This window comes from Alnus glutinosa, chromosome 7 (genome assembly GCF_958979055.1).
Source record: "Alnus glutinosa chromosome 7, dhAlnGlut1.1, whole genome shotgun sequence".
In the NCBI taxonomy this organism is placed as follows: domain Eukaryota; kingdom Viridiplantae; phylum Streptophyta; class Magnoliopsida; order Fagales; family Betulaceae; genus Alnus; species Alnus glutinosa.
In genome coordinates, this window is record NC_084892.1 from 3914209 (window position 1) to 3986297 (window position 72089).

Consider the following 72089-nt stretch of genomic DNA (forward strand, 5'->3'; position numbering starts at 1 on the left):
ACTCACAACATGAACCACCTCTGTTTAGCACACACGGCGCAGTAGAAGCATCGTCGCTCTCCAAAGAGCAACTCTTCTCAAAATCTCAAAGGGTGTTAAGTTGGAATCCCATTCTAACTAAGGGTTTTTGTGGTTCCGGAGGATCTAACTACAGTAGAATCAGGAATGGATAGCTTCCCCCCCATTTTTTTTTTTCGCCCGACTCTTTGGTCTTAAGAATGTTGGTTTTAAGAATGAGTGATTGCCTTTCTCCGCAAGCAAAGCGAATGTACAGAAATCCAACAAGGCAAAAAGTCCCGACCCAACATTCATTAGTAGAAAGTTGTAATCCGAGAAGACAAGACCCCTAAGAGTGTCTTGTAAACCAAACCAATGCCTGAAGCCACCCAACCATACCCCCTTATTTCATTTTCATGAGTGGCCGAACATCATATGCTAAGAGAATGTGGAATTACTTGTAACGGTACTTTAGTAGTTGGAGAGAGTTAATTGTTACTTTTAAAGTACTGGTGGTTTAAATGTGAAAGGGGTGGTTTTTTGTAAGTGTATTTAAAATAATAATAATAATAAAAAAATCCCTTGATTCGTACTCATCAACATTATATATAATGGAATACAAGAGATAAAGTTGCGCATCATGGTATTTCAATGTTTGAATGGTTAATTCCTTATAACGAATCCCCTAATTATTCAAATCTCATGAACTACTAATAAAGTTTTTAAAAATGTATTATATTATAAAAACTATAGTTAATTTAATATAACTATGAATTTCATGATGTCTTTTAACTCCCTATTGAGACATAGTAGGAAAATTGGGAAAGCAACAATAAAATTTTTTCTTGCCTGATCGAATAACAATATCACACTAGTTTTCATTGGCTAAAAGATATCATCATGGGTCAGGAGCGTCAAACATTTATATTGGCTGCTTGGTAATTAAGCCTCAACTCAATTTCTTCAAATTTGGAGACGTGTTCAACTCCTGAAATCACAAACCTGAAGATTATTCTCTTGTTTGTCATTTGCTCTTTGGCTTCTTTCATTAAACAACCAGATTGACCAAACACAACACAGCTAAAAGTGAACATTCTTTGGTCAGTCATATAACTTATCCCTGCATGTATGCAATGGCGGCTCCTTGGCATGTCTGTTTCATCTCCCTCTTCTCTTTGTTGGTCTTAATACGTTCTTGTGGAATAAACAAACCCAGCACCACCACCATCCCTCTCTCTCCCTTTACCAACCACGAGACATCCTCGGATGATAAATGGAAAAGTACGCTTAGTTACCTTTCTACGGCATCACTCATCAGAGATCGCCACCTTGATTTCTCATGTGGAGGATTTTCACTCATATGCCCCAAATTTCGGCCTCTAAGACGTCGCCCCTTATTCCCAAGACGCCCCAACACATTCCCTCAACACCTCCCCAAAAACCCTAGACCCAACGACAAACCACGAGATCCACCACCCTCTGATCCCTTCTTGCCTGCCAATCGATTATGGGCGTATTGGTCGAAGATCCGACAAAGTTGGGTTGAGTGGTTGAAGGAAGCAGAAAAGAAGGAGACGAATGGGAGAAACGTGCGAGAGAACTTGAAACGTGAGAAGCTGAAAAGATGGGGGAAGATGGGAGGCGTTCATTAATAGGATGGGAGGCGTGCGATGGCATGATGGACACGGGGCAGTACAGCTAATGCTTACGTGGGTTAGTGGGAGATAGCTACATATGTTAAGAGCATTCTAGAAGGTCTTATTATGGGTTAGCGGGTGAACATGGGCTATAGTCGTGGGCCATGTTAGTAATGGATCAGTTTATCAATATTTTCTTATTGGGTCAGTAGAGGCTACTAGTGTCATTTGTATTTAAACCCAACAGTTGGTTGGGATCAGCTATCCAGAATATTATCTAATTGTTTTACTCTTAACCGCGAGTTAGTGAAAGGAATGGATTGACCCATTTGAGTGTCAAAGCTATCTTTATTTACATCTAAAATGCTTAAGTTCGTAACAAGTGGTGTCAGAGTGGTGTTTCTGCGACATGGTGGACGGTACATGAGCCCAGTAAGATGAAACTGTGGCAACTCTCAAGGAGACAGTAGCTCAGCATGCTACCATGCTGGCAGACATGCTAAACCAGTTGGGCAGCCTGGCTTCTAGCTATGTAGCTCTCAGCAAAAATAACAACTCACCAGATCCAAATGTTAACAAGGAGCAAAGGGAATCTAGTGGAGATAATGTTGGTTCAAGCAATCCATTTTCGGGAGGAGGTATTCAAGCTGGGGCCTTAAAGTTGGATTTTCCCAAATTTGATGGGACTGATCCAATTGATTGGATCCAAAAGGCGCAACAAGTCTTTACTTACGGCAATGTGCAAGATAACCAAAAAGTGTCCATTGCAGCCTTTCATATGGAGGGTAAGGCACTCACTAGGTACATTTGGCTAATGGATTCAGGCCACATCAGAGGATGGGAAGAGTTCATCCTTGCCCTAAAGGTAAGATTTGCTACATCCGCATATGATGACCCGATTGGAGCTTTTACTAAGCTTCTAAAAACGTCAATAGTGGAGGCATACCAGTCAGAATTTGAGGTGTTATCCAACATGATTCCGGGACTGAGTGAAGATATTCGGGTGCATACATTCCTAAGTGGCCTAACAGAGGAGGTAAGAATAACTGTGACCATGCTTAAACCAAATTACCTTTTGGCAGCCTTTGGCCTAGCTAGATTGCAGGAAGAAAAGGTGTCCAGGAGGAATAACAATCCAAAGGTAAATGCTTGGACCTCTAATTCCAATTACCAACTCAATAAATCATCCTATTATAGGCTTCCAACCCCTTGGTTCTCTTCCAAACCTGCAAACACGGCCTTTCCCTCAGACACCCTTAACCATCCTACTAACACCAACTCACATACAAATAGGAATCCAAGCACCTCCAGCCGCAAGCCTAATGTGCCTATTAGAAGAGAATGTTGAGGAGGCCATTTCGGTGGAAGATTTTGATGTTGAAGTAATGGAGGGTGAGTTATTAGGGATTTCTTTACATGCTTTGGCAGGGGATCCAACACATTGAAGAATGAGGTTAATAGGCAAACTTGGATCTCAAGTAGTGGTAGTCTTGATTGATACCAAGAGCACTCATAGTTTAGTGATCCAAATGTTGCAAAGAAGGCCAACCTATCAGTCCACAAAGGGGATCAATTGACAGTCATGGTAGCTAATGGAGCTACTCTTCCTTGCCAAGGTTGTTGTACAGCAGTCTTTTTCCATCTCCAAGGTCACTCTTTTAACTCAACTCTTCATCTATTAACCTTAGGGGGTTGTGACGTGGTGCTAAGAATTGATTGGTTAAGAACCCTGGGTCATATCTTATAGGATTTTATGGCTCTTACCATGAAGTTCACCCTCCACAAGAAGACAATACAATTGCAAGGGCTGATTCCAGCTAAAACCTTACTGGATGATGGAGTAACAATACCAAAACTAATTGGGGCAGATTGCAAGGGAGTATGGCTACAAATGCTAGGGGAAAAATAGCAAAGCCTAAAGCAGTATTGCATCCAGCCATAAAGGAGCTAATGGAGGAATTCAGTGACGTCTTCATGGAACCTAAGGGACTACCACCTTCCCGTAGCCATGATCATCAAATTTTCCTCCAAGAAGGGGCCAAGCCAACTTGTGTCAGGCCTTATCGTTACCCCTACTATCAAAAAGAAGCAATTTGAAAGGCTAGTGGGAGAGATGATGACTTGAGGGGTTATTAGACCTAGCCAAAGTTCTTACTCTTCCTTAGTGCTGTTGGTAAGGAAGGCGGATGTGTGTTGATTACCAAGCTCTCAATCGCGACACCATAAAAGATAAGTATCATATCCCTAACATTGATGAGTTGTTGGATGAACTACATGGGGTGGTTATCTTCTCTAAGCTGGACAAGAGATCCAAGTATCATCAAATAAGGATGAAACCCAATGATGTACCAAAGATTGCTTTCCAAACTCATGAAGGACACTACGAATTCCTAGTGATGCCTTTCGGCCTCACAAATGCTCCTTCTGCATTCCAAGGGTTAATGAAGGGGTTATGTAGGCCCTATCTTCGAAAATTTGTGTTAGTTTTCTTCAATGATATATTTGTCTACAATAGCAATATAAAGGATCATCTTAAACATTTGAAAGTTGTCCTTGAAATGTTACAACAACAACGGCTATACGCCAAGCTCACTAAATGTGACTTTGGATGCCAAATCGACTGATTGTTATAGGCGTATTTGTCGGAGATCCGACCAAGTTGGGTTGAGTGGTTGAAGGAAGCGGAAAATAAGGAAACGAATGGGGGAAACGTGCGAGAGAAGTTGAAATGTGAGAAGCTGAAAAGATGGGGGAAGATGGGAGGCGTGCATTGATAGTATGGGTGGCGTGTGATGGCATAATGGACGCGGGGTAGTACAACTAATACTTACATTGGGTAGCGAGAGATAGCTGCATATGTTAAGAGCATTCTAGAAGATCTTATTATGGGTTAGTGGGTAAACTTGGGCTATAGTCGTGGGCCATGTTAGTAGTGGGTCAGTTTATTAGTATTTCCTTATTGGGTCAGTAGCCAAGTCATGGACTACTAGTGTCATTTGTATTTAAACCCAACAGTTGGTTGGGATTGGCTATCCAGAATATTATCTAATTGTTTTCCTCTTAACTGTGAGTTAGAGTGAAAGGGAGGGTTTGACCCCTTTGAGAGTCAAAGCTATCTTTATTTACATCTAAAATACCTAAGTTCATAACACAATCACTATTAGCAATGTCCTCCCATTTCTGACACCTACGAAATATATTTCATATCTCTCAGCTTTGGAAGCCCCCCCACAGACCCTACCCTTCATCATCGACACTAGCAGTAGCAATGTTTGGTTCCCATGCACGCCTCAACATTTCATAGACCAAACAAATACCCGAACTTTTATTGGGAACTCGATGTTACAGACCCTGGAGTTTCCAAAGAAAACTGTGACTGATTTTCTTGTCCAATGCTTCAACTCCTTCACCCATCAACTTGTTGGAGTTGCCGGGTTCGGTCTTGGGCCGAAATCGCTGCCTTCGCAATTGGGTCTCAAGAAATTTTGCTTTTGTTTATTGTCTCACTGGTCCACTGACATGTCCATGAGCATTCACCTTATTTCGGACAAAAAGTTGAAGACTAAAGATCTTAGCTACACACCATTATACAAAACCCAAATCTCTCTAATTCTGATTATCATGGGCACCACTACATAAATCTTAAAGAAATCATCCTTGGAACACAACCACGTTAAGGTTCCGGGGAAATTTTTGGTGCTAGATTCTAAGGGAAATGGTGGAACCATAGTGGACTCTGGCGCAACTTTTACATTCATAGAAAGGTCCATTTTTGAAGAAGTGGCACAGGTGGAGAAGCAAATGGCTAACTATTCTAGAGTTGGTAGTGTAGGTATTCTAGGGACTTGTTTCAATGTTTCAGCTGAGAAATTTGCAGTCTCTTACCCGGAATTAAGTTTCCAGTTTGAAGGCGGTGCCAAAATGGTGTTGCCATGGAAGAATTACTTTTTGTTGGATAATAATTTGGGCGTGGCATGCTTGTCAATTGTGAAGGGTAATGTGGCTACTGTTGGTTTGAATGGTGGCTCAACAATTCGATTGGGTAATAATTAGCTCCGAACTTATTGCATGGAGAATGAGAGATTAGGATTTGAGAAGAAAAAAAGTTGCAAATAAGATGGACAGAAGTTTCCACTAGCTAGGTTGAAGGAAATTGTCATTCAAACCCAGTTTATAAAATTGTTAAGTTGTTTTTTTATCATGTGCTATAAAAAAATTATGTGTTTTTCAAATGTTAATTAAAAAAGAGTAATGCTAGGAAATTAATTTTTATCCCAAAATACCGACGTGGCATTCTCAAACAACCCTGGATCAGTCGTTGTAAAAGAAAAAATCAAATGTTGATTAAGGTTGTCACATCAACATTTGAAATAGTTAAATGATAAAAAGGTGGTGTATAACATTAGTCATTAAAAAATTATGTGATTTTTACATGTTAAGGAACAAATAACAATTTTGTAAATTAGGTTGAAGGAAAATCTTCCACCCAATTTGAAAGAAATTTATGTCCAATAAAATGGGTCATTGGATATGCAACTATAGAAAATGTGTAACATCTTTGTTACTAGACAGTCTAGACATTCATGTTGATGGTCCTTATGGTGTTGGTTAGAGTGGGGTGGAGGCAATGAAATAATATTGATTTCATTGCTCTTAAAATTACTTCCAAAAAACCTATATGTCGTGTTGCAATCTAAATAAAGCCTGCAATCTAAATAAAGATCTTCAATAATATTCTTTTTAATCTAAAAATACGGAACAAATATTGATGTACCAAATATCTCCCAACATGCCAAACCAATCGGCCCACTCCGAGAGTGCAAGCCGGAGCCCAAGTCGCGAACCAAAGGGAGGATGAAAAGGCCCAAGGAACGAAGTAGAAGGAGCCGTAGAGAATCTCCTCTCGTAGCCACGCATTAACTATTCCATTCTTCTTAGCGTAAAAGTAGGCAATGCCCTCGTACTCTTTGCATGACAAGAAATAACAGTCACACCTAATCGCCCAATGACATCTAGCTAGCTTCATACAACATACATTCTTATCTTCGCTATACAATGATAATCGTGCTACCTATGCAGGTAACATATGCCCTACTCCTTCATTCTCATTCTCATTGGTTAACTATCCTCTCATCTCGTTTATCTTTCTGGTGTTCGTTGTCCTAAAGGAGTTATGTTGTCCTTTTTTTTTTTTTTTTTTGGGTACTTGTATTATGAGAAACTATAAAAGAATTGAATTTCATTGATGATAGTCAGTGTGAACATGTTTAATTATATTAAAATAAATAATTTTATAAAATTACTTATTTTTGGGTATTTTGAGAGTATTATGTTCATTTAATTGAAAGATTTACATCTTCCATGTCAATCCAAAATTTTGGGGAGAAAAGTTTGTTCCACTTGGCCAGATACAAAGAAGTCAACTAGTTTATAAGGTGTTGTCCCACCTTGGCCCAGCCCATGCTAAAGCTACAAGCCTTCTTGCCCATGTTTGTACAGGCCGGGGTTTGGACCCAAGGCCCACCTGATGTGAGCCAGTGAGGAAGAACATTCAAAGGTCTCAGGCATCGTATTGCTTGAGGCGAACACATCGGACTGGAGGTCCGTCACATGCAACCCTGGATATCTCGAAATCACGCTCGGTCGTCCTGCATATTTCGGAACCGCACCTCGCCCCTAACAATCCAGGATTTGCATTAATCTTGGATTTATCTCCGTGAATCTCGCCTTGAAATTATTAAGGAAAGAATCCTGATATGGAAGGTGGGCGGTTAAGGGCTAAGGCTTGACCTTGGCGGCGCTCCTAGGATAGGGGAGGAGAAAAAGACAAAACCCTAAGGGTAAAAAGGTAACTGACACTCGACTTAGAAATATGTAGAACCTCAGGTATGAAACCAAGACTGTAATATTATACACTTTCACTTAAGACACACTCAAATACTAACTTAAGCATTGAAGGGAGGAACGCCGACCGGCGTATTCTCTTCACTTTGTTTGTTTTGCAACCATCAGACGACGAGACCATCAAAAAAGGAGTGAGCTATCACGAGCATACTGGAAACTGTATCAACATAAGGTATCCTCCTCACTTTAAAAATAAATTAAGTGATTGAGAGAGGAGAGCTACCCACCTCGTAGCATTGCCGCCGCTCACGTCACGTCCATGATCAATGGGCTTTTGGCGCAAGCATACTTTGAACATATTAGGTGCGACATCATCGAGACTCAAATCCTGGGATTAATATGCTATTTAAAGTATTCATTAAGTTCGATTTAGTAATTAGTAGTTAGTAGTTACAATTCGTGACCATTTAATCAAATGATTTTTAATCATTAGATGTGTCCAGAATTACTATAAATATTCATAGACCCAACGCTAGCATTTCTCTATAAGAGTGTTTTCTTGTTTCTTGCAACTTTAGAAAATGTAATTTTAAAGCCACACTTGGGCTTCATTGCATTTTGGAAACGGTTTTGTCAAATTCTGTTTTTGCACTTTAGAAATAATACAAAATACGTTATAAAATAAAGTCATTACGATGAGGCTTGAAGTCCTATTTTTGCCTTCATATGAAACAGCAAAATGGCCTAATATCGGACACTTGTAAAAGTACTAAATCTAAAAGAATAGTAGTACTACGTGGTCTACAATTAGCAATTTCAACCGATTGAGTTACAAGAATTATATTGCCTGTGCTCGAATCGAAACGTTTATACTGAGGGTACGCCGAGCCCGAATGAGTTTAACCCACAGTTCGGCAGCTTAATAGGACAAGCCCGAAGCCCAGACCCAAAAATTGATTTTAAATTAAAATTAATAGACATAATGATTGAACATAAATTAATTATACAAGTAAAGGATGTGCGTATGTGATATGTAAAATGAGAAATGATCCATACACTCATTTCTCACAACAGTTCCACAACAAGCTGACGTGGCGGGTAATATTTTATTATTATTTTTGTTTTGTTTTTGTAAAAAAATAATAAAATATTACCAACCACGTCAGCTTGTTGTGGGGCTGTTGTGAGAAATGAGTGTAAGGATCATTTCTCATGTAAAAAACGCTGGTTCAATAGGCTTGCTGGCAACTATATGACGGCCTATCTTTAGGCCCAAAAAGCCCACAAATCGTGAAAATCCTCCCTATTTGTAGTATTGAATAATATTTGTGGGAGAGGAATTCCAAAGCAACAAAGAAACAGCCAGATTTTTTTATTTTTTTTTAAAAAAAGAAACAAATAAAAAGAAAGAAACAAAGTTTTCCACCCAAAATTATTATAATTCAGTTGATATGTATTCAAAATGGGAAACAATTCATTTCTTCCTATGATCATTCTCTAATCCTTTTACTTTTCAAAATTACTATTTGATCTGTGATATGTCATTAATATATGATCTAAAGATTTAATAGTGATTTTAAAAAGGGAGAGAATGAGAGAAAGACCATAAGAAAATGTATAGCACATCTCATTCAAAATATATGTAATGTCGTGTATTGTAAACATATGTTAGAGCATCTCAAGCAAACTTTTCATATAATTTATAATAGATAAATTTAGTTATTATGAGCTAATTTATTCATCTAGCAAATGCTTATGAAAGTTCACTTTACCACATTTTCGTATTATTATTTTCTCTCCCCTCTCTCTCTCTCTCTCTCTCTCTCCATCTCCTTCAACTGTCGCAATGAAAAATACACTAAGCAAAAAATAATATTTAAAGAAAGTAGTGTAACACTCCGGTCCTATATTGGAAAGATGAGTAGCCCACATAGAGTAGGTAGTTTATAAAGATTAGGGGTGTGCAAAACCCACCCGCACCCGCGAACCCGCCCCGCCCCATCAATAACGGATATAAGACATTTCTAAAAAAGTGCGGGCCCTAAATATGCCAACACGTGATTTATGGGGCGGGTTGCGGTATTAAATTTTTTCTCACCCGCACACCCGCCCCGCCCCGCAATCCCTTTATACTCGTACCATCAAATTTTTCCCAAAAAAATTATAAGAATCATGACTAGGGGTGTGTCTTTGATTTCATCAAATTTTCTCCAAAAAAATTATAAGAGTCACGAATTGCCCAAATTGTTTACCTTTGATTTCATTCAATTCTGCACTATCCATTTCATATCTATTCTTATTCTATTCTTATATACACTTTCATCGCTACATTCTCACATACACATACCCATTCAATCTACAATCACATAAAAGAATAAAAAAGTTCTTTACAGTTAGGTTTGTTGGTAATTCTGGTTCTTTCTTCTTGTTATTGTTTGCTGGTGAGATTGATTCAATTGGGATTTTCAAATTTTAAATTGGGTTAACAAGATTGTGAATTATTTTTCTAGTTTTGGGCCCAGAAAAAATAATAATAAAATACCCGAACCCGCATAAACTCGTCCCGATCCGCACTACCCAAGGCTCAGCGGGTTGACCATTCACTATGCGGGTTGCGGATCTTGAGTTTCAAACCCGTTCACTGCGGGGCGGGTTGTGGAAAACATGCAAATCCGGCCCAATCCGGCCCGTGCCCACCCCTAATAAAGATAGTCATGAGTGCTAAGTCCCACATTGCCTAGTTATTAGGTGAAACTAGTCTTTATAAATGATTCTAGGGAAAGCTCCAAATTGACTAGTTCTTTTAGGATGATAGCGCAGATTTGGCTAGCGCTTTTTCCTTAGGTTGTTACAAATGGTATCAGAGCCACCTAGTAACGTTAGACCATGTAGTACTAGAGTGGAGCGCTGCATAACGTGGCCCTGACGAGGACGTCAGGAGTTTAAGGAAGGGAGTTTGTAACACCCCGGTCTCATATTGGGAAAAGATAAATAATTCATATAGAGTGAGTGGTTTATAAGAGATAGATGAGTGCTAAGTCTCACATTGTGTAGTTACTAGGTAAAACTAGGCTTTATAAGTGATTCTAGGGAAAGCTTCAAATCGACTAGTCATTTTGGGGTGATAGCACAGATGTGGCTAGTGCTTTTTCCTTAGGTCGTTACAAATGGTATCAGAGCCACCTAGTAACGTCAGACCATGTAGTACTGGAGCGGAGCGCTACATGACGTGGCCCTGACGAGGACGTCAGGAGTTTAAGGAGGGGAGTTTGTAACACTCCGGTCTCATATTGGGAAAAAATAAATAATTCATATAGAGTGAGTGGTTTATAAGAGATAAATGAGTGCTAAGTCTCACATTGTGTAGTTACTAGGTAAAAATGGGCTTTATAAGTGATTCTAGGGAAAGCTTCAAATCGACTAGTCATTTTGGGGTGATAGCACAGATGTGGCTAGCGCTTTTTCCTTAAGTCGTTACAAATGGTATCGGAACCACCTAGTAACGCCAGGCTATGTGGTATTGGAGCGCTGCATGACGTGACCCTGACGAGGATGTCAAGAGTTTAAGAGGGAGAGTTTGTAACACCTCGATCCCATATTGGGAAGATGAGTAGCCCACATAGAGTAGGTAGTTTATAAAGATAGTCATATGTGCTAAGTTTCACATTGCCTAGTTATTGGGTGAAACTGGGTTTTATAAGTGATTCTAGGGAAAACTTCAAATTGACTAGTCCTTTTGGGGTGATAGCGCAGATGTGGCTGTGTTTTTTCCTTAGCGTAGCGGAAGCGTGGTGGGCCCATAACTCACAGGTCCCCAGGATCGAAACCTGACTCTGATACCATTTTGTAACGACATAAGAAAAAAACGCTAGCCACATCCGCGCTATCACCCCAAAAGGACTAATCAATTTGAAGCTTTCCTTAGAATCACTTATAAAGCCCAATTTCACCTAATAACTAGGCAATGTGGGACTTAGCACTCATGACTATCTTTATAAACTACCTACTCTATATGGGCTACTCATCTTCCCAATATAAGACCGGGGTGTTACAAGTAGAGAGTGTGATAGGTAATATGTTGGAAATTATATTGAAAAATTAGTAGCTAAAAAATAAAAATGTGTACTTTGAGTAGCTAAAATAACTATTACGGCTAGAGATGGGTTAATTTAATAAACAAAATTGTAATATGTTGGAGTGTGATATAAGACCGGGGTGTTATATGGGCTACTCATCTTCTCAATATAAGACCAGGGTGTTACAAGTAAAGAGTGTGATAGGTAATATGTTGGAAATTATATTGAAAAATTAGTAGCTAAAAAATAAAAATGTGTACTTTGAGTAGCTAAAATAACTATTACGGCTAGAGATGGGTTAATTTAATAAACAAAATTGAAGGAAATTCCTTAAAATTTGTGCAAAGTAGATTGAGCTAGGGAAAAAAAATGATCATCCTAGCTTTAGAGTTTGGAGAGTCTGCCTGATCAATTAAATCACATAGCTGTGGAAGGGAAAAGAAAATTAAATCTAGAGAAGATGTCTCCTTATTTATGGTAATCATGAAACATTTGACTAACCTATATATGCCCACAAATAATGAGGAGCACTGAGCCCTCCTTATACTATATAATAAGTAGGGCTTAAGCTCGAGATTGGCACAAGTTAGCCTAATTCAAACGCCGAGTATTCCACTCACAAAATACCAAAGAAAAAAAACAACAAACAAAACAAAACAAAACTGAGTATTCCCAAAGCCCCCACTAACCCTATGCTGTTGGAGTGTCGGGTGCCACTTTAATTTGGGTGGTTATCGACACCCTTCCTCGTACCTTCATGATATCTCTAGTGCACTTCGTCTGCCACACTGCCACTAAGTTACTAACCTTGGGCTCATTTGTCAACGTGTTTTAAGATAGGTTTTTTTTTTAATTTTTTTTTTAATTAAGTCACTCAATGATAGTGATTTTTAGGCTTTTAGCCCTCCAACACGATCATTTTATTTTAGTTTAATAGATCTTTTCAAGGTTTACATGAGTGTATTGACACACACACACTGTGTCAATACTATTCTCTCTTAAACCATATTTTCTAATGCTATTCTCTCTTGACCATGCTGAAATCTTCGGGGCGGATTCCACACGGAGGAGGACCTGAAATACTTTTTAAAAAAATAAATCATATTTTATTCAATTTTTAATTTTTTTTTTCAAATTTTATCTCACAAAGTCAAACTTCAAAATTCACACAGTAAAATAGAATCGAATTCTGATTTTAAAAAATTTAACATCTAAATGGACCATTAGCAGCATACTGAGCCGCCATAGAATACTTCCCATGCCTAAGTCAAATTGTGACTTTATCAAGGTCCCTCTAAAAGAGAATGAGTTTTTAGTATAAGAGTGAATACAGCTAAATGAATGGGGTGGATGACTTATTACCTCCTCTTTTGGACCTCTCTCATTCCAAGCAAAGGCCATTCCTCTCTCATACGATTTTGCCACGTGCCATCTTCTGATTGGGTTACGAACTTACGGCTACCAGCTTTGGTAGGGGTGTCCTTGATAATCATCTCTCTGATGCGGATCAATTGGCACTTAGTGCCAATTGCCACCGCGAAGAAAGGAGTGCGTTGTTCCCTTGTCGCCTTTGGCATGGGTCTTCTAGGAAAACTGCCTATAATAGCTGGATTAGAATCTAGTTTAGGTAGAAAACTGCCTATAATAGCGGGATTAGAATCTAGTTTAGGTAGAAAACTGCCTATAACAGCGGGATTAGAAGTCAAGGGAATAATTGAGTGTTTCACAATCTAGTTCGGCTCTAATTTAGCTGCAAAAATAATATTATCGAACCGATTTGGACATCGGCAAATTAGCCACCTCAAAGGACTCTCTGGCCAAGTCCAAGAAGGAAAAATCTGGGTGTATCGTCTTTTTTTTTCTTTTTTTCTTTTTATTTTATTATTTTATTATTATTATTTATTTATTGTTGGATCTTCCTTTTGATGGCTGAAAGTATCTCTTCCTGTAAATTTATTTTTTATTTTTTCATCTATTAGAGGTGTACATGTGGGGGATATTAGCAGCCTAAATTTGTTATCCGCAATTATCCACTATTTGTACACGCGGATGCGGCTAGCAAAAAACACTATCAGCATATGCGGATGTGGATTGCGGTTTTAAGATATACGTATGTGGTCATTAATCGCATCCGCATACTCTTTATACATAATATTTAATAAAGTCATTAAAACAACATCGTTTTGGCGTTTAATACCAAAATTGATGTAACACATGAAGGTCCTTAGAAGTTTCCTAGAAGGTCCCTAATAAATAATTTTCATTATTTGATTTCCTTTTAGAATAAGATTTACTTTTACTACTAGGATAAGGTTTACTATTGTTACTAGAATAAGGTTTACTATTATTATTAAGATTATGATTACTTTCTGTACAAGTATTTTATCTTTTATAAATAGGCTTGCTTATTATGTAAAACTCAATCAATTGAATTGTTATGAAATTAGAGAATTCTCTCTCAAATACTCTGCGGAGTTTTGTATTTCTTTTAACCTGCGGGCTTGTTTTATCTTTTTGGGTAGAAGACGAAGAAGCTTCTTCTTGTAGAATCAAATACGTTTCTATTTGATTAGTTACCTTAGTCTTCCGCTGCGTAAAAAATGACGCCGTTTTGGATTAGGTATAAGTTATGTTTACATTAGTTGGATTGGTTATGTTGCTTTCTCGTATAATACTTGAGAAAAAAACAAAAATAATGTGAAATCAATATATTTTCAAAAAAATTATGTCTTAACAAAAATTTAAAACAAGATCAAAGCATTAAAAATCGGCCTAGATTATTTTCAAAATCTTTTAAAATATGCTTTAATAAAGATCCAAAGAAGGTCCAAACTACTAAATAGACTCATTACCTAATATGCAGATAGCGAATAATAAATGCAATAACCGCACTGATACGGTTAATAAAAACATGACACGAATATGGATATTCAAAAACGATTTTCGCATTTTGCAAATATAAATATTGTAAATAATTACATTCACATCCACATTTGCAAGTACACACCAATCATCCATCTATGTATATAATAAAGTAACGATCCTTCCTTTGCCAAAAGCCCATTATTAATTCCATAGAATCATACACTAAAACAAAAAAAAAAAAAAAAAAAAAAAAAAAAAAAAAAAAAAGAAGAAAAGAAAAAAAAAAAAAAAGAAGAAAAGGTCCATTTCCATTTTCCACAAACAAGTTCCCCATGTGAAGACTGATAAAGTTTGGTCGTGTGTAGTGCTTCTTGGTTGAAGTGGTGAGAATATGATCATTTTTGGACAGTTGTCTGTTGCGACTTGCGAGCTATGGACTTGTAAGTCGTAACGCTCACAGGCTAGTCACAGCTTGGGTCTCGTGATTCACGATGGTGACACCACCACGCTCCCCACATTCACTGTCTGCTTCTCCCCATGTGCCACTGCACTCCGATCGTATGAGAGAACCTAACCCAACGTAGCGACCCCCAACATGTCTTGACCACCCAAAATAGAGTTGCTTTAGCCCATTCTCAACATTCTTTAGGGCATTTAGTAGTACAGTAGATTCACTAAAATAGTTAAAAGTTGTTTTGGTGAATTAATTTGTTGAAATGGTTTAAAATAAGTCATTTTCAATCTTATCAGTTTGGTGAAAAAATTTTAATGAGGAATAGTGCTCACCAATAATAGTGAGCATGGTTTACTCACCAAAAATAATAATAAAACTATTTAAATTTGATCTCTCTTCATTTTTCTTATTTCTCACTCTCATGCATCACATTCGGCATTTTTTTTTTTTGAAAAATATTATTTAAATAAAATAGTGATAATGAATTGCTAAAATAGTAAGGCTGTGAGGGTGTTTTAAAAAAGTGGATGTCAAAATTTATTGAAATGGCTCAAAATGAGTTTTCGCAGCTTAATTTGCCAATTTGGTGAAAAATTTTGGCGAGTGAACAATGCTCACTAATAATAATATGAGTAATGTTACAAACACTCTCACTTCTTTATATACATTTCTTCACACTTTTAGGTGACTTTTAAAACCGCCATAAGTTTATTTTTATTAGATTTTAATCTAATGATAATTTTAAAAGCCATCTAAGAGTATGGAGAAGTGAAAATATGTGTAGCATTACTCTAATAATATGACACAATTCACCCATTAAAACAATAAAAGACTATTAAAAATTAATTTTTTAATTTTTAATTTTTCTCTCACGAATCACACAGGCCGTACAGTCTCACTTTTCAGTGTCTCCATTCCCAATGAGCCCATCTCCCATTTTCTTCTTCCCCGTGCTCATCGCTTCATTCATATAATCATATACCAAGCACGTTTAGACCATCTAGAAAATGATAGCATTTAGCCACCATATGCGTGAAATAGTTCCAGACTTCCAGTGTTTTGCCCACACTTTTTTACAAAAGTTGTAATTTTTTTTTTTTTAATGAGCAATACAGGTGAAAGGGGAAGGGATTGATGTGGGTCTTTTTCATTCTTGATTCTTACATAGGAAAGAAAATAAATAGAGGTGAGAATGCTTCCATAACAATAATGAGAAGCGACTCATTTGACAACTAAATGTACCCGAAGATTTATGAGTAATATCTTTTAATATCCCTTGCAAAATATTTACAAGTAATCATCTACTTCTACGAAAGCAAAAGCTTGGTTGCACTACACTAACAACAAGGATTCTCATTAGGCAAGTAAAAGGTCATTTTAACTAGTTTTAGGGGTGTAAATCTGGACCGAATATAACCTGCTAGGAAACCGGGAAACCCGGTTGGTACCCGTCTCCGGGTATCCGGTTACCCGGAGCCGGAGCCGGGTATTGATAGTATAAAATCTCGGGTATACCCGGGTACCCAGCTCCGGGTACCTTAGTTAATTAAAAAAAAAAAAAATTCCCCCTACCCCTTTACCCTAAAATTACACACAGCTTATGAAGGGTTTTTTTTTTTTTTTTTTTTTTTTTTTTTTTTGTCTTTTGCCCACTTGCCGAGTAGTAGTTGCCCTAACTCCTTACTTTAGCCTTTAGTCTTTTACCCAAAGTCCCAAACTCCAGATTGTGCTGCACTGCTGCCATTGAGCCGCTCCCTGTGCCTCCCACTCATTGCCTGCCTCATTCACAACGTTCAGCCCATTGAAGCTCCTACATAAATCGTCTCCTTCACGGCTTCACGACGTTCAGCCGTCGACGGTTCACGGGTTTGAAACTTTAGCCCAAAATCTTGAATCTTTAAAACTTTTGTAAAATATTTGAGTTTCTGACTTTCTGGGGTTTGGCATAATAGGTGGCTCGTACTCAATGCTTCGCAGCTTCGGCATTCTTTATTACTTCTCTTTTGGGCCATCACGTTTTATGAGCTCAATTGCAAGAGAAGGACAGGGGCAAGGGTCTTCATGATTGGAGTCTCTCACAAAGGATGTCTTCAGATTCTTGGAGCTCCAATTAGAAAATAGACAAAGACCGAACCTTGATAGTTTGGTTTTTGTTACATAACATGCATTTTCCAATCCTGCCAACGTGAATTTAGTTGTTGTATTTGATGAGTGGCAAATATTGTATATTTGGACCCCTTGATTTACATAAGTTAGACCTTTAGCCTTGTTATTTTCTGATGCTTTGGTTAGTTTTTGTGTTTTTATGTTTTGTAGGTTAATAAGTGAGGAATGGCAAAATTCATGTGGAATTGCTTGAAAAATTCAGAAGTTTTGAAGAACTCGATCGATCGAACTTAAAAGTCGATCGATCGAATTTTGCTCGAAGTCGATCGATCGAAATTTCCCAAAACTTGCTTTTGCAGAAGCGCGCCAGAACACCCAATCAGGAGCTTCTCCATGACAAAAAGCAGTTCTCCTTCTGATTTTCGCAGCAGAACACGCTGGTTGCATGACTTTGGTTGTCTCTAGCAAGAGAGGAACCCTAGAGAGGGTTAGAGGAGTCATTTTACATGGGTTTCTAGCCCTAATTTCCTTCTATAAAAGCCATAGCCATACCTCCTTGTTGGGAGAGTTCAGAGAACAGTAGCTAGGTTTAATTTCGTTCATTTCATAATGTATTTCAGTAGCTTTTGTTCTTAGACACTTTCTCTTTGTAAAGCTTTTCCTTTACTTCCATGTTTGTTCTTCATTTTCTTGTAGTGTTCTTAGTCATGGAAGGCTAGTAACCTCAACTAAGGTTGATGATGAAATTTTTCCATTGATGACACTCACACTCTTGTTATACCATTTGCACAGTTGATGATATATCATATTTGTTGTTCAAGTTCCATTCATTTAAATGCTTTATCTTTTGCAATGAATGTGATTGTTAGTAGATATAGGACATTTAATGTGTTTCAACTGATGGATACATTGTTTTATTGGTTTGAATGATGATATCCATTGTGATTTGTTCACTAAATGGATACATTGAATGATTTGATTTTAAATGGATACTCTTTGTGATTTATCTTTGAGTTGGATTCATTTAATGATTCTAAAGTAAATGGTTGAGAAACTTGAATAACACCCTAAGCTTAATGTTCTTTGGATGTTCAAGTGGGAACCAAGAGTGTGAGTTGTTGGATTTGGTTTGGTAGATTCCTTAACCTTAGTTCCTTTTAATTTGCATATTTCATTTCATCTCTTTTATTTAATCTTTTGTTCTTGAATCAATCCTCAAATCTTTGGAACTAGGTTAAAATGAGGTTGATTAAACAAGACACCAATATTTGACCATTTCCTTGTGGATTCGACCTCGCACTTGCACACACTTTATTGCAAACAATTCGTGCGCTTGCGAGTACTCATTAAAACACACATCAGTATTTTCCTTGGTTTTTGGTATGTGTCCTTTTGATTGCAGTGTGAATCTGTTCCAATAAATTAGACAAACACCAAGCCTGGATGGTCTTGTCTAATTTGTTTTTATTTTGTAAGAAACGTGTGTTTGTTTGTCATGGGTCTCATTTCTTGCCCTGGATATTATGGTTTCCTTTCTTTTGAGCCGAATATTATTGTAATAAAGTGAATGTTTTAGAATCACATAAGCCCATCTATCTTATTCCGGCCATCTTAAGATTTCAATTCAGGTTTTGTTACATGTAATTGTATTTTTTTGCAATGGATAGGGTTATTTGTTACAAAAATTAATTTTTTTAAAAAAAATATACCACCCGGACCGAATAACCGGGATACCCGAGTCCGGGGCCGGGTGTTAAATACAAAAAACCCGGGGACCCGGAGCCGGTTCGCGGTTTTTACCCAATACCCGAGAACCCGCTCCGAGTTTACACCCCTAACCAGTTCTATACTATTATCTTTTTTTAAAAAAAAAAAACTAGCTCCATACCAAAAATGGGCAAGAAAGTAATCTCATATGACCAGCTATTTTAACTAAAAAATAATTAGCTGCTATGGTTTTTAACAAATTTGGTGGGTATTGTAATTCAACAAATATATAAATAAACTAACAAAAAAAAAATATTTTCTTTCATCGTTGATAATAATGAAAGTGAATAATAAATAATATTTTAAATAAAATAATAAAAGTGAATTGCTGAAATAAAGAATAAAATATAAATATAAGTACTTTGAAAAATAGTAGATAAATTTTTTAAAAAAAACTTCAACTAAAATTTTCGCCAAAAAAAAAAAATAGTAACCGAGTTTTTATCAAAACATGGCTTATTTGGCAAAGACATATACAGATCAGAACAGAGTAGTGGGTTGTTAATTTTGAAATTAGTAAAAAGAGATGATGTGATATAAAAAGGTGAAAAAGTTTTTTTTGTAGTGAATTTTTTTATTTTAACAATAATAAAAAATTATTGATGTGATATAAAAAGTAAAAAAAATTACAATGTTTTGATGTTAATTATTAATAGAAAATATAAAAAAGTAAAAGGAAAAGTATACGAAGAGTATACGCATTACTGTGTAATATTATGTAACTTAACAAACAAGGCAAATTCATCTACACCCACATTGCACAATGGCCTGTTTGGTTAATTCCCTTAACTTCGATGGCAGTTATATCGCTCAAATCGAACTTGATTCTTCTGCGGACCGTTGCTTCCCTAGCTTTTCTTTTATTTTCCGGGTTCCACTGAAAACGACAAGATCAACATAGGTCAGCTTAAGGCATAAAAACCCAGCCTGGTCCTCACTCACTCATTCACATTCTCCAATCCAGAAAGTAAAACAGAGAAAAATTCATCCATCAATGGCGGCTTCGTCGCTTCTCTCTCTCATCTCTGTCTTTTGCCTCTTATTAGCTTCATCTTCAGCATCTATAGCTCCCAAACCCAAAACCACCACCACCACCATCACTATCCCTCTCTCACCATTCTTCTCCAAACACCCATCCTCAGATCCGGTCAAGACCCTCAATTCCCTCGCCTCTGCTTCTCTAACCAGAGCCCGCCACCTCAAGCGCCCCAAATCCAGCTCTCCACTCGCCAAAACCCAAGTCTTCCCTCACAGCTATGGAGGCTACTCTATCTCCCTCAGCTTCGGCACACCCCCACAAACCACATCTTTCCTTTTGGACACTGGCAGTAGCCTCGTCTGGTTCCCCTGCACCTCTCGCTATCTCTGCTCCAGTTGCAACTTTCCCAACATCGACCCGCAAAAATTCCCAACTTTCATTCCAAAGCAATCATCTTCTTCGAAGATTGTGGGTTGCGAAAACCCCAAATGTGCCTGGATTTTTGGCCCAAATGTGCTCTCTCGTTGCAAAGATTGCAGCTCATCTTCCAAAACCTGCTCACAGGGTTGCCCTCCGTACTTCCTTCAATACGGTTCTGGGTCAACCGCCGGGTTGTTACTTTCCGAGACCCTGGATTTTCCCGAGAAATCCGTCCCAGATTTTGTCGTCGGATGCTCCATATTATCGACCAGACAACCCGCCGGCATTGCCGGGTTCGGGCGCGGCCCCGAATCGCTGCCCTCACAACTGGGTCTCAGCAAATTCTCTCACTGTCTACTCTCACGCCGCTTCGACGACACCACGGAGAGCAGTGACCTTGTTTTGTACCGTGGGCACGGTTCTGCCAAGGCCCCGGGCCTGAGCTACACGCCGTTCCACAAAAACCCCATTACCAATAACTCCGCACTCCGTGAATACTACTACTTAACGCTTCGCAAAGTGATCGTGGGCAATAAGGCCGTCAAGATCCCCTACAAATTTCTTGTCCCGGGGGCCGATGGTAACGGTGGGACCGTGGTGGACTCGGGAACGACCTTCACCTTCATGGAAAGCCCGGTCTTCGAACCCGTGGCACGCGAGTTCGAGACCCAGATGGCTAACTATTCTAGAGCTCTTGACGTGGAAGCCAGGTCCGGTTTGAGGCCGTGTTTCAATATTGCGAATCAGAAAACGGTGAATATTCCGGATTTAACCTTTGAATTCAAAGGCGGTGCGAAGTTGGCATTGCCCTTTGTGAATTATTTTGCGCTTGCTGGTAACGTTAGCGTCGTGTGCCTGACTCTTATAACGGACAGTGGGGTCGGTCCGGGGATGGCTAGCGGTCCGGCGATCATATTTGGAAATTTTCAGCAGCAGAATTTCTATGTGGAGTATGATTTGGAAAATGAGAGGTTTGGCTTCCGGCAACAGAGTTGCAAGAAGTGAGCTGGCGTAACGGTAGGACAAATAATAGCTGGCTGCGAGGGCCATGAATCCATAATGGAGATTGGTCTCTAATCTCTATTGGATGGGCACGCCCATGTGAGTACGGTTGGGAGAAGAGTAAAGCTCGTGATGTAGCTGGGCAATGGCGGATAATGTGCTTTTATGGTTAATTCTGGGATGCCGGTGAAATTTAGATTTATTTACTAATTTTGTTTTTCTTACGACGATTGTTCAATTAGTTAAAGTAAAAGGCTATGGTCATATTATTATGATCTTTCATTAATAATTTATTAAAAAATTCATCGAGGTATGATTGTAATATGTTCGTGTTGTGTCGGTACTAGCCGTTATATATGTTCTTCCTCTACAGTTGTCGGTTGTAGATTTCCTTGGATGTGCCGTCTTTTACGCTTTCTAAAGCATTACTTTCCGATTGCTCTGTCAAAAAAACAAACGAAAGCACGACTTTTTGGCTCTAGTGTGACCCTTTTTCTTTATCTTCGTAGGTAAGTTTCTTAATCCCTTTGTCCCTTTAGTCATTTAAGTTCAATGAAAAATTTATGTGTATAATACTGTTATTAGCGTATTATTATAATTTTCTCACAATTTTATAAAATTTGACAAATAAATTTAATTATTTAAATACTAATATAATAAGTTCTACAAAAAACTGTAGCAACCTTAACAGCATCAAGTTCAATTACTCTCTGCCCATCATAATTCACAAAGTCACAAGCATGACAAGAAGACCTTGAATTACTGTAACAAAAGTTTTTTTGTTTTTTGTTTTTTTTTGGGTAAATAACTATGAAAGCTAAATTTTGGTACATAATGAGAAATAATGTCGAGTTGTCTCACTATATATAATGAGTTTCTGTACGTACAGTTGATTGGAACCCCATTGTCGCCGATCTCTCTTGCATGTGCATGACTGCATCGGTGCTTTTTTGTGAGGACCCTTAATTTTGATGGAGGCGAGGAAAAATAGGTGAAATACATTTAATTTGTGCAACCACTTACGTAGGACTTGCGTGGGGCGGCCTTGGATGCATTTGTGCAATTCACGTGTAAAGTAGAAACAAGAGGCATCGACAATGTTGCCCTGTTTTTGGCATCTCTATCCATGGAGATAGTCAGGAATAATTTTTTAACCCATTTTCTAATCTCTAACAAGTAATCCTACGTCTTTAATTAGGGGTAAAAATCCGATTACGGTTATCGGTTATCCTTTTGCTTCGTATTTTCTTTTCACGCACTTTCTTTTGTCTATCAATAAAGAAAAACGGAATCTCCATTTCTAAATGTTGTAGTGGAGGACTTCTTTCGTCAACGTCATGTCCGATAATAATTATCACTTTTAAAATATGTTCATAATATGTGATGCACGCTAAACTTTATTTCGACCATAGAAACTCTACGCCAATGATCAAATTTATATATATATAACCCAGTTACCTGTTATAACCGGGTATATATAATTGCTAAAATCGACAACCTCTCTGGTAGACTCGGTTACCGGTTATTTCTAACCGAGTATCAAACCTGTTTGCCGGTTACCAACCGATTATAACCTGCCGGCTTTACACCTCTATCTTTAATTATTTTTACCATATTTAATCTCTCTAAAAAACACAAGGCATAGAAACTTATTTCACCTGTTGTGTCTTTTATTGCATGTTTAAGAGCTAGTTTGGGACTACGTTAAGAAATAGAATTTTTGTCTAAAAAAAAAAAAAAAAAAAAAAAAAAATTCATTAAGCTTCCCCCAAACGCAATTTTAGGGTTTTTTTTAGAGAACAAAGTCAACACAACTTGTTTTTTTATCTAACAAACTTATTTTTGCTTGTCATAACTTTTTTTTTGTACTAAAAACACTTTTTAAGTTCCTTAACGCAAAATTTAAAACATCGTCTAAATCTAAGTTGTATATAGAGTATTAGAATATTAATTAAATAATAAAATTAATTATTTTAAATTGACTTAAATTTTTGGGATAACCGATAATTTAACATGGTATTAAAACTAAGGTTCTGAATTCGAATCTTATCTCTATTATTTACTTTACATCTCAAATAAATACTTTATGTGAATGACATTGAGTATTGAAATATTAATTAAACGAATAAATTAAAAATTTCTTATCAGAAGTATTGAGTCTGAGCCCAAACATGAACTTAATCTTTTTTTTTTTTCTTTTTTTCCTAAGCAAATAAGAAAAAGGTTACCAGGATTAAAACACTAATAAAAATAGTGGGCTCTCTAACATCGGACCGGATAAAAAAAATTACCATACGAAAAATACAAGCTAAATATAGAAAATGAATCATAAAATGTCCGAATCCTTTCGCTTAAGCTTTTAATTTAACATAAAGGTTAACCACGGAGTTGGTGAAACATTATCCCATTGGCTAGGTTTAAGATAATTTAGTAAAGAATAATAAATTAAGGTTAACCAAGTAGTGGGTGAAAGTGTGAAACCTTATCCTGTACGTAGGCTAGGTTTAATATAATTTACTAAGGCAGCTTCAATTTGAAGATAGGGACGCAAGTAGGACCACTTCTTTGATAGGCTATCTTAGGGGGTTACATACAGCCAATAGCCATCGATTCCTCATCCACGAACTGTCTAGCCATTTTAACATTCAAAAGAAAAACAAAACATAAACTAAAAACAAAATAATTGATTAAGGCCTGTTTGAAAAATTCCTTTAATAAACTTAAAAAATATTTTTAGTACATAAAAAGTTGTGTAAATAATAAATGGGGTAAAAAAAACTCAAAAAGTAATTTTTATTTTTATTATTTTTATTTTTTTGCTATATAAAAAAAAAAAAGCCAAGACCCACTTTTGAAAAAATAAAAAATAAAAATAATGCTTTTTCTCAAGAACTCTTTTTGACTGTAAAAATTCTTCTTCTTCTTCTTCTTCTTCTTCTTCTTCTTTTTTTTTTTTTTTTTTTTTTAAAAAAAAAAAAAAAAACACAATCTCAATCAAGCTATAAGAATACAATCTGAATGACATAAATGAAGGTGGAATTTTGAGACTTCCCAACGGCGTTTGGATGGAAAGACAAGTCAATGAATGAAAAAGAGATAACTTAAAAATGGGGGTTTCGTTTATGATGAGAAAATGGGGACGTGGACCGTGAGGTTGTAACTTGTGAATAGACAAAAACTAAATGGGTTTCTTTTTATTTATTGTGTATGGAATCTCTACTCACCGCCCATTATTAAACTTAAAAAGTTGGTGCTGAAACTGAAAGCCGATGAGTGGTGCCTTTGCTTTCAATTCATCTTGGTGGCATTTGGTGGCATTTGTTTCCGAGCTTCTTTGATAGTACTCATTGCTTTTGGTACATGACTGAAGTGGTCAAGTGATGAGTAAGATGTCACAAATCTCGGAAATGTTTAACCCAAAATCTTATGGCATCCTACATTTGTGGTGGTCTTTTCATGACATCATGACCTCGTGTGAACAGCTCACTATATATATATATATATATATATATATATATATATATATATATATATATATATATATATATTGAAGTTCGAAATATAAAGACCATGCAGATCATATGAATCAAAGGATGTGATTGTGATGCAGCATGTCCCACTCAGAAAGCAGAATATGTAAACACTGTCTCTCGATTATATTTATTCCGTTTCTTTCGACGTAAAATTGTATTTCCTGACCAGATCCGGCCGGCTGTTCTGGCCAGATCCGGCCAGATGGCCGGAATACGGTCGCCGAAATCTGGGCTGACCGGATTCCAGCGAAGATGGCTGGATTTCTGGCGACAATGACCGGATGCTCTCGGATTTCAGTACCGGCAAGATTTCGGTGATAGTCGACTGCTTGAAGTGAAGGTTGACTGTATCATTTAATAGGGGTCGAATGCGTTTAGCGTCTTCGGAAAATGATTTATGCTTTTAAAAAGCGTAAATCATTTTCCGAAATTTACTAAGCATTTTTGGTCAAACAGAAATCATTTTCCGGTTGACTATTATTTTCGCCCCTACCAAACACCGAAAAATGCCGAAATCATTTTTCAGAAATTATTTTACGTCGAAACAAACGGAGCATTATTGATAAAATTGACAACAAGAGACAACTGGGTAGCCGAACCTACCTTGTTATGATGCTTAAATAAAAGTAAGGGAGGCGGTCTTCAAAAAAATTATAAAAATAGTATTATTTAAAATAATTGCAAACTCGCTCGATAGAATGTTATGCAAGTGTTGAGCAAAATTTCTGTCCCAGAATTAATCGTAATCTTGTTCAAACGAACTTTTCATTTGTCTAACTGTAAAGTTAAACAAACTCTCGGATAATTGCAGAATCGCAAGTGTTCATTCCTAAAACATTATTCTTCTGCTCAAATTTCTACATAAAGTCATGGACAATTCGGTCTACATAAGATTATAAATTGGAAACATGTTGGCAGAGAGCTAGGCTCTTTCATTTTTTTAAATTTTTTTTCTCTCTCTTCTCCTTTTTATAGTCACTATAGTTCGCGATAAGAATTTATTAAAATATTAATTAAGTGCTTGAATTTATTTATATTTTCACCTTCAACTTTTAAAATAAGTTACGATTTACCAAAATTCAACTAAAGAGTTTTTGTTTACAAGAAATTGAGAAAGATTTTGAGTGTGTTTGGGAAATAATTGTGTTATGTAATTTTTGTTTGAATAATAGTAAGAAGTGATTGGTGGTATAAAATATAAAAAAGTTTAGAATTGTTTAATAGAGAAGTGAAAAAAAAAAATTATGTTTTGTAGTGAGTTTTTTTATTTGAATAATAATAAAAAATTAATAATGTGATATAAAAAGTAAAAAGAAAATTGAAATATTTTTTTATTGAACTTTTAAAAATAAAATAATAAAAAAATTGAGAAGAGATGAGATGCTTGCCAAACATCACTTTAACTTTATGATTAACCGAGAAACGTACGGGTTGATCCTCTGCTAGGAGTCGAGGTTCCCCAACCTACTTAGTAATTATATTATCGACTAGAGTGGTCATTTCTCAATAAAAGTTTTAATGCTTGCCCTCAAATAGCACGAGATCCATAAAAATATTTGGTAAATGCTTTCATGCCATTACCGCTGATTCTTAAGGTTGGTTGCCACACAAAGAACCTAACAGTGATTGATCGAGCCCACTCGCAAGTGAGTTCAAACAACAAAGATGTTGAAATTTAAGACATGCCAATTTGGGACTAAACAAAGAGACATGATCAATGGAGTTCGAGCATGTAGTAAGCTTGATCCAATTCAGCCAAGTTGAGTTTAAGCACATGGCTAGATGTCTCAACTTTAACCACTAATTTTGTGTTGGGTTCGTATCGAATTTACGGATCATGTAAAAAATTATTAACTTTAAATGTCGTGTATCAGGTTTCCGTACTGTTGAGGCATGATTATAAGATTATATAGACTAATTCTAATACGACCAATTTAATTAAACAAGACACACCCATTAATCATAACCTGCTAATTTTATATTGAATTTAAAAATCATGTCAAAAATTATTAACCTTAAATTTTTTTTTAAAGCAACTGCAAAGTGCATAGTGCAAAGTCAGTAAATGAAAAAGAAAGCTCCTTCCTTTTGTATTTTCCAATTCTCTCCCTCTCTCTCTCTCTCTCAAATCAATCGGACATAACAAGAATTGGTTCCTCTTTCCTTTTGCTTTCCTTTGGTTCTCCTTTCTTCTTGCTTTCCATTTCTTTTGCTTTCAAGCTTCCTCAGGCATCTTTAGGACTAGATAATTGACAAACTGGGGTCACCATCTTTGTTCAACTCAGATGTACTTTTCCCTAGATGCCAAGTTCTATAATTCTTCTGCAATCACCCTCAAGAAACTTATCACTAATTATTGCGATAAAATAACTAAATAGCAATGCACCAACTTAATTACAGCTACCATGCACGAGTTTGGCCAACGAAATCAAGTCTCATAAACAATTTTGTAATCCTTGAATTAACCTTATAGGGACCCAAGGTTGGGTAGTGACGTGAGATGAGATTTGACAGCTCTTTTCGAGTAGGAGATACCATAATTTCTCCACTGAAGGTAAAAGAATACCACAATACTCCACTGAAGGTAAGCGAAGACTACAATTTCTCTAATTCATTCTCTGTTTTCTCATTATCGACCAAATGGACTTTAAATAAAAATGCAAATAGATAATACTTAAAGTGATAACACTTAGAGTTCGACTATTCAAATTGAAATAAACTCTAATCATAATATTAAATAATTTCATCGAATTCCAATTCAAATATTAAACCTATCTAATCCTAATGAGTTAGTCAAACCACATTCTGAATTTTGAAATGGTAGGATGAATAGGTCTGTCGGTGGCTTGATGGAAAAGCACGATTTAATGATTTGTGAAGATATGTAGACTAGTAATCAGCATCATATCCAATGTTAAAAGTATTACTCCGATTACCACATTAAAGTATAAATTTGGTACCATATCAAAGTAAGAAAAGAAATAAAAGAATAATTCAAAATATTAATATGGTTCGACATGACAGTGTATTCATGTCACATAAATTTAGGGTTAAATTTAAAAATGGTCCATATGGTTTTTGTGTTTATCAAAATACTCCTTAAGTTTTAGAAAGTGACAAAATTAGTCATTGAGCTTTCTGAATTTATAACATTTAGTCCTTAATTTATTTGCAGTCGGGTGGTGGTAAGGTTTTTTGGCAACGCACCTCACCTCGCGGAGGTAGTTTGTGGGGGAACCTCCATCCCGTGAAGGTAGTCGTGGGGCCCTACCCTAGCATTGGAGGAGGTGGTTGCAAGGCGGGAGGATCCCAATTGAGGTCGGAGTATTTCGGATTGAATTCGTTGAGTGCGTTGAGAGCGAGGAACGACCTTTGCATGTTCACCTCGAGCACATTCTGGACCTCGCATCACACCACCAGGTACCGATACACCACATAGGTGACCTCTTTCCCTTTGTTCGCAAATGGATTGGGCTCATCGGAGGTGACCTTATTCCCGTCCCTGATTAGGACATGCTACCGAGTGAGTATGCGGAATTGATGTTGTCCTTGGCCTCTAGCAAAGACTATTACGAGGTCTCGTGCACGAAGAGCACGTCGAGTTGTGATCCGTCGCACTTGTTGAAAGAAGAGCTTGTTCCAAACCTTACTAAGGGCGGAGTCATGAATTTTTTGGTAGGGAGTCCAAACCTAAATATATATAATTATATATAGTCATTTTATACGTGTGCGTGCGTGTAAAATAAAAGCAGACAAATTTTAAACTAAATTTCATGCTAAGTCATAACTGTATACAAAAGTTACATGTTAATAAAATCATCTTTAAAAATAATTTTTCTTATGAATACAAAAGTGCTCTAGTTTGCCAAAAACATGTACAAAAAAAAAAAAAAAAAAAAAAAAAAAAAAAAAAAAAAAAAAATTCAAAAAAGAACTTTGTATCTCATTCGAATTGTGCTCAACGACAATTTTTCATGGAATAAAATTAATTTATTATAATTTCTGTAGTGAAATCCTTAGCAATTTTTTTTTCTCAATATAAATTAACAAATTATCTGCTAGAAACTCATTTTACATTCTACTATGTAATTTAGTTTTTACTAGTAGAGTAAATTTTTTGGAAAATTGAATTTCATTTTTACTGGAGCCATCATATAATTAACCCTTAAAAATAATTTTTTTTAAGGATTTTGATTTTTTTTTTTTTTTTGTATTTTAGGGGGGTGTCGCGGCATGAACCCCCATCCTTTAAGGTGCCTCCGCCGTTGGACCTTACCCATCACATAGGGAGGAGATTTTTCCCACTGCCACCCCTTCTTCTTTTTATTTTAATTTTTTTAGGGATTCACACTAAGATGAGAAATATGTACACGTGGTAATATTTGATAGGTCTTCTGTGGCCTTCTTGTACAGCTAACAAACAGATTTGACAACAAATGGACAAAATGACTAATTTTATAAATGAGAATGACTATTACAAATGTTAGATGCTTATCATATACTCTAAGGCTAAGACTATTTTATTTAATCTTCTTCCCTTCTTAATAAAAATTATTCATTTTCTCAAATAGCCATTTGACATACCAAATATAACCTTACCGACAATCATAATCATGTGGTTGAGGAAGCTACCAAATTAAATAGCCTTAACAAGCTTAAGTGCTTAACAATGACCTCCATTGCTAATGTTCCAACTATGTTTTGTTTTAATTTTCCAACTACTTGATGATACATAATTTAATTTTCTCCATCAACCCGAGGACTTTTTAGTACTTGGTTGGTAAGTCTTATTTATGTTCAGCGTTCATGTGATGATGTTTTTGTTGTTATATATAAGTTGGTGCACCTTTTTAAGCATTACCCGAAAGTTGAAAATAAAGGTATACAGTATAGCTATACATATAGCACATAAGTCTAATTGGAGGCATCAAAATCATTAGGAGCTTTACTATAAACTGCACACGTCACTAGAATGAGTAATATTTCCAAATGTCACTTAATTCGAATTAGATTAGAAATGGTATTAGAAATGGTTTTTCCAACCAAGTCCATAAAATTACCATGTGTTCTTTGAGAAACACATGTTTTAATAATAGTATGTGAAAAACATACGTTCTTTTCAAGTGTTAGAGGAAATATTTTAGAGAAAATATTTGTCTCTGAATATAATTGTTTAGTGACTAACATGATAAGTATCACTTGAACTGTTATATCAGTTTGTAAAAGGCTTTTAGTAAACACTGCAGGACTCATAGTAACACTATTCTAAGAGTAATGCTACACATCATCCCCTTGTCCTCTTTTTGTCCCCCCAAAATTGATGTGGCTCTTAAAATCACCATTGGATTAAAATCTAATAGTCATATATCAAAAATTCAATGGTGATTTGAAGAGCCACATCAATTTTGGGGGTACAAAAGGAGGACAAAGGGATGATGTGTAGCATTACTCCTATTCTAAAAATGCATTTGAGAATGCATGCTCTATTAAAAATGAAAAATAACTTGCTCTATATATATATATCAATTTAATAAGTTAAATTAACAAAATTTCCATAAATTCAATTTTGAAGAAAACTTCGTATTGGTATAAAATGAAGTCCAACATCCTTTTACAGGCTTTTAATAGAGTTGGGCTGAGCCGGATGGCAAACCCAACCTGATTAAGTTTCAGGTTTCAAAGTTTGTCAGAGCTCGACTCATTCACAGACTCCAACAAAGTTTGGCCCAACAATTCGAGACCGAATGGGCGGGTTTGGGCGTAGTCCAGCCCAATTCACACCCATACGGGCCATACCCGCAATGTGACGCCGTTAAGGTGGTGCGTTGCATTGGGAACACGTTGAAAGTTGGTTCCCAGATTCTACTCTCGGAACCGCCACCAAACGGCCAAACCAAAAATCCCCAGCGCGCGGACCATTTTACAAAGCAATCAGACACTCAAATTGTATGATCGTTCCCTCATTGTCCCGGCTTCTTCAACTTTCTGTAGCCTAGGGTTTGTCTGATCTTCCTATCGGTCACCGACTCACCTGGATCGGATCGGGCACCATGTGGCGCTCTCTCTGGCGGTCCATCGATCGCTTTTCGCTGCAGCATTTCAAGTAAGTTCTCCCCATGTCTCATCATCACAGCTGGCTTTGGTGTTTGAGCTCTGATTCACATGCATGCTGATTTTAATTTTGAGAAATTCTTCAAGGAATTGGAAATGCTTGAAATGATTACTAAGAGAAGAGCTTGGTTCTGATCTTGTTGTGGATATAGATACGTAATCGATGAGCTGCGGAGGATCAAAGCTGTGGATATGCGTAACAGGGTAATTTGATTTTAGATTGTGATATAATCCACGTTCCTTTTGTGTTTCTATTAGATCATCTTCCCTTTGATCTGTTCCCTCCAGGATTTGGTCATAGATCTACTGCAGTCTATAGTGGAGATAGTTACCTATGGTGATAGACAAGATCCTATGATATTTGAGTATGAATTTACTTGCTCATTATACAGCTTTTCTCTGCAAGGTTTATGCTTCTAGTTATCCCGATCACATTTTAATAGCTACTTATAAATTATCGCAGATGTTTCATGGAATACCAAGTTTTAGCAGAATTTGTTCGTGTGCTAAATATCAGCAGAAATTCGAGGATCGAGGCACCGTTGCTGCAGTATCTAAGCATAATGATTCAAAATATGGATAGCGAGCAAGCAATTTGTAAGATTCGAATGCCATTAATGTGTATGCGGAACTTGTAGAATTGTAGAATATGGATAGCGAGCAAGCAATTTGTAATCCTTTTTTGCCTGTCTGCAACGTGCATTTGGGCTTTGGAGAGGACTAGAGGAGGATTATCGAAGCTGTGATTATGTAGAAAGATTTTTTTTATATTGATAAATAATGAGCCTGAACCTTTTATTCCTGAGTCCAGTGACCAATGCTTGTACAATTTTGTGATGCATTTGATGGTTGCGTGATGCAGACTATTGTTTTAGCAATGATTATATTAACAGCATCATCACACATCAGTATGAATTTGACGTGGGAGATCTAGCTCCATATTACGTATCCTTTTTAAGGTTTTGATCTCTCTCTCTCTCTCTCTCTCTCTCTCTCTCTCTCTCTCTCTCTCTGTGTGTTTGTATTTCTATCCTTGTTTTGGTGAAATACTTAAACTAGTTGGCATTTTTCATGTTTCTTGCTAGGTTTATTTGTTTGAAAGGGAAGTAAACTTTTTGTCTGACTACTTCCTGGCCTTATTTTGTTCTTTCTTAAATCAGGGCAGTGAGCAGCAAAATAAACAGAGACACCCTTTGCCTTCTTGTAAAGGTTCATGGGGTAAGTTGCTTTCTGAGATATGATTTCATTATGATGGATCATCATATTCCTACTAGGCTGTGGTGTGAAAGGTTGCCTTAAAGCTTTATCCTGCATATGGTTTTGGATGGCTGAAAAAATGCACTTACAGAGATTAAGGCATCTAATAATTATACTTAAAGATAGAAAAAAGGTAGTCTTTGGTTTAAGGATAAAGTGTTTTAGGCTAGAACCAAACTCTTTGTTGTATCATGAGTTCCCGACTTTTCTTTCTCTGTTCTGCGAGTAGTTTTTGTTCAGCCATTGTTTGGTTTGATTAATTCAACTATTTCTTTGCTTAGGAAAAAAAATAAAAAATCAACCATTTCTTTCCTAGACATGCATGACCCTTCCTTGAATGCATGTGATGTCATTCATAGGTTACAGGCATTGTATCCCTTATGTTTATCAGTCAGCCAGGTTAACATTTTCTCATTTAGGGGATGGTGACAATCAACGATCTCCAATAATTAATCAGTATGTTCTGGATGTCCTTAGCCTCTTTGTTGAATTAACCCATGAGAACTGAAACGTATGGTAGTCTCAATTATCTCTGCATGTGCTTGCCGCTGTTCTTGCATTCATGCCTCCACGACCTTTTCTTTATTATATTTATTTGGTTGAGTTTCAGCAGTGGCCTCTCAGTCTTTTAATATTCTTCTCCTCATATTTTATGGAATCATGTCTCCCTCCAATATCAGGATTCTGTAGTCTCATTTCCCCTGTATAATGAGGCTCTTAAATTTGCTAATCATGGGGAAAAGATGATTCAGACAGCTATACGTGCATTAACTCTCAACACATACAATGGTATTGTGCTGTTTTCTTTTTTATCTTCTCCAAGTAGAAGATATTTATCAAATATTGTATGTAAAAATACATTTTTGGTATCTTGCAACAGTATCGTTTTGGTTATGCAGTGTGTGATGACATGATCTATCAATTTATAACAACTCCTCCAGTCTCAAACTACTTCTCAGACTTGGTTTGTCGACTGAGACACCAATGCTTTCATCTAGACACCCTTCTCCATGCTAAAGAGTATGTTTCTCAATTTTTAAGAGAAATTTGTCATTTGATAAATTATACTTTGGCACATGTACAAGTATCTATTTAAGGAAAAAATGTTCTTGACATTTATGCAGGGAAACATCCACTCATGGGAGGAGAAATGAACTAATTCTAGAAACTGATAAAATTGTAGATGATCTATACTACTTGAAAGACATACTTAGTGTTGGCGAGTATCGTTTGAGTAGATTAATCACCCAAAATCTTGTCAGCTTACTTGTCTTTCCCATGTTGCTTCCATTACTGCAGTTAAGGCAGATTGATGTGAGATACTCTCCCTCCCTCTTAGCTCTTTCTCTGTTTGCTGTTTTTCTGTATGATGTTTTCATTCAACACTATTTTTATATTTTTTCCAGGGCTCAAATATATCAGCAGTCACTTCTCTGTATATCCTTTGTCGTCTTCTTCAAGTTGTAGGTGGAAAAAGCATGATAGACGCTGTGGCTGGTGTTATTCTATATCCTTATATGACGTCAAGTGTGGGAGATGCTACTGAAAGAAACACAGTTGATGGCAGTTGGAATGCTAAATCTTTTTTGGACCATTTGAATCATATGGAAAAAATGGTATGTTCTGGTCCAAAGTCCGAAGGAGCAGAAAACATTGAGAGCAGCTATTTGTTTGGACATTTGGCAGAGCACATATCATCTAATTCTCAATTCATTGGTGGCCACCTGAATGATGTCTGTACAGAAAGGTGGGTCTGTGACGATAATCAATCTTTAAAATTCAAGTTATCGGCTTCATATACTTTGGAACTCTGAAAATTGAACATCCTTCTTTCACACTTTTGCTCGTTCCTCTTTTCTTTTTTCCCTTCTTTTCTTTTTTCTTCTTGTGATACTCCTGGATTAATAGAATGCCCACTAATAATCTAGGAAATAACATCAGATGTAATTAATTGAATATTTCTCAAAATAGGATGAATGTCTCTGACATGGGTTTTGGTTGCTGCTCGAAACCTGAATGTTAGCTATAATTTCATAATGACATTTTTTTTAAAGAAAGTCAGAATAATAGGGTGCTTTCTGTTTTCATTTGTATGTTGATTTTCTTTCCAAGACATAACTTGAGAGTGATGGTAAAGACACCTAGAGAGCATTGCACAGATGTCAAGTTCATAATTCTCTATGATTGCAGTGTGTTGAGTGCAATGTAATATTAACAGTTGAGCATGAAAGTTAATTGCTTATGATCATTTTCATTTTTGGGAAATATTATAATTTTTATTGACTAAATTCTCGTTTTCCTGGTCCAATTCTTCCATTGTACATTTTTGTTCGTACTTAAGGGTTGGGAGCTTTTTAAGCTCCTCATGTAACTGAAAATGGCATCTGGGGCAAATAGCATTCATAGCTTTTCATTATAAATCTAAACAGACATACTTATCAAAAAAAAATAAAATAAATCTAAACAGACATGGTAATTCTATTTATAACGAAAGCTTTAAATATTGCAGGGGTGGAATACTTGCATCTATTTTTGCTGACAATAATCAGAGTCTGCTGCTAGCATCTCTATTTTTATTGCTTATTTTAGCAGAAAGTAAAGGTACCTGTTTATGACTTTGGAATGTACCGGCTTTTGCTCTGTCTACCATTTTCTTTTTTTGTCGTCTTGATGTTGTTCACTTTGTTTTTTTCTTTTCTTTTGTCGGTGTATTTGTGTCTGCAGATCTTGATTATTTCCTAGCTTCAATGATTGGGTTAAGTGGAACACAGGATATGATGGTAAGTATCAATAGTATATTATTTTGCATCTGTCTAGATCAATTTTATTTCTTATCTAAACAAGTACCCGCAATCAATGTTTCTTTATCATCACTACTGATGGAACTTACTACCTCTGTTCTCATTGTCCACTATATTGTTCTTGTTTCCCCCTACATGGCCATGAGAAGGAAATAATACTTCCACGTGTAAAGAAGATATATTTGTTGACTAACCATGCTCTGTTTCTTTAAGTGCTTATATATTAACTGGTTGTAGAATTGACCTTCATGCATTTTTTTATACGATAAAATGCTTATGGGATGATTTAGATCCTTTATCCCTTGTCTCCTTTGACATTTTGCAGAACAATTTGCATCTAAGGATGGTGCCTTTATTTTTAAAAGCATTGTGAAGATTGTTTACCTTGTCATCCACCTCTTATCTTAAGCTTAATATACAATTGCTTCTACTTGTATTTGCATTTAAAACATATACCTGATACTGTATTTGCTTTCTTTCTTTCCTTCTTTCTTATAACTGAAAATATAATCGCTTTCTGATAATTTTAATGTTTACATAATTGGTACATTCAGTCGCAGACTCATGACTTATCAGCTTCACTGGTAGTGGATGGAAGTATCTTTGTGAAATTTATGCCCCAGGTATATCTACAATGTGAAAGTTATTCTGTTATTGTTTAAATTTTATATAGAAATGCATTCCCTTATATTACTTTTTAGGTTGTCAACTAGAAGATGTTGATTAAACTCCTAAAAACTGTTACCTTGAGTGTCCTTGTTATGTATATCTTTCATTCACTTTATGTATTTATACTGTTTTACATTTAAATTGCTTTTCATTTTACAGATTGTAAATGCATTGTTGACTATTTTAGCAAGCCAACCATCGTTGTCTCCGCTAGCTCAATGGCATACAGGGTGGTTCTTGCGCAAGCTACTGATTTATCAAGAGAACAGCCTCAGTGATCTTAATTTTCACCTATTCAATGTAAGAATTTAACTGAGCTTGTATACATTCTGTAGATGTGTATATACTTCTTACTGACTGCAACTTCAAAGTTTCTTTAGTTTTTCCTGGTTCTGATATTGGAAGTACTTTTGCTTTACAAACTTGCACATAGAGTGAAATGGATGGTCATTTTGTTTTACAAATTTGAGTCATCAGGATTTTCTGAAACTCACCCTATCTTCAGAACTTTCTTAGTTTCTTCTCAATATGATTGCATATTCCTTTAACAGTTGTATTTTAAGAATTCATATTGCAAAATTTTCAGATTTAGGAATCACAAGATAAGAGTCATCTTGCCTTTTGTTGTCAATCATGGGAGCTAGTCATGTCTGAATGGATATAGAGCACTGCCACTTACCTTTATATTTATAATTCATTTAAATCACTTCATTTTTATTCCTCGAACTAAATTTCTATATTTTCTAGTTTCCATTGACAGTTCTATATTTTCTAGTTTCCATTGGCAGACTTCATATGAGCAGTCCCGTGAACGCCTTTGGAAAGAACTTGATGGATGCTGGTTTGATTATATCCCAGATACTTTTAGAAGTGAATGGCCAAGCTGTAAAACAGGTACCCATGACTTTATTTTTATTTCATGGTTGGAGCTGAATTCCTTAGGAGGTTGTATGGCATAAAGGTTCAGAGGTTGAACAAATATGCCGCTTTAGGAAATTTTGGTAGTTAATCCCTCTGCTTGGTATAGCCAAAATTCGACCATAATGAAAAAGAATAGGAAATGTTTTTATTGGATAAACAATTTACATGAAATTCATTTCATCTATATTAATGTTGCATACAGCTCTTGAGGAATCATCCCAATATAAAGATCCCTTTTTCGCATTAGAGCTTGCTGACTGCCAAAAAAAGACAAACGGTATGTATTTTTTATATTAATGAAGATTTGATTTTTTATTTATTTTTTAATTGGATTAAACTGTTTCCTTTTACAACGGTTTGTTCTTTCTTGAAGAGTAAACAAGTATTATTTGTATATTGCAGGCGATACCACTACTCTTTCTGCTTGGCAAAGGATGGTAGAAGCTGTGAAGGTTATTATACTTTATTCTTATTAAATTTTATTTTGTTAAACATTATTTATTATTGTTTCCTGTGTTCAATCTACCAGATAAACCTGAATATGGTTTGTGTCCTGTTGTGGATTTTTTCTTCGGGCCAATTCTATCTACCCCAAATTTTGGGTTTTGAGTTCATTTGCTCGTGTAGTGGCCCTGTTATTTGGCTTATGAGGAGGGAGGGAGGGATTGTTTGGTTATTTGAAGGGCTAGGATTTGAGCGTAAGAGATAACCACCCTCTTGGTCTGTAATCTCTGACATCTGACAGTGAACCTTTTTAGCCCACTTCACCATGGAGGGAGGGAGGGAGAGATTGTTTGGTTATTTGAAGGGCTAGGATTTGAGTGTAAGAGACAACCTCCTTGGTTTGTAATCTCTGACATCTGACAGTGAACCTTTTTGCCCTCTTCACCATGGATGTACACTTGAGGCTGAATCACTTAAAGTATGGGGTGCTTGTGTTGCTGCTTGTTTTTTCATCAGTTTATATATATTAGCCATTCAAATGAAATCAAGGTTTTGTATATTTTTTACTTCAAAAAAAAAAAAAATGAAATCAAGGTTTTGTTGCAACATTTATTTCGTTGAGAATATTTCTTCTCAGTCTTATTAAGGGTTCTAAGCTGTATAATACGGATGCTGAGGTGGGTCACATTTTCCAATATTGCTACAATCCAACTCAACTTGAAGCAGAATGAAATGCTATGTGGTCTGGTGTTGGTGCCCAGATGGTGTCCAACCTGGCAAGAAACGTTGAACTTTGAGCGTCCTTAGTGTACAGATCTAAGGGATATGTAGTTCAATCACTGGTTGCCTTTATATTTGATGTGAGCTGTAGATGTAAGAGACAATAGAAAATGCCAATCAAGTATTTTGATTTGCTTTCACTCAATACTTGCCCTAGCACATTGTCCGTTGCTTTTCTCTGTTTTTGTTTTCTATAGCTGGATACAGCTACATCAAATTCCTTGGTAGACCTATATTAGGTCACATGTTCCATGCAATCTTTTTGTCCTCCCCATCCTACTCTGCATTTCTCTTATAACTTTGGAACTTACAATTAATTTCTTTAGTTTTTGCTCATTTCATTTCATTAATTATTCTCTATTACAAATTCGGCTGCTATATTTGTTTCTCTTTTACTTTGCGTGTGAACCCAAGTTTATATATTCCAAGAGTCCATTTTCTGTTGTTGTATGTTATATGAAAACTGTTCATTCGTTATTTAAGTTTGCTGGGGTGTAGAAGATCTCATAATAATTATTATATTTTTAGGTATTCATTCTCCATTTTCAGCTTAAGGCAGTCATTTCCAAAGGAGATTTGCTTGAAAAACCCCAGCTAAACATGACGACTGGTGCAACTGCCGATTCTGGAAAAAGCCGCGCCTCAGATATTTCATCTGCAAGCTTTGGATCTGATGTTTCTTTAGGTGGGGTAACATTCCAGAAAAACTTCAGTTAGCTGTCCAAAATGTTACAGAACATCATATTTTCTTGTTCTCTAACTTTCTACATATTTTGCAGGCTCTGGAATCCCTTGCAGTATAGCATTTTCCAATGCAGGAATCAGGGATGTCTGCCTGATACCTGTGGCAAGGGGAATGACCGGAAAATTGCTTCTCACTGAGAAACATCCCTTCCGCAGTCAAAGAGGAGTTGTTATTGCTATTGCTCCATTGGCCGGCTTGACTGTAAGTCCCAACATTGGTAGAACTAGGTCAGCATTCAGAAAATGTCTTGATGTGGTCTGACAACTTGATTAAATTGGTTTAGTTCAGATTTTGACCATGATCAACTTTGGCCTTTCTTGGTCAGCTTTTGGAGATACTTGTCGTGATCTCCAAATGTAAATTTTTTATCAAGTAAGTTTATGGCTGGAGTTCTCGATTCTCTTGCACTATGCAATGCCAGTGTTCAATTTTTACTCACGGACTTGTGCAAGAAAAAAGATAAAACATGGTTTACAGCGGAGCAATTGTTTTGGGAGAGAGAGAAAAAACAAATTGTATTCTACTGCACAAGTGGAACTGAAAATCCATTTGAGTTGTTAGTTGTCACATTTTGCATGTGTAATTTTTCATAACAACATCAATTGTAGTTGGAAAGGGGAATGATAAGGCTAGGGCACACTTCTGAAAGTAATGATACAGGGCTAGTGAACAGTGAGAATGTATGGATGACAGAGATGTTAACAATTAACAATTTTTTGCTGCATGTTTTCTTCTAATTTTGTCAATTATGGAGGAAAGTTTCAAGTGATTGGCATTCAGACAAAGATGTCAGGGGCTGCTTTAAACTCTCTTGATTTTCTTGTATATGCTAGATCCCTTTGTCTGATAATGCATTGCTAAGGTAACATTTTTGTCACTTAATACAGCCAAAGATAGACAAGGACCATCCCTCATGGTTGCATCTCCGGATAAGAGAGCTTGACCCAAGATTTGATACAAGTAAAGCTAGAGGCAACCACTTGAAGATGTCCAATCATTTTGCAGATGGGAGATGGACACTTGGTTTTTCAAACGCGAAAGCTTGTGAGGCGGCTCGGTTGTTGATACTTGAGGAAACTTGTAAACAGAGATCCTTTGTCGAAAGCATACTCGCTCCACTACTCCAGGACAATTATCTTGGGAATTTATCAGATAATCAAGATGAGTGAAGCTCTGATACGAGGTGTTGGAGGTTAGCTTACAATTTTTTTCTCTTTTTCTTTCCTTTCTCTGTCTCTCTCCACCCCTCCCCCTCTTCTCTTTCTTCTCTAATTTTGTTATTTGTTATTGTAACATAGCTAGGACGTCATTTCACAATAGTGGTGTTTATAATATAGTTCATCAAGTGCGTTGTAGTTCCATAGGCACACTTATTTTGTATTATATTTTTAAGCACGTTTTAGTTGATGTCAATGTAATAAATAGACTTCAAGAATTGTGTCCCAAATAATTTTCTAGCGAAAAGGAAAAAAAAAAAAAAAAAATTGTCTAATACATATTTTGTTCGCTAAAATAAAGCTTTGTCTCTCTGCTACTTGCAGCCTCTCATGGTTTGGACTTGTACGTACTGAGTAACTTCTGTCTCCTTTTAGTTCCTCGTGAATATTTGGCCACTGTTATGACTCATTTCCAGTGATTAAAATGCTCTCTCCATCCTCCTTATATTCCCTTCTATTGTTTGGTTGATTGCCCGGATGACTGGGATATGAAATGACAATACTTACTTATCAAAAAAAATATGAAATGACAATACTTAGTAATCGGGCGTAACTTGAGTCTGTCATCTCCCGTGGCAGCAGAACATTCTTTCCAGCTCAGTTTCTTTATACTATTCATACGTCGTGCTCGTACAGAACGTCAAACTGGTCATCTTCCCAGCCAGAGCCCTTGATTGAAAGTCACATGTTAAAGTTCCAACCATAATATCGATCCCAAGGTACTGACGGAGTGACGGGCACTCTCTCAAGTATTAACAGTGAAAAGAGAAAAAAAAAAAAAACATTAAAGCTGCAATAAACATCTTAAATACAAAACACTCTAAAAAACATAAAAATAGTTTTACCTTTCTGTCACATCAAAATAATGTTTTTTATTTTTTATTGTTTATTTTTTAAAAAAGAAAACACATCCCAAATTAAACACAATAACAAAAAGCCATAAACACTTGTTTTTTTTGTTTTTGTTTTTGTTTTGGTTTTTTTATTTTTTAATGAATGAGAATAAATTACATTATTTTTATATGGCAAGAGCGTCTTTAAGATGCGGCATTAGAATGATTAGGAATACATGCAGCTGCAACGTTACAAGAACTTTACTTATTGAACTGTACATGTACGAAGTATATATATGTTTGTTAATGTGTTGTCGAGTGTCTTCTGTATTTTTTTTTTTTTTGAGTAAATGTTTTGATGTCATATAAAAGTAAATGCTGTTTTCTTGTTTTAAAAAGTATTTTGTGTTTTGAATTGTTTATTAATGTAATTGTTTTGAGAATAAAAAACAAAGACATGAACAAACCTGGCAAAATTCTCTTGAACAATTTACTCATCATTAAAGTAGAACAGCCGAGAGAAAAGCAACTTGGTCAGATGGAGCAGAGTTCCAAACTTAACATGAAAGCTTTTTACCCAATCTAGATGCCCAAAACCATGCTATGCGATTGGGAAAATATAGTAGGCAAACCCATGTGTGTGTGCTGCAATTATAGGCTGAGAAGCTCCTTCTTTCTAGGCAGTACGTCGGACAGAATTATCCTCTTCTTTCGAGCGTTACAACTCAGCCGCCCCCAGCAGGTACAACCACGGAAAGCACGGAGTCTTTCATACCCTTGCAAATTGATGTTGAGTTGAGAATATGAGCTTATTAGGAATGGCATATTATCATTAATTTCCTGATGCCGGCCGTCAAGTTTAAAATGACTTAAGATTGTTTAGCGCATTATGGATAATAATAAACATAAAATAATGAAAACTTTTAGGAAAAGGGGTATGGTACTGGTACGTAATTCCATAACCTTTACATTAACAAGGCTGTCATGTCAAAATTAGAGCTACTTTTTCCTCCATTGTAACCTTTAAAGTCTGGCCGGCCAGCACAAGACTGTTCTCTCTCTCTCTCTCTCTCTCTCTCTCTCTCTGAGTTTTGTTCCCTCTCTTGAATATTGCTTTCACCCACATGGCCACGTATAGGCTAAAGATGCTTATTTGAAGCTTAAAAGCATAAAATGAGCAGCCCTTTTGAGTAGATAATGCCATATTTTACTTTTAATATCACTTTATGAGAGAATGCTTTACTTTAAGCAAAAGCTATTGGGATATAATTAAATAAATCTGAGTTATTAGTATACCTTTTATTTATTTGTCCCTTAAGGTTGCCTCAACTAGTAAGTGGGTTGAGGTTGGAATTGAGAGGTAACTCAAAGAGTAATGATATATACTATATTCTCATTTTACAGGATTATGCGGCAATATTTATCCATCTTTGTTTAAAAAAAAAAATTTAAAAAGACTTAAAGGATTGATGAGCACTACCACATCAGTCCATTGAAATAGAGGTGTGATGAAAGTATATAATTTAGGATTACTCTAACTCAAATTTTCAGGATTTATCTGTGTGTTAATTAGCACAATATAATCATATAATTAATTAGTTGTGCATACGAAAAGAAAACCTTTTATTTACACTTTCTATTTGCATAGTTAATATACAGAAAAAATATCAATGAGAGATGTGCACAAGAAATATATACAGAAAATGTGCAAATAATTTATCCATATTAATATATTAGAGCTGTAAGAGTCTAATGTAATATCTTTCTATGAAAAACTAAAGGGTCTGAAACGAGAAAAAGAGAATTCTAACTTTCACTTTGACACAAATTTCTTCTTGTCAAAACATAGATTTAGCAAGCATCAATATTTAGGCCGGGATGGCTTTTGCTAGAGCTATCCTTTATCTAGACGAAGTTAACCGTTATTGGTGACGAGAGAGAAAGAGAGATCGAGGGAGAGAGAAAAGGAATGGGTTGGGGTGTATCCGAAGTAAGTGTTATTAATTAAATATATATATTCCTCTCCTTCATTCAATTCAGACACTCCTTTTTCTAAGCAGTACTGCTGAGTGCTTTGTGTTCAAATTATTTAGTGCCCTTTAATAGATGTCTTTTTAGGCCAACAAAGATAGAAGAAGCTTTTTGACTGGGGGACTCGACTGGAATGCTCACCGATAAAGAATAAACAGTAGGGAGTTTTTGGATTATTAGTTTTTGTATATATATATATATATATATATATATACATAACAACTCTTTGGGACCTACTCTTACTTAATCGGATCGTTTGCTTCGCGTGCATGTCACGCGCAATTCTACAACCATGCACTATGCACTACACCAACGTGAATGAACAACATTTAGAGGCTTTTAGCCTTTTAGGCTCGTTGAAAAGACTTAGCAGTAAACCCACAACTGGGCAAGCTAGGTTGCTTCGATGGAGTTTGAAGAAAACAATATTCGTCGTGTTATTTGGGTGGCTGCTTAGACTGTTGTCATCTTCATCAGGATGGCCACGAACTATAGTTTTAATTTCTATCACTGGCTTTCTTGTATGATTGATAGATCATTCTCTTTTTTTCTCTTTCTTTATTTCTCAATCATTTCCTTTTTTCTGTGATCAACTACTTTACTTTGGAGGGGCACATTGAGCCTGAAAGTATAACCAGCAAACATGGGTTTGTTGCGGACTGTGGTTTGGTTTAATATTAATGTATAAACAAGTAAAAGTGGAAGATGATTTGAGGAATGAAAGGAGATCTCTCGTTTGTTGTGTTTAGAAAATATGTTCCGATTTGTTTATGTGATTTCATAGCTTTTTTTTTTATATATACATATATTTGAAGACCTAGATATGTGAGGTAAGTACGTACTGAGTGTGAGTGGTGTAGCTCTCCTTTCTATGCAAAGGCACGCTGAGGAATAGGACCTGTAACCTAAAATGGTCCACAAACTTCAAAACACCCAGAAAATATTAATTCAGATCAAGAAGATTAAGGTCAGTTTTCTTAATTAGGCCGGATTTGATACAAATCAATGTGCAGTTCAGATAACATTAATTTGTTTCAGTATATATAAGAAATTTGCATCAAAATGGATCTTGCTTATATTATTTCTTTGTTGTACCTGATCAGTACTGTTAGTTGCTTTGTTTCTTTAATTATATTATTTGATCACAAGGTGTGATAATCTTTTCGGAAGGCATAAAATAATGAGAATCATATATAGTGGAGCAATCTAAAGAATATCTTCTGCATTATGGTATGAATTAATATATATTTCCTTGCATTTTAGGGGTGATTATTGAATTAGGATAGTGGTCCTTCTATTAATTGGTCAAATGTTTACTGTTCTTTAATTAATCAAACTAATATATATAACTAGAAAGATCGATCGATATATACAAGGAAGTAAAACAAGCTTGAATTAAGGCATGTGAAACACATTATCCCTCGAATTATTAGAAACGTCATCTTCATGCAGATCTTTGCAGCGTTTGTTTTCTTAAAATACAATGAAAATTTTGTGATGTCGGTATATATATATATATATATATATATATATATATATATATAATGAAATTATGCATTACGCACGTATGATCGATCAGTTGAAGTCCATCATGCACACAACTGCCACAACGGTTACAAAATTACAGCCCGGCCACTTTCCATATCATCCTTAATTAAAACATCACGGATTGATGGTGGTCGGTCAGGGCCCAGGGCCACCAAAGTTGTGAATGATATATACTACTAGGTTTTAGATTATATTTGTTATTAATTATTTCATCACTTTTGTGTTCTCTCTCTCTCTCTCTCTTTCTCTCTCTCTCTCCAAATTAGTAAAAATATCAAAGAGGGAGCTAGGAAGGGTGCTACAATATTCCTTTTTGTCGAACAATAATACAACCGCTAACTCTACAATTCTCCATGCTTAACCAGCCAGTCAAATGTTGGACCTTTACTTTTGAAAGGAAAAGTATCAACCACGACAATGGCTAGCTATTTGTTAAGTACCTTATTTGATAGATTAATAATGGAAACTACCATATTTAATCTTCTTGATTAATTACTTGGGTTTAAAGATGTGACTTTTGCATTCTTTGGTCGGTGCTTTCTGAGTTTCCAAAGTGTTCATCAAAATATAGAAAAGTAGATTATATCAGATTAAAACAAATTGCCTAAGAAATGAGACGAATTCTACAGCAGGAATCTGTTATAAGAAGAAAGCTGTTATACATTCATCTCTTTTGCAAATTCATCATTGAATCTGTAAGACTCACAGTTAAGATTTATGTATAAATCTAAAATAGAATAAAAGCGGAATAATAGTGGAAACAAGATAGAGAAAAGAGGCAAATAATTTATGTAGTTTGGTCTATGATTTATATTCACAGAGTAAAGCCTTAAAGGCTACATTGTGCTCAATAACTTAAATGTTTACAATACATATATAGGTATCTATTTATAGTTGAATAAGTCGACCTATATAAGTTAACTTAAATCAATTTATACTAGAAAACACAAATCGACCCAAACTAAGAAATATAAATTAATAATATATTTTATCAGATTCAATGGTGGATTTGCCCATATTTTATATGAAAATTGGCAAAAAAAGAAAACAAAACATTTCTAAAATAAGAATGAATCGATCTCATAATATTGGACGTGGTCTATTGTAGAGAGTCAAATTCATGATATTCAAGCATTGAACTTTCTTAACTTTTTCTTCATAAAAGCAATGATGATATCACCCATGAGAAAGATCAATCGATTGATGCTGCCTTGAAGCTAAATCTTGGCTATGCCCCTTGCTCAGTTTGTGATCAAAATTCTTCCGTCCACAAATGCACATCACAATAAGGACTATGGGAGGCACTTGAAAAAGGAAAAGGCACTAAAGATTTAATTTGTTATTATCATCTTAAATTACTCAAGTTTTAATTTATTCTTATTGTTATTATAATTACCATAAATATTATATAGCACCATAAGATTTTTTACAAGAATCTTGATGCAAAAGGCAAATTATCAAAATACTATCAATTTAGCTTAGGTGCCATAAAAAAATTACATATATATACAATAATTTTTTCAACGGTCTAGATTTAACTTTACTCTCTCTTTCTTATAAAAAGTTTAAAAATAAATATAAACCATTGAAAAAACTACTACCCATGTTTTGACACAATTACCGAAAGCAAAAGCCTTCTTATTTTGATACAGCATGGTGTTATTGGAGATCACCATGATATTTTGCTGGAGAGCCACCTAAGAAAAAGAACCGACCCCATCTTGTTAGAATACATGACTTTTTCATATTGAGTTTGATTTTTTTATTTTTATTTTATTTTTATTTTTTTTATATATAATTAGAAAAAAAAAAAAAAGAGTTTGATATTTTTTCCTTATAGAAATATTAATTTATCATGGTTGGGTGATGCAAACAAATTTTTAGGTTTTGATTATCCTTTTTTGTATTCACTTATTCTATTTCTTTTATAAATCGACTCATTTGTAACAACAATCCATTCAAATTAATAAGTAGTCCTAATTAAATGGAACAATTAAAGACCTCTGAATTCTTATATATATCTTTTTTCTGTTTGTTTTGCTATATTTTCTTCCATTTTATATTTTATTACAAATTTCTCCGCATTTCAAAGGTGTTTGTCATCATCTTAATTAGCTTGTACGTTTTTCGCTTGGTGATTTGTTTGCTCATATTATGAATGAATTAATGAGGGTGAAAAAGCAAGAAACTTTATGAAATAATGAGAGAGCGATGTCATAGGAGGGAGGTAGGGAATGTTTGTGTGTTGGTCTTAATCCCCATGCAATATGCATTCAAAGCGTCAAGTTAGTTTTTGTAACTTTGTTATCCATAAAGGATGAATGAATGCCAACACTTTATTCCTTTGTCTTTGAGTCCGGAAGAAAATCGTACACAGTTCCCGATTCCTTCAGACACATAGTCCCCATTCTCTTTTCAGGTCCTCGGTTTTGGCGGACGGTGAATATTTCACACTCTCTCTCTCTCTCACTTATACAGTGATTTGATACACGGCCCATCACCTATTTAGAAACGTTAATTAATCATTATGGTTTAAGTTAATTTAATTATTTAATTAATATTCTAATGCAGAAAAAAATCAGACATAAGATTTGAAAACTAATTCTTGAATAAGATCAGCTCGAGAATAAAAAGAATCATACAAAATATTTGAAAAATATAAATAATTTTAAAATAATATATTTTATTTTCTGTATTTCGTTTTATTAGGGTTATTAGGGTTTTGCTATTTTTGGTAAAACCTTACTAAAGGTCGAATTTTCAGCTATATTAGCTCGGCTTGTGGGCGTTTTTCCGGTACGATTGATTATTGATAATTTTATTGAAGTTCAGAGATTATCTTTGTGTTTTTGAGATAATTTTCTTTGTTTTTTTCCTTGCAAACTGCCTATTGATTAACCTGTAGAATAGTCATTATTCTGTCCGATGTCATATTCTAACATTATTTTTTGTGTGTGAATTCAAACTCTTCTTTAATAATTAAGACACAACATGTGAAATATTTAATTAAAATAAGAAGTCATAAATATCGAAGACAATATTCAAATTTATAACCTTTGTTATGGTATATATTATTTTAAATCATTACTTATTTCAAATTGAGAAAAAGATTTGATTTAATCAATATTTTAATATAGAACACCTAAGTAGATTAATGTTACTTCTTTGTGGCTTATCGAATTTGATCAAGTTCTTGAAAAGACTGGCTATACTAGCTAGGTAGCTAGCTGGATTTCAATAAGATAATGAAGAAAGCTAGCATGATCATGATGATTTGATTTATACTTGAAAAGATTGGAAATGTGTTGTTTTTTAGGTTAGTACCTTAGTGTATTTAATATGCTTTGCATAAAAGAGAGAGACCCACTTACTATATCTTTTATCAAATTTGGTGTAGAGAGAGGGCAAAGCTGAGTTGCCTTTGATACTGGTGCATTCGTCCTGCTTGTCAGCACATGCATTCCACTTTCCACTACAAAATCGACTTTGGACCCCAAATTTTACCTCACTTACAAGAAAAGCACACCCCACCTCCCATAAATTTCAAACCTTCTCTCTCCAGCCAAATCATAATCAGAAACCAGACAAACTAGGTAACCAACAAGCTTCCTATGGAACCACTCTCCATAACATAGACAACCTATAGGTGGATTGAAACCTACCCGGCCACACAAACCCCATATCACTATATTAAAACACTCACCCACCCACCCTGAAGTTTCCTAAATCTATACAAGTTCTTCCTTGATCGATGCCTTTTTAAGCTTCTTGTCGATCGATCGCTGCTATTGTAGAGATCGAGAGTAGTTGAAGATGAGATCAGGAGGCTATACTCTTCAACAAACTCTAACTTCAGACGCCGCAAGAGTAGTCAACCAAGCCATAACCCTCGCCAGGCGTCGCGGCCATGCTCAAGTGACTCCTCTCCACGTGGCGAGCACCATGCTTGCATCTTCCACTGGTTTATTGCGAACGGCTTGCATTCAGTCCCACTCTCACCCCCTCCGGTGCAAAGCCCTAGAGCTCTGCTTCAATGTTGCGCTCAACCGCCTGCCAGCCTCCAATTCTAACCCCATGCTGGGCGCTCACAGCTCCCAACATCCCTCCATCTCCAACGCCTTGGTTGCTGCTTTCAAGCGCGCTCAGGCTCATCAACGGCGCGGGTCTATTGAGAATCAGCAGCAGCCCCTCTTAGCCGTGAAAATAGAATTAGAGCAGCTCATAATATCCATCTTAGATGATCCTAGCGTTAGTAGAGTCATGAGAGAGGCTGGTTTTTCTAGTACCCAAGTGAAAAGTAATGTCGAACAGGCTGTATCCTTAGAATTATGTAATTCTCAAGCTCCTTCTCTAAATAGTAATAAGTCCAAGGAAAGTAATCAATTAGTAGGCAAACCAGTGGTGTCATCAGATCCAGTCAGGAATGAGGACGTTAGAAGTGTGATAGATAATCTGATGAACAAGAGAAGGACGAGTACTGTGATTGTAGGAGAGTGTCTTGCCAGTCTTGACGACACGGTCAGAGGAGTGATGGACAAGATTGACAAGGGGGATGTTCCTGAAGCGTTGAGAGAGGTAAAATTTATAACCCTTACACTTTCCTCTTTTGTGCATCGCTCTAGAGTAGATGTCGAGCAGAAACTTGGAGAGCTTAGAAGTGTTGTGAAAGGGAGCATGAGCAAAGGAGTTGTGTTGTATTTGGGAGATCTTAAATGGGCTACTGATCACTATAGGGCTAGTTTTTCTGAGCAAGGGAGGGGGGGTTATTACTGTGATCCTGTGGAGTACATGATCATGGAGATTGGAAAATTGGTTTGTGGGATTGGAGAGACGGCCGCCGGGAAGTTTTGGCTCATGGGAATTGCTACTTTCCAAACTTACATGAAGTGTAAATCATCAGCTCATCCATCGCTGGAAACTGTTTGGGGTCTTCATCCTCTTACAATCCCTGCAGGCAGCTTGCGCTTGAGTCTCATAACTGACAGGTAAAACAGTTGGTAAAGTTGGACATAATGAATGACTTTATAATTTCCCTACTCTATATTCGCTTTCTGAAATTATTTGATTTTCTTGTGAATCGCCTTATTGAAGTATAGTCATTTTCCTAAAGGAAAAAAAAGTACGCGTTTAATGAATGTATGGAATATATGGTAAAAAAATAAATAAAAAGAGAGTCCCCTTTTCCCCCCTTTGTTTTTGAATTATAGCAGCCTGCTACGAATTCATGGACTTATAATTAGTCGTGAAATATATATGTTATTTCTTATCAACTTAATTTTTTTTTTTCTTCAGTGATCTGCAAAGTCAGCCCACAGGCAAGAAAGCTGAAAATGGAACTAGCTGGCTACTGCTTGAAAGCGGGGAGGAGGAGCAGCAGCTTCTCTGTTGCAGCGATTGCTCAGCAAAGTTCGACATGGAAGCTCGAAGCTTGCAAAGCAGGACTTGTAACAGCGACTCCACAACTTCAAGCCTTCCTGCATGGCTCCAACAGTACAAAAATGAGAACAGAGGAGTACTCAACTCTAAGGATCAGGTTAATTTAATTCACATATCTCAACCTTGTAAACTTCGTAGAAACACATGATAGATAGTTGAACATTTTTATTCATTTGTAAAAGTTGAAAACTAACTTTTGCTTTTGCAATTATCATGTTCTCTTTTCTACCAGAACTGTGTCCCGGTCAGAGAGCTTTGCAAAAAGTGGAACTCAATTTGCAGTTCAATCCACAAACAACCCTATTCTTCTGAAAAGACCCTCACATTCTCCTCTTTATCACCGTCTTCATCCACTACAGCATTTTCACAGTCATGGGGGGGGCACCACCATTTCTGGATTTCTAGTGAAAATTCTAACATGGTCGTTGAACCAAGATTGAGAATGTACATTCCAGAGGAAAAACAACCATTTTCATCAAATCCTAATTCGGATTCCTCCAGTGATGTCATGGAAACGGATCAGTACACCCACAGGTTTAAGGAGCTTAACGCAGAAAACCTGAAATCCCTTTGCAGTGCGTTGGAGAAAAAGGTACCTTGGCAGAAGGATATAATCCCTGAAATTTCAGAAACAATCTTAAAATGTAGGTCCGGCATGGTAAGAAGAAAAGGGAAGGCGAGAAATAACAATGATGATGTCGTTGTCGTCAAAGAAGAAACATGGTTGTTCTTTCAAGGTGTTGATGTGGAAGCTAAAGAGAAAATTGCAAGAGAATTGGGTAAGCTTGTTTTTGGCAGCTCTCAAAACAGCCTCACTTCGATTTCCCTGAGCAGCTTTTCATCTACAAGAGCAGATTCAACAGAGGATTGCAGAAATAAAAGATCCAGAAACGAGCAAAGTTGCAGTTATATCGAGAGGTTCGCCGAGGCAGTGTCCAATAATCCTCATAGGGTGTTTTTAGTCGAAGACGTGGAGCAAGCAGATTATTGCTCCCAAATGGGTTTTAAGAGAGCTATTGAAAGAGGAAGCGTCACTAATTCTGATGGTGAAGAAGTCGATCTTAGCGACGCTATCATCATTTTGAGCTGTGAAAGTTTCAGCTCAAGATCCAGAGCCTGCTCTCCTCCTATCAAGCAAAAGTCAGATCAAGATCAGGAGAAGGAGACAAGTTCTTGTATGTCTTTGGATTTGAATATTTGCATCAATGACGACGATAGCGCCGATGATCAGTCAATCGATGACATTGGGCTTCTTGATTCTGTCGATAAACGGATTATTTTCAAATTTCAGGAATTATGAAAAAGAAAAAAAAAAAGAAAAAAAGAAAAAAAAAAAAAGGAAAACCTTAGGAATTGAAGAACATGCATGCATGTCATCATCAGGTGGTCTCGTTTCGATCTTCTAATTTTTATTCTTTTTTTTTTCGGATTTTTCTTTGTTTAACATGTGTTCAGATTCTCAGTACTCAATATATTCCTAGTGTTGGAAATTATGTAAAATTAACTACATGTATATTAATCCATGAAAGTACTTCCTCTAATAGTTGGTGTATTTCCCATCACCTTTTTTCCCTTTTGTTCTGAGGTTTTTTTACTTGATAGATTCTATAGCATTTCAATTTGTTTTCGTCATCTCCTTTATTTATGACAGATTCTTTTTTCCATAAGATCGTGGTGTGTCTTTCTCCGGTTCATGCATGGAATCAAGTCCAACAGTCATAGCCATCTGAGTAGATATTGTGAGAGAATCCTCCAATGCATGCATGGAATCATGAAAGTGTTTTTTTTTTTTTTTTTTTTGTGAGATATTTTTTTTTTTTGGTTTATTATAATATTGGGAGGCTGCTAAACCAAAGAAATGATCGAGCGGCTGATCATCAAAGTGTTTCATGCACTCATGTTGGGACATTTTGTTGAATTTTTACCTTAAGCAATATCGATGCTTACTTTGGTTTCTTGTCAAGTTTTATGGTCAAAGGTTCACGTTTTATGAAGTGAAAATCACTTGGGAGACTTTCCTCTTTGAATAAAAAAGAAAAATGAAACTCAATCTTTCAATGTAATTATCAACAATAAATAAAGCTTTAAAAATGCATTTTTCTGCTGGTTTATTGAAGGATGAGCATACAAGAATTATTCCTAACAATAATAATGTGTTATTATGCCATCATCCGATCATTATCTATTTGTAACAGTCTATATATAATCAATGGGTGGGTTTTCCCATAATGATACATGTTATTTGCACATTCACAGACAATCGATCGGGAACAATATATTAACCACACCTTTTAATTTAGATCTTCTTTGGCTTTTGTGGGTGGGGCGCATATGTCTATGTTGTTTTTATCTATGAATTAAACAGGCCGGTTTGCTAATTTTCTTTTTGAACTTGAAAATTCATTCAAAGAGAAGGGTAAAAAGAAAAATTAAAGAAAAGAAAAAGTAGATCTACATTAAGAAAGGATTAGCACAAATTGGATATTTCCAAGTCGAAAATCTTTTGACAATTAGCCAAATATATTATAAATCAGTAAGTTCTTGAAAATTCAAGAACTTAGACTACATGAAAACGTAGCTTTCTCTCCTACAAAACACAAAATGAGACTATGTATCATATATATCTACTATATATCTAGATAGAATATATGAATTCAAGAACCTCACCCTCCCCCTGCGTTTTTTCTCCCTAAACCTTCTCTAAGAAAATGTGTGATTTTTATATGTCGATTTTTCACCGTGTTTGAGTTTGCGATTTAAAAATAACAATTTTAAATGTGTGATTTGAAAATGTGATTTTTATAAATGTAGTTGAACATTTAACAAAATCGCAATTTAGCCTTTAGAATCATAATTTCTTTTTTTTTTTAAAAAAAAAAAATGCAATCCCAAACGATTCATGTTCTGCAATTTGGTTAAAATCGCATTTTTGTCTACAAATTAGCAATGTCAAATGCACCCTGAATAAGAGCGATAGTGGCTAGTTCAAGCTAAGGAAGTGGAGCGAAGTGATTCTCTTAAGAGAAAACTAAGTTTTATAAGTGATTTAATTAGATAACTTTAATTGTACCATCGACTAATTATTTTAGAGTATTTTAGAATGGTAACACAAATGTGATTAAAACTTTTCTTTAATCATGACACATTTTCTATTGAATTAAAAGAGCTTATGGGTGCTAAGTTTTACATTGGTTCCATACTAAGTAAGACTGGATTTTATTAGTGATTCTAGGAGCTTCAATTACAATTTAACTAGTCCTTTTGAAATGATAGTGCTAATGTGATTAGACCATTAATTCTCTAGGTCACCTTAATAACACATTCTAATTTTCTAATTGATTTCTTATATGATTTTGTTGGGTCATTGAGGACAATGATGAGGAGTACTTACATATGCTCCGATCAGAATATATATAGTCTAAAAATAGATTTCTTTTCTTTTCTTTTTCTTTTTGCAGTGAGGTCTTCCATCATATATATTATATACTTGTGTCCTAGTTGTACTACCCTATCTAATTCAATGAATCACACCAACAGGATTTTTGAGAAAAATGCACGGAATATTTCACAAGGGAAGCTAACCAAAGATGGAGGCACAACCTTATAATTGGCTTTTGGTTCACATGGATATAACTGTGAAAAAGTTGACAACTTCTTAATCAAAAGAAGGGGCCAAAGGTGAAAATCTATAGTTTATATATATGTCGACCGTGTAATCAAAGGAAAGGCATAAGCTAGAAGTTTATATGTCCCCTATTGCTTCATACAATAAATATTTATCATGCATACGTGTATGCCACTGGTTTTGTCACTGGAGATCAGGATTTTTATTAACGCAATCAAACGCTTCAAAAGCGTCGTCTAGTTTTCCCAATCCATGCAATAATTCCATGAACTTAACATCTCCATGATGGAAAGCATCTACCAGCTCTCTGTCTGAAGTAGAGTAACATGAATTATAAATGTACGTGGAACACGATCTCTACTTTATTCCACTTGTTCGATCTTTTGCTGCAACAAAGCAAATCGCATACTCACTCCATGTATATATATATAGTTATAATTATCAAATTGCCAACTGTTAAAGTTTTCCTTTGTCTAGATAGAACAGCAACGATAATCCTTTTGAGTCTCATCAATGGAAATCTACCATCTGTTAAGACTGTTATTACATGTCGGCTGGCATGGGTTACTTCAAGACGAAGTCATTTTTGGCTTAGCTAGAGTTATTGTGAAGATGTTTTCTCTGCGGCTCCACTTACTAACCGCGGCCTTTTTCACCGTGACAAAATGGGCGAGCATAAGGTGTGCTAAATTGAACTCCAATCGATTGAGCCCAAGCCATGTTTGATTTGTGTTAAAATATTAATTTAAATGATTAAATTTATAATTTTTTATTGGTTTAAACTTTTGGAACTATTGAGAATTTGAGAAAGTATCAAAACAAAAGTCCTAAGTATAAATTCTGTTTCCGTACATCTTTCACATACCATTTTAATTAAATATTCTAAGCATTTTCTCCGCAGGCTTCCATGATAAGACTGGCTACTCATAACCATGAAAGAAAACTAATCTTGTATCAATAAGCAATATTAATTTCTATTTTGAATCATCTGCAAAACCCTAATTCTATATAAGTTTTCTTGAAATTTTTACTTTTCTTAAGAATTTTACTTTTAATTGAAAAGCAAAAGTTTAAAGCTAGCTAGATAGTTGCCAAAGCTGTCTTGGATCAAAATAAATGTACCTCGTGGAATGGTGTGCATGGGATCAATGTTATTGTCAATCAAAATAGATGAGAGCTAGTTTGCAATTAATTAGTAGGTATCTTTGTTAAATAAAATAAAAATAACAATCTTCCTAAAATTAATGTCTTAGGTTGGACCATGAATTTGGGTTCAATTTGATATATATATATATATATATTCCCAATTCAGGACTTGTTCGTATATATATATATAGGTTAAAATTCAAGAGTACTACATAAATTTAAATAGACAAATACCTCCATTTTTTAGAAACTTTCATATATATTCCTTGAGACACTCAAAAAGAAAAACATTTCATCTATTTTGGGCTGCAGGAAATACCTAATGTTAGTCAAGCTTGGCTTGTTAAAATGATTGAACTTGATCTTTTTGTTAATGCTTAATCACATGAGCAAGGATTCTCTTAATTTCTAGGTTAATTAAAACATTTAGGAAAAACTTCACTTATAACATTTGATCTTTCATCACTTTTGAATAAATGTACCCAAATTTTAAAAAGTTTCAATTTAGTGTATCTATCTTTCAATTTTTTCTTTCAATTTCAACATTCCGTTAGAATTTTCCGTTAAATCTTATCAAAATTTCAAAAGTACCCCAGTGTTTATTTTTTTTAAAAAAAAATTATAAAATTATAAAATATTCAGATATGAGTATTTTTGCAAATTCCGTTAAATTCTGACCAACAACTAAATCCTAGTAGTTTTTTTTATCCTATATAAAAAAAAAAAGATGGGTATTTTGATAATTTTGACCAGATTTAACGGAAAATTCTAAAGGATGGTTGAAATTGAAAAAGAAGAAGAAGAATATCCTAAATTGACACTTTTTAAAGTGTATGTACCTTTTTTCAAAAGTAATGAAAAAATCAGAGATTATAAGTGAAGTTCTCCCAAACACTTAACTTATTACAATTGTTGTTCTTTCTTTCTTCCTTACATTTTCTTCCATTTTTTATTTAATCATATCATTTTAGCTAAATTCTTAGCATAAACAAGGTAAACTTGAAACACAATTCAATTTTTTCAATGTTTTAATTTTAAAATTTAGTTGTTGATTACTAAAAGTAGTGCTTCAATCACTGATATGCTTTCATTCAAAAAGTTTTGTAGAAAATGAAAGATGTATATAATTAGGACAATATGTAAGAAACAAGTTTGAATTAAAAAGGAAAAGGAGAAAGTAACGTGTGAAATAATTCAATATATATCTGAAATTCAAAATTAAAAAGATGTACAAAATTGTGTGTGTGTGTGTGTGTGGTGTTTTCTTAAGTATTTGTGTGGTAGTGGGTTGTGTCCTCTGGAAATTACATTACAGCTTTAAGAATAAAAAATAAAAAATAGTTGCATAATGCTCCTTATAATTTACAAAAAGGAATGTTGGGAATGGAAAATAACATTAAGGTATGATCCATAACGTAAGGGTTGTGCAAAGGAGAAGCAACTTTTCTGCTTTAGAAGGAAAAAGCAAAATCTTCCCTAAGAAATATCAAAAGAGCACTACTTTTCATGCTTTGTGAAGCGTTTTGCAAAAGAATAACTTTTCTTTCTTTGATTTTCGTAACCCCAACATTCTCATCTTTGGAAAGCATTGAAAAGCTGTGGTATATATATGGATTCAAAATAAAAATAAATAAAACACTTAAAGCTAAAAGAAAAAGAAATCAAAAGGATTAAGATAATCATAGATGAGCATCTCTTCTTTAAACCTTAAAGATGTTGCTACTTTAGAATCACAAAAAGATCATTATCTTCTCCACTTTAAATTAAAACCCTAAGCATAAGTATGGAATTTGTCGCTTGTGGCTTTTCAAAAGACTAGAGTTTGGGGAATTAACACATTATGGGAGGACAAAGGTGGGGATTGATCACTCTCTCTCTCTCTCTCTCTCTCTCTCTCTCTCTCTCTCCACAAAATAAAATCTAACGAAATAGTATTATATTCTCTTCTACCTTTTACTCATCTCTTTTGTAACTTTTTTTTTTCTTCCCATTATGAATTGAAGAAGCCTCTATCTTAGACCGCTAGCTTTTTCTTTCTTTTTACAGGATTGTTCTTTTTTTCTTTTAAACTTTCTTCCCGATGTTTGCTTGCCGAGGTGGCATCATATTATTAGGTTTCATTGATGTGCGAGAGTTTTTCTATTGTTCAACTTTTCTCACTCGGTGTATATAATATAATATACATACTAAACGGAAGCAAGCATACATGTTGTTGTGAAGTCTAGTCACGCATCACATGCATGCCGTGTGCTTGTGAAGTGCCAACAACTGTTACCATTTTTGAGTTTTTTTTTTTTTTTTTTTTTTTTTTTTATTTTTTTCAAAAATATTTTGGTCTCCATTTGACAAATTAATGTTCTCTTAATGGTTCGCAAATGAAAAGGACGCCCAAAGAGCAATATCTTAGGGAATACGAAATGTTGTATATATGAGTGAGATGCACCAATTAATTGATACCATTATTTCATTCAACCTAAACAGATGTATGAGTAATTGTCAACTATAAACTTTTAATTATTTTACTAATTATATATATTGTTACGTCCGTTTGCAAAGAAATTGTAGTAAAAATTTTAATACCCAAATCATTTTTCCTTCTATAAACTGATAATTTATGAGTTAATTGTTTATATAATTAAAAAATTTACGTATACACTTCTTGTTATTGCTGCATCAAAAATACTGTCGTAGTGTTCTTCATTCCTTACCAATTTAATTATCATCTCTGTAAAGACCAAAATGGGTCCACAACCGCAAGACAAAGTTTCGGTAGCTCTAATTTGAATTTGAAGTCTTGCAGGCATCTCTGATCAGTACGCCTGTTTAGGCTATATATTACCTTTTAGTAGTCTTTGGTGGGGTGAGAGAGAGAGAGAGAGAGATCAAAAGAGGGGGCGGGGATGAGCGCAAAGGAACAAAGAATAAAAGGAAGTAATGGGGGAAAAAGTGGCACGAAAAAAAAAGCTAGGGTTACTTCTCTAAGAGCTAGTTTGCTTTGGAGCCAAGTTCTGCTCTCCATGCATTAAGCATCAGCAAACCACATTTCTAGATCTATCATACTCTTCATGTATAGTCACAACTATTTCCTTCTTTTTTAAGCTCTAGACAAGAATTCAAGACTTCCAATCCATATGAGGTTCACTTTTCAAAAGGAGGCGAACCAGCACCCAACTTACAAACAAGAGAGGGAAACTAACTAGTTAACAGAACATGATCTTAGGAGTGGCAGTTCATGTTCGTGTTTTCGATTCGGGTCGTAACGAGACATAAGTATAAGACTATATAAGTCAACTCTAACTTAAACAATTTAATTAAGTAGGTTAAACTCCTCAACCCTACTACATTAATTTTGTGTTGGATTCGTGTTGGGTTCGCGAGTCTAATCACAAATCGCTAAGCCTTATGTCGTGTGTCGAGTTCGAGTCATATCGATCCGTAAATATATTTAAGGTTATATAGGTCAACCATAACTTAATTCATTTAATTAAACGTGTCAAACTCCTTAATTAATTCTAACCCTACTAATTTCATATTGAATTCTCATCAAGTTTATAGGTCATATAAAAAATTGACAGCCATACATCATCATTAATACCCCAAAAGCCAATTAGCCATTTAATTTGTTGACACAAGGGCTTGAAGCCTTTAGAGAAGTTAATTCTCTAAGTCTTGCATAAAACATAATATTAATACAAACATTAGATACATTTTTGTTCTTCCTGGCAATTAAACAGCCTCGAGTTCCTTTCTTTCTAAATGATCGAGATACATATATGCAGCTAATATATATAAGCTTCACATTCAGGTAAAAAAGAGATTTATCCTTATTTCTCCCAATAAAATGGTCACCAACTTGAGAATCTTTCTGAATAAGTGTGGATATTATAATGTTGAAGTTTGACGTCAGTTGAATTGAATTATTGAAGGGCACTGTTCAATGATTCTAGTAAATCCATGAGGGTACTTCGTAATTAACATATATAGCGGAGCAAATTAATCACTTCCAACTATTCCCTAGGTGTATGGAGCAATTCTTTTTTGATTAAGTTTGTTTTGAGAGAGGAAAAGTTTAAATAATTAGATGTGAGAGAATTATGGAATCTAATTTTCCCTCAAAAGCAGGAAGGAAGAGTAAAGTAGTGCCTAGCTAGCTTCATCACAAAATAAAATAAAAATCTTAATTATTTATAGAAAGTGGATAACTTTTCTAAAAGAAAAGCTCTTCTCTTTTTCACTCCTTGTCTTGTGGCTGTAATTTAACCCCTTCTTACGGGGGTAAACGTTGATACATGCATCTTTTTGTACGTTCGGTTGGCTCACTGCTCACTCTTTTTGCAATTTCTTGTAGTTAAATGAAAATTTATTATAGTACTGCTCACATGGTACTACCACGATACAAGTTATAATAGCAAAAATAGAAAAAAGTTGTCCTTGTAGTTAAATGAATATATATATATATATATATGGGGGAAAGAGTACTGACACAGGATTGAAAGTTTTGACCAATTTGATCAATGTGTCATTCCACTTAAAGACACATGGAATGCATATATATATATATATATATATATATATATATATATACATACATATTAATTAAGCTTGATGTTTACTCTCGTTTTTAATTTGTTAAGTTATCACTTATCTCAAAAATTTAAGTCGATAAAAATTAAAATTTTGAATTTAATTATTCACTTAATATTCTAACACTTCTTCTTAATTGAAAAGGAGATGTGAATAACGGAGACAATGTTCAAATTCACGACATTTGCTATAATACTATGTTAAATCACCAATTATACTAAAATTAAAAGTTTAAGTTGGTACAGAATGATTAGTTCTATTATTTAATTAATATTCTAACACACCGGCTCACATGTGAGCTCAAACTCCTTCCCAGGGGCGGAGCCACTTGCCCCCCCCCCCCCCCCTTAACCCACAAAAAATTTTCTTACACCTAATAAATTTTATTTGGATACCTTGGTTGCCTGCCCTAAACCAACCATAAGGGGCATAGACATTACTAGAGGGGGCAATGAGCAAGCAGCAGAGGACGTTTCATCAGTGTTTCAATTTGCAGACTTTCATTGTTTTAGGTTAAGAAATGAGACTAAGTGATGAAGAAGAAGATCCAAACGGTGCGTTTGAGCTCTAGTGTTTTAGTAGTTTTTAAACGCACCGTTTCATTAAGAGTATTGACTTGTGGAGACGAAAAAGGGTAGGCGTGAAGCATAAATGTAGAAGTCAGACCACTCCTAACAGATTATCTAAATTTCAATCTATTCTACATAACTAAAACCCACTTTTTGCTAGTTTAGCTAACTATCCTTAAAACTACTCTCCAACATATTATCTAAATTTATATCTATTTATTAAAATAATCATTTTTAATATTTTTTTTATTATTTTTGTTAAAACCTCATATCCACTCCTCTCCACAAACCTGAAATCATCTCTCATCGGCATTTCATCAAATAAACGACCTGCACTTTCAAGTTTTCAACCATTTGAACTTAGTTGAGGTTGTCCATCGACGACACGACTCCATCTTCTCCCAACAGAACTCCAAGCTCCCAGACGACACCGTCTTCTATGCCATCTTCCTAGACTTCGCTCTAAAGCCCAACACTACCCCTCCTAAGCCCTCCTCTTTCCAATCCCTCCACCTCCAAATCCTACAATCTCTCTCGCCCTATATCTGGTAGCACAAGCCCTTCGCTCTCTCGCTCTCGTCCCAATCCAAACCCTCCTACCGCTGCTCCTCCGATCTCCCCCACCTCCACGGCAAGCTCCACTTCGGCGATAACCTCAATGAGGAGTGGTTCGCCGTGTTCCTCCTCTTTCACATCTCCGCCACTTTCCCTTCCGTCTCGGTCCGAGTCTGGGACACCACGGCGAGTTCCTCCTCATCAAGGCTGCCTTCCACCTTTCCCGCTGGCTCAACCTCGATACCAACCCCAACAGCATCTTCATTCGGCAAAACCACCTCCACATCATCCCAAAAGGCCGAATTCCAAGTTCGAGTTTACCCGATTCGCTCTGGGATCAGGGATATATATATATATATATATATATATATATATATATATATATATATATATATATATATATATATATATAGTATTTTTTTTTTAAAAAAAAAAAAAATGCATGATTTGATAATTAATTTATATTTTTTTTTTATGCTTATAGCTTATGCGTAAAAATATAAATTGCATAAATAAATGTTAGTTAATTAAATTATTTATGAATTATGTTACTTATATTTTTTTAATATTTGTAATAATTCTTTTTATTAAAAAAAAAATCTTTCAATCTTGCCCCCGCTAACTCGATATTTTGGCTCCGCCACTGCTCCTCGTCATAAGTAAGTGAAACCCAACACATAGAATATTTAATTTAAAATGAGAGATGAATGACAAAGACAAAATTTAGACGAATGACATCTTTACTACGATATCAGTTAAATCACTATTTATGTCAAAAGCTTAAGCTAATAGGAAGAGACAAATTTAATTATTTAATTAATATTTTAACACTTCTCGTGTGTGGGACCAGACACGTTAACACATGGATTAATTTAATTGAAATGAGGGATTAATAATAGAGACAATGTTCAAACTCAAGATCTTTGCTCTGATACCATATTAAATTATCACTTATCTGATTATCTCAAAAGCTCAAGCTTATAGGAAATTGTGAATTTAATTATTTATTAATATTCTAACATTCTCCCTTACACGTGAGCTCAAACTCCTCCCTTTGATTAAGTGAAATTCAATAAGTGGAATATTTAATTTTAAATGAGAGGTGAATAACGGAAACAAGGTTCGAACTTAATACCATATATTGCTCTTATGACATATTAAATCATCATTTATCCCAAAAGTTTTAACTGATAGGACGATGTAAATTTAATTTTTCAATTAATACTCTAATCGTCTCTAGTTGTACCTCACACCAAAAGTAATAGGCCAATTCGTGCATCATGTGTTGACTCTCAATATTCTCTTAGGTATAAGTCAAACGCATATATTAGTGATCGATCTAAATGACTTAATGTGTTTATAAAGAGTAATGATATACAAAAACTTTGCTCAACTCTCACTGCTCAAGCGAGTTTATATCAATTTAATTATTTTTTAAATTTGGATTTCCTATTTAATTACCCTATGTTGTCCCACCAATATGTGTAGCATTAATCTTTATAAACACATTAAGACATTAAGTTATTTAGAGCACTAAGAAGAAAATAGGTGGGACAACATAAGGAAATTAGAGCATTACTCTTATAACACATTAAGTTATTTAGAGCATTACTCTTTATAACTTCATCTCCCTTACCTCAAACGTCTTGTAAGACAATTAGTATATATATAGGTGGCCGGGACAACATAAAGTAATTAAATAGGAATCCAAATTAATTAATTTAAAAATAACTAAATTGATGTAAATTAAACTCGCTTGAGCAACTATTGAGTGAGAGTTAAGCGAAGTTCTTGTTTTTGCTCACTCAAGCGATTATCACGTGAGGATCAAGCGAACTTTAATTCAAGTTTTGCGTGGTTGACCTCCAAACTTGCATACCCGGGAGCTAGTGTGTCAAGCAAGTCTGCATGGAGTGCAATTTTGAATCACATTTCAAACCAGACTCAACTCTAACTCAACTACTATCAATTATAATCCACATACCCATGTTTTTGTATTAAGAGATTTGCCGATTCGAATACAAAACTTGATATATTTTATTGAGGGTACGTAGATTACATATTGTTCTGGTCTGTATATTCTAATTAAGGATCAATGAGGCCCGAGTATACCAAACTTAATTATTCTGCCTATTTATTTCTCCATTAAACAAGAAAGACAGAAGGGGTAATTTGAATGAAAAAGGTGACCTGAAAATAATTGGAGAGCATTTTGGGAGGATCGAGTAGAAAATCAAAGAGTTTAATTGAAAGAAAGTGGCCCATAAAAATGACGTTACAGTGCTTGCTTGGTGGAGCCTTGTCGCATAATGACAACTCCCCAAATATGCATTGTGATTGTCTCAACAAGGAAGGGGATGGGTAAAGAAGGTATACATCACAATCGGGGCCTACCGGTGGCCAAAATTCAGTCTTAATTAAGCCTTATGGAATATATAGGAGATCGACCGACATATTGATTGAGAGGAGGTATTAAACTTGGATCGATCTCTGCTTTATTGGAGCCCGCCAATCACCTTATAATTCTCACCCTTGCACATTAATTTTCCCTTTCCATCTTTAGGAGCCTTCGTGTTTCCTTTACTTTGGAAACCTTTCCAGACCACCTTAAATGAATACCTAATTAATAACTTTTTGGAACTCATCTAATCATAATATCTTTCTCAAGATATGGGTTTCATCTGCTTTATCAGATATCTTCCCCTTCCCTCTTTCTTCATAAAGTTATTAAAATAATCATCGATCTAAACCCTCGACGCGTATTGCGCGCTTTTTTATTTATTTTTTTCTTTTCTTTTCTTTTCTTTTCTTTCTTAAAGGCAAACAACTCCTTCTATCCACCCATGTAATTATTTTAAAAATTAGAAGCTAGAATAATTTTTTTTCGTTTTATACAACTTTTTCGTGTTTAGTTTTTTTTTTTTTTTTTCTAATATATTTGTGTTTAAGAGCATAGAGAAAAGTGGAAAATCTAAGAAGGCAGATATAACTCGATTGAATTAGAAAGAGATATTAATATGGTTATGGAGGAAAAATAAAATGGAAGTTCTAGTATTAATTAAAGACAAAAATAATATTTAGCCCCTAGGTTTTTATTTGGTTTGAATTTAATTAGTACGTCCATAGGTTTCTAATTTCAAGAATACAGTTCTTAATTAAGTTTTGTCCATATTTTAAATAGGTCACTTTATCACTTTCAGTCAAAATTATTGAATGGTTTGTCACGTCGTCATATGTCACGTGAATCTCAATTGACACGCTAGTATTCATATTAACACCTAATATCAATGTCAAATCACTAAGCGCCAAATAATTCATTAAAAAAAAACAAACAAACAAACAAACAAAAACAATAGCTATCTTGTTTGTCATCTTAATTTTCTAAATTTGTAGCATTAAAGGAAAAATCATTAATTTGAAGCTGAGATAAACATTGACGTGTCATATGAGACACACGTGACAAGTAAAAAATCGTTAACTTTGACAGTAAGGTGATAGAGGGATAAAAATCGAGTAATACTTAAAGACTTTATTCTTAAAATTGAAAATTTAATGACTAAATTCAAATAAATAAGATGAAAATTTAAGGGTTAAATATGATTTTTTTTCCTTAATTAAAAAAGGCAAATGAGACACTTGGACTAAAAAGTTGCCCATTTTACATTACAAGACTGATTATAAAGGGAAGCTGGAACACTTAGCTAGCAATCTTAAAATCACATTCGAGTGCTATTTCTTTGTACGAGTGGACAGGTGGGTTCTTGACTTCATGTTGGGGAGCTCTTAGGCCAGGTGGCCAGTGGCCATGGCTCCCAACGATCTGCCATGCTCTTAGCTAGGTTATTCATGTTTTGTCAGTTGTCTGGTGTCTATTGTCTGTGCATGCATATATGGTTAGAAAAAATGAAGTTGAAAGTAAATTACTCCTGGCTTTTGAAGATATATATTCTTTTGTGGTCGGACAGAGATGGTAATATTTCATTAATTGGTAACAATTTTCTGTACTAAGTCATATATGTCTTTTAATTACATTTATAATAATGCAAAAAAAAAAAAAAAATTACAAGAGATAATGTCATTCCTCTAACATTCTATGAAGTAAGACATACACAAGAAGAAAAATAAGGTGGGTGACTCCCACTACTTAAGAAAATTTTGTAAGCAAATTTAGAAAACCTTTATATGTTTTTTAAATCTATCAATTAATAAGAAATAAACTTACATTCTAGAAAAAAAAATTCAGGATTTAATTGTGAATGATTAAATATATTGAAGAAGAATAATAAAAGAGAAAGAGCGGAATCACCATGAGCTACATCTTGTATATTGAAGTACGTTATAATTATATACTCTCTATAGATAGAAACTCAAGAGTAGTGGGCAAGATATATATATCCTAGATTAAACCCCAGAATACATAAGGAAATAAATCAACCTAGAATAATATCAAATATTCTTAGCAGTGAAAAAGATGAAGGTCTTGATGATGAGATCGGGGTATGCGAAAAAGTATGGAAGTTGTGTGATTGTGAAACTTACGAAATCTGATCCTGATGATCATCTAGGCAGGGTACTGTAAGAGATTAGTTGCGAGTTGGAGGAATATTCAAAAAGACAACAAGAACAGGCTGACTGACGACAAGAAAAGGTTGAGCGACAATTAACATGAGGAGGTAATTTAGAAAAAGTTGGAGGAACGACAGATCGATAGAGATGAAAGCAAGTCAACAAGAGATGCAAGAACCTACATATTCAGAGTCTTGCGACAGAAGTTCATTGTCGCAAGAACGTACAATTAGGAGATTATTACTTTAAAACTTGGAAAGAATGGATATTATTTGCAATGAACACAATTTAATTTTCTTTAAATTTATCCATTTTATTATTTCTATTTGTCCATATTTAATTCTCGTTTTGTATATTTATTTGTTGAAGTTTATTTAATAAAACATTAAATTCAATAACAATATGTTCTCGTTGCTAATTAATTGTGACTATCAGCAACACCATGTTCTCCTAGCTTGTCGAATGTAACAATTTCAACAATCACATTTTGCTTCTGATTGTCTTATTCAGGAACGACAACGACATGTTCTAGTTGCTAAACGGGGCAATTGCTAACAAGTAACATGTGTTGTTGCTGCGTGCCTATATTATAATTGTCGTCGCTAAAACAATACATTAATTTAACGGCAACTTTTGTCGCTGTTAATTGCTAAAATTACTTTTAGCAACAACTCTAATTTGTTGTCGCTATTCTAGTACTAGCAACGAACATTCCGCAATAATCTAGTTAGTAATGAAAATTTGTTGTTGCTAAAACCTTTTTTTAGCAATAACATTGAACGTACTAATTTTAGCAACAACTATTATTTGCTAAAAGTAATTTTTTATTTTATTTTATTTTCATAACCGGAAATCTCTTCAAAGTATGACAACTTCGTATGTCCACCCTTAATTAAGAGGTAAAGTCAAGGCCTATACTTTGCACACTTCTCCGCGTGAAACAGGTTGAGTTGCGGACTTTGTTCGGAGAGCTAGCTCAAACTTGAAAATGGATAATCCTAAATGACCCCTTGGCTTTAACCATTGAACCAATTAACTCCTTGGGTAAAGAAGTGCATGTACATGTAGAATCAAGGCCTGTACATGATCACTTTGTACAAAGAAAAATGAAATGTTTAAGACTAGAACCGTATCTAAACCATTGGTTAATTCTAGGACGATTTCATTTAAGTGGAAGCAGCATGGGATAAGGAACCTATCTAGCTACATTCTTTAAGATAACCTTAGCAACTCTTTTGATTGCGAAGAACATAAGTAAAAGAAGATATATAGGGGAATCTAGAAATTTGTTAAGCTCTCATATATCAATCTCTTCTACTTTTGAAGTGGCCGGTTCAGCAGACAAGATTCTAACAATGGGACTGCAGCCCTTTCCTTGCACCGAATACCAAGTTTTGATTTTGAACAAACAAAGACAAGCTGTTAATCGAGTCCCACCAAAAAAGGAGGATTGTTGGCATCTAGAAAAGACAACAATTAAGACAAAGTTTCCACACAACTTGAGACTTTTGCAGACTTTAAGAAAAGGGGAGCTAACAAATGGCTCTTTTGCACAAGGTCACTGTCTATTCCTTCCTCTTTTCTTTCTCTCATATATAAGTGAGTTTTTTTTTTGCATAAAAGTAAGGGAAATCTCAGATCCAAAAGTCCCTTACAATCTATAGATAGATATTCCCCCAGTTATCCTTCCATGCTCTCTCTCTATCTCTCTCCTTGCTTTTTATGGATTTATCATTTGAAAGTGATGAGATTGAGGGATCCAAGGAGAGGGTACTTTCATGTGCTGCTGCTGTTTCAGTTATGGGGAAGAGAGTTATATTAGGGAGGGAGGTACCATTTACCATGATGTTCGTTTTGGTTTTTGTGTGTGGGTGTGTGGGGTGCTGGTCTTCGGTCAAAAGGAGAGCAAATTCTCACGCGAATATGCCACAGAATTTGAGAGTGATCATTAGGTTTTGGAGACGATGCTGCTTTTCATGATTGTTGGGTCGTTTTCCTAAAGCATATATTTTATTTTTGAGAGAGAGAGAGAGCCAACTCTAGATGGCATCTTGATCGACTACGTGCTTTCCATACATGCATCCATATTTTTCATGTATATCTAACCTTTGAATTATTTAGAAGAAGATGTCATGGTTAAAGTGTTTCTTGAGAAAAGGAGAGGAAAAAAGAGAAAGTAACTAAACATAATATCACAATATACACAGAAGAGTCCTATATACTCCTTTCTTGTGTTTTTATAAATAAATGAGCAGACTTCAAGTTTCTATGTGTTCCTTTAGCTTTTTCTAATTTTAATTTTCTCTGGTCTTTCCTTCCCTTGCATTTCATTCTTAAAAACGAATCCCACCCCAAAAAAACAAGGTTCTCTATTTTAGAGTCTTTTTGTTACGTGAATTATTTCTCAAACATATAATGGAATAAATTGTTGGGTTCAAACCTTTTAGATTCTAAAATGATCTAGATCTTTAAATTCTGAGGGAACCTAAACATTTTCAAACACTAGGTTTGAGATTAATTTTCTACTTCCTCTTTATTAATTAACTAAAATTTTTTGAGATAAACTCATACAATGAACAATAGAAACCTATTACCAAGGACGGAGCCAGAAATTCTTATGGGTAGGGGTCAATGGCAAAAAAAAAATTATTGGTAGGGGCCAATAAGCTAAATTTTTAGTTTTTTAGCTTTTTTTTTTTTGAGATTTTTTTTTTAACCTTAGAATTTTTTTTTTTTTAAGGAAATTGGGGGGGCGGGGGGCCCCCCCCCCCACTCCCTCCCTCCGTCTCAGCCTATTACTAAATGACTTATGTATCATAGTTCTATAAATAATTAAAAGATTGACTTAGATAAATAACTACAACTATTCTTATTTAATTAAACTACTCGTACCTTAAAATAAGCTAGAAACAAGATAACTTTTCATGAGATATTCTGTCTTGGTAAAATCTTCTAGCCTGCAAATTCTAATACCATAACTCTTTCTCACATATTCAAACCTTTTTCTTTTTTTCTGAGCTCAACGGAACCTCCCTGCCAATTATTATGGAACTTATTATTGAAAATTTGTTTGCAATTTTTTCTTTTTGGCAACCCCACTAGCCAATGCCTGAAATCCAAACATCTACCGGTTTAAATTTTGGAATCCAATCTAAGCCCATTTACGATAAATTCCACTCTCGACCCACAAATCTAACTCTCTGTCTCTCTGATAGTCGCTATAAAGGAGAGTTGAGATGATACTTAGATAAATGGCCCAGAGCTATGGCGCTTGGAGACTGGGCCTAAGCAATGACATAAATAGCATGGACCGAATGGAAATGAATTAATCCATGAGCTGGGGCTTCAAACCCTTCTAACACTAAATAGCAACGGCACCCAGTTGGGTTCTTTTCCCAACTCCTAACAAGGTTTATATAAACAGTTTTTTTGCTTCAAATTCAGTTGCAGAAAACTTCTCTAATTTAATTTATGGGTTAAATACGTTTTTAGTCCATGAGTTTTGAAAATTTTATTTTTTAGTACTTGAGTTTCAATTCGTATCACAGATAGTGCCTCTGTTTTGGAAAAATACCAAATTAATATCTCAGTCAAGTTTTCCGTTCAAAAATTAACGGCCCGCCAAGTGTCCACTCCTGAGAGTTGACACATGTTGTAGTATAAAAAAATAAAAAATCTTTAAAAATTAATTAAACCACCCCTCTCCTTTTTCTTTTTCTTTTTTCAATTTTTTTTTTAGTTTTTAATATTTTTTTTTAATTTCTTAATTAATTTTTTAATTTTTTATACTAAAACACGTGTCAATCTTCAGGGGTTGACACCTGGCGGGCAGTTAGTTTTTAGACGAAAAACTTGACTGGGGTACTAATTTGGTCTTTTCCCAAAACGAAGGTACCATCTGTGATGCGAATTGAAATTTAGGTATTACAAAATAAAGCTTTCAAAACTCAGGAACCAAAAACGTATTTAACCCTTAATTTATTGATAGATTGAATTAAAATAAGAGTAAATGTATAATAACTTTTTGAGTCGGAGTGCGATATGAAAATGGTTTCACACTTTTTAATTTTCAATTTTAACTCCTTAAACTTTTTAGCGATTTTGAATAGAGTCATTCCGCCACTTTTCCGTCCAATTTCGCAAATTCCGATAATGTCACGTGTCTATTTTCGCATATCATCTTAAAATATTATTATTTTTATTAATTTTTTTTTTTTAAAAGATAAATTAAAGGAAGAAATTTTATTTTTTTTCAAAAAAAAAAAAAAAAAAAAAAAAAAAAAAAAAAAAAGGATTGCGGTGGCTCGCCGCCACCCTTACTGGGGGTGGCGAAATTTTGGATGGTCACGGTTAGCCCCAGCCGATAAAGCCAACCGCCAATATGCATCGGAAGCAGCTAATTAAGCTCAACGCCTAACGAGGCGGTTGAACCATATAATTCTCTGAATATGTCCGAGCCTCTCCACCGAAAAATGGTTGTATTAAAATAGTAAAGGCTTCAAAGACGTTGCTTCACTTGCATATATTGTTAGAACCGAGCCTTGTGATCTATACTGACTATACTTTTTGATAAATGAAAATGAAGCTTTCAAGAGATTGAATGGAAGGTTCCAGTGTGGGAACAATCCAAGTTTATGTGGAGTTGGGATTTCTGCAGTAAGTGTCTGCAAACGAATTGGAATCCTTGACCAAAAAAACCAGAGTAGTGTTATACGTGCGTCAAGAGTCCGGCTGGTGTCCGGCTCTTGACCCACGTGGCACGACTTTTTTCTTTTTTTATTAAAAAAAATAAATTTAAAAATAAACGTTAAAAACGCGGGTGGGTCGACATTTCAGTCTCATTATCCAATTTTTCCCCCCATTTTCCCAAATCTCACCCTCTCCGGCCACCGTCCCCTCCCCCACCGACCACCCAACGACCGGCCGGCGCCCTCTGACCCACACCGTCCCTCGGCCGACTCCCAGCTCGCTGTCTCTCTCTCTCTCTCCAAACGACGGACCGGCGGCCACTGACCACTCAATGACCGGCGGCCACCGACCGCCCAACGATCGGCGCCCTCTGACCCACATCATCCTTCAACCAGCTCCCAGCTCGCTCTCTCTCTCTCTCTCTCTCTCTCTCTCTCTCTCTCTCTCTCTCTCTCTCTCTCTCTCTCTCTCTCTCTCTCTCTCTCTCTCTCCCAGCAGACCAGCGCCCACCCATCGACCGGCGGCTTAACGATCGACCGACCTTCGCCCAGCTCTCTCGGACCCAGCAAACTCGAGCGCCATCGACCAGAGTCGACCACTCTCTACGGTTAGTCTCTCTCCCTCTCACTCTCTCTCTGAATTTTTTATTTTTTATTAATAAAAAAAGAAAAAAGCCATGCCACGTGGGTCAAGAGTCGGACACCAGCCGGACTCTTGACGCACGTATAGCACTATTCAAAAAACCATTCTCCGTCGACCCAACAATCGTGATTGTCCAAGAAAACATGTTTCTTTCAGACATTTTATCAAATACTGGAAGAGCCGCATCAAAACCCGAGCATGATAAAAAAAAACCACGAGAGAAACAGAGGGTAATGGTCTAGGGCCACCCCCGGTATGCCACAATGCCAATGCCACATCACCAGTGTGGAGTGTAGCATTCTCCATCTGTTATCAATCGACGGCCAAAAAATGGCGCCGTGTTAACCCCTATATGCTCATCGTTTCTAAAAAACCCTAGCCTAACTCAGATCAGATTCTCTTCTCTCAGACTCAGATTCTCTCTTTTGCCATCAAAGACTCAAACGCCATGGCCCTTGACTCTCGACTCTCAGATCTTCCGCGCCGTGACTCGTCTCCTCTCAGATCTTCCAGGTATTACTCCTCTCCTCTCAAATTCTCTCTCATTTTTGGGTTTTTTTTTTTTTTTTTTTTTTTAAATGCCTTTTTAATACCTGTGTTTGAAAACTTTATTTTTTAGTATCTCAGTTTCATTTTTCTTCACAGATGGTAATTTTTTCTTTTTTCTTTTTGACATGTCATAGATGGTACATGAATTTTGGGAAAAGAAGAAATTAATAGCTCCATTTATTTAATTTTTTCCGTCTGATTTTTAACAGTCTATCACGTGTCAACTAATGAGGGTTGAAACGTGACACAATATAAAACAAAAATATTAAAAATTAATTAATAAATTAAATTTAATAATACTTTAAAAATAAAAATATTAAAAACTTAAAAATAAATAAAAAAGAACAAGAAAAAAAAATAAAACATAGGTGGCTTGGCCATCCTGGAGTGGCTGAACCACCCCCATGGGAATGGTTCGGCTACCATTATGACCTCTAGAGAAAAAAATTGAAAAAGAAAAAAGAAAAGAAAAAAGAAGGTAGTTTAGCCACCCCAAGCCGGCCAAGCCACCCCTTTTCTTTTTTTCTTTCTTTTTTATTTTTAAAAAAATTAAAATTAAAAAAAAGCTTTTAATATTTTTATTTTTAAAGTTTTATTAATTTTAATTTTTTAATTAATTTTTGAAGTTTTTATTTTTATTTTTTAATTTTTTTTATATTGTGTCATGGGTTGACACGTGGCAAACCGTTAAATATTAGACGAAAAAATAAATGGAAGTACCAATTTCGTATTTTCCCAAAATCCAAGTACAATTTGTGAAAAAAAAAATGAAACTGAGGTTAAAAAAAAATAAGTTTTCATAAGTTTTTTTTATTTTGTTTTGGATTTTTTTGGTAGAGGGTTTAAGGTTAATGACCTTATTTTGCATTCTGAATGTGATGATGTGCTTGATTATAAGTTTGATTTTGGGAGACTCCTGATTTGTTATCTGCGCTCCGTTCTGAACAAACCCTAAAATCCCACCGCTACTCATCCCTACGAGTGACCGCCATAAGGCCCATAACAGAGTGCCCGCCCACGAATACTGCATGGAGGCATTCACGATGCCAGGGCGATGTCTGACTCGGTCACCGTTCGATGAATCGTCTCACCGCCTTCCTACATTGCTTCTTCTCCTTACGACATCGTTTTTTGCATGCCTATACGGAAGGAAAGGAGGTTGATTTCGAGATGGTATGCAATTAAAGTTCTCGCCGACTGTCCTCTGAAGGTCGATAGTGAAGAGATCTTTCCATTTTGGGTAGGTGAACTACCACACGGTTCTAGCTTTGCAGCCATAGCCCCCGATTTGTATTATATCGGTGGCAAGCGTTACTTGGATCGTGATTATTGTCGAACAATTACTGCCGATGCTTGTAAATTGGACGTTACCCGTCCATCTAAGGAGTGGATTCCTGTTATGTCAATGAATTCCCCCAGACTCCGTGCTCACGTCTTAGTACTCGACGGTAAGTTGCTTGTGTTGGCTGGAATTACTAGTTTGAGTAATTCTTGTTCAAGCTGCCTGGAACTTGAGGTTTTTGACCCGTTGGCTCAAAAATGGGAAGAAGTGCCTGATGAGCCTCCATTTCCTCTGTAATCTCTATTTATTTCTGCAGTTCTTGAGAATACAAACAGGATTGTCGTTGCCACACAAACAGGACCATGCAATCGTATTTCGGGTACTATTCCAAGTACTTTCTATGCATATG

At 35.4% G+C, this 72089-nt stretch overlaps 3 protein-coding genes across 6 annotated transcripts; all 3 read left to right on the plus strand.

Moving 5' to 3' along the window:
- Positions 1 to 19659: 19659 nt before the first annotated feature.
- Positions 19660 to 21504, plus strand: LOC133874008 (probable aspartyl protease At4g16563). The gene has a single exon (XM_062311832.1). It carries the CDS (start codon positions 19741 to 19743, stop codon positions 21148 to 21150), a length of 1410 nt encoding a protein of 469 aa, XP_062167816.1. The 5' UTR covers positions 19660 to 19740; the 3' UTR covers positions 21151 to 21504.
- A 9026-nt stretch (positions 21505 to 30530) lies between these two features.
- LOC133872994 (protein TRANSPARENT TESTA 9-like) lies at positions 30531 to 39843 on the plus strand. Of its 4 annotated transcripts, XM_062310694.1 has the most exons (21): positions 30531 to 30783; positions 30944 to 30995; positions 31080 to 31156; positions 31255 to 31388; positions 31654 to 31750; positions 31952 to 32009; positions 32729 to 32837; positions 32948 to 33068; positions 33173 to 33362; positions 33455 to 33795; positions 34558 to 34649; positions 34773 to 34828; positions 35404 to 35472; positions 35678 to 35818; positions 36307 to 36412; positions 36642 to 36716; positions 36842 to 36891; positions 38192 to 38348; positions 38443 to 38609; positions 38697 to 38780; positions 39296 to 39433. In XM_062310694.1, exons 1-20 carry the CDS (start codon positions 30731 to 30733, stop codon positions 38766 to 38768), a joined length of 2217 nt encoding a protein of 738 aa, XP_062166678.1. In that variant the 5' UTR covers positions 30531 to 30730; the 3' UTR covers positions 38769 to 38780; positions 39296 to 39433. The 4 variants fall into 4 exon arrangements, with proteins under 4 accessions (XP_062166678.1, XP_062166677.1, XP_062166675.1 ...); XM_062310693.1 differs by lacking the exon at positions 38697 to 38780 and having other exon boundaries at positions 30879 to 30995; positions 39296 to 39843; XM_062310691.1 differs by lacking the exon at positions 38697 to 38780 and having other exon boundaries at positions 39296 to 39843.
- A 7589-nt stretch (positions 39844 to 47432) lies between these two features.
- LOC133873888 (protein SMAX1-LIKE 3) lies at positions 47433 to 51014 on the plus strand. The gene is made up of 3 exons (XM_062311681.1): positions 47433 to 49022; positions 49330 to 49570; positions 49706 to 51014. The coding sequence occupies exons 1-3, from the start codon at positions 47851 to 47853 to the stop codon at positions 50771 to 50773; spliced, it is 2481 nt and encodes an 826-aa protein (XP_062167665.1). The 5' UTR covers positions 47433 to 47850; the 3' UTR covers positions 50774 to 51014.
- Positions 51015 to 72089: the final 21075 nt, after the last annotated feature.

Bases quoted from the DNA above. Each gene is read 5' to 3' on its own strand.
- LOC133874008 (XM_062311832.1), top strand. From the start codon at position 19,741: ATGGCGGCTTCGTCGCTTCTCTCTCTCATCTCTGTCTTTTGCCTCTTA.
- LOC133872994 (XM_062310691.1), top strand. From the start codon at position 30,731: ATGTGGCGCTCTCTCTGGCGGTCCATCGATCGCTTTTCGCTGCAGCAT. The intron at 33,363-33,454 runs GTGAGATACTCT...TATTTTTTCCAG, and splicing joins TGCAGTTAAGGCAGATTGAT to GGCTCAAATATATCAGCAGT. The intron at 34,650-34,772 runs GTACCTGTTTAT...TTGTGTCTGCAG, and splicing joins TATTTTAGCAGAAAGTAAAG to ATCTTGATTATTTCCTAGCT.
- LOC133873888 (XM_062311681.1), top strand. From the start codon at position 47,851: ATGAGATCAGGAGGCTATACTCTTCAACAAACTCTAACTTCAGACGCC. The intron at 49,023-49,329 runs GTAAAACAGTTG...TTTTTTCTTCAG, and splicing joins TTGAGTCTCATAACTGACAG to TGATCTGCAAAGTCAGCCCA. The intron at 49,571-49,705 runs GTTAATTTAATT...CTTTTCTACCAG, and splicing joins TACTCAACTCTAAGGATCAG to AACTGTGTCCCGGTCAGAGA.